Source organism: Aristolochia californica, unplaced genomic scaffold (assembly GCF_029961685.1).
Source record: "Aristolochia californica isolate CCGP_79_NKW_82.1479 unplaced genomic scaffold, dmAriCali1.0.hap1 SCAF_15, whole genome shotgun sequence".
Taxonomy (NCBI): Eukaryota; Viridiplantae; Streptophyta; class Magnoliopsida; order Piperales; family Aristolochiaceae; genus Aristolochia; species Aristolochia californica.
In genome coordinates this window covers 4,706,139-4,767,086 of record NW_027181826.1, presented here as the reverse complement: position 1 = coordinate 4,767,086, position 60,948 = coordinate 4,706,139, and the positions used below count along the sequence as shown (strand labels likewise).

General features: G+C 37.0%; 1 protein-coding gene and 1 pseudogene across 2 annotated transcripts; both read left to right on the top strand.

The window, feature by feature from the left end:
- The first annotated feature begins 1,289 nt into the window (after positions 1 to 1,289).
- Positions 1,290 to 24,231, top strand: LOC137951667 (aspartic proteinase 36-like). Of its 2 annotated transcripts, none has more exons than XM_068798492.1 (12): positions 1,290 to 1,735; positions 1,829 to 1,949; positions 7,858 to 8,285; positions 8,395 to 8,551; positions 11,754 to 11,836; positions 11,922 to 12,018; positions 12,114 to 12,186; positions 12,426 to 12,620; positions 13,274 to 13,398; positions 13,502 to 13,603; positions 13,717 to 13,814; positions 23,735 to 24,231. In XM_068798492.1, exons 1-12 carry the CDS (start codon positions 1,470 to 1,472, stop codon positions 23,901 to 23,903), a joined length of 1,914 nt encoding a protein of 637 aa, XP_068654593.1. In that variant the 5' UTR covers positions 1,290 to 1,469; the 3' UTR covers positions 23,904 to 24,231. The 2 variants fall into 2 exon arrangements, with proteins under 2 accessions (XP_068654593.1, XP_068654592.1); XM_068798491.1 differs by having other exon boundaries at positions 12,426 to 12,632.
- A 13,506-nt stretch (positions 24,232 to 37,737) lies between these two features.
- On the top strand, positions 37,738 to 43,281 carry LOC137951125 (pentatricopeptide repeat-containing protein At4g01570-like; annotated as a pseudogene).
- Positions 43,282 to 60,948: the final 17,667 nt, after the last annotated feature.

Genomic DNA, 60,948 nt, shown 5'->3' with positions numbered 1-60,948 from the left:
TCAGTGCCAGACCATGAAATAATTGCAACACTAGCCTGGAGACACAAAATGCTCGACTTGTAGATAATAAACTCCCTACGTATAAGCTTTTTTCTCTTACTCCATTCTAAAAGCAGCTTTAATATCGTTACTGCTCAGGAACTTGTACGTATCTCCTTATCAAAACAAATACATAGCACTATCTCCTTTGCTTCTGTTGTGCCTGAGGCTCTCAATGATGTGGTTTGCTCTTTCACCAGAGATTCCCCCTTGAAAAGGTAAAGGAAACACGAGGTGGTGAGTTAAAACATTAATACAAAACAATTAAAATGCAAAACACAATAAAACGGTAAGAACTAAAAACATAAAAATCAACAGTAGGGGATAGTGAGATTACCTTTGAAAAATAAGTAGGAAGGATCTCCTAAAATAGCATCAGCATGAGGTATTTGTCTGATCGAAGATAAATAATGGAATGCAAAAGATAAAAATGAAAAAAAAAATCAGTGTTAGGTCGACGATGAAAAAAAAACCCAAAAGATAATAAAACAACTTACTTACCTCTTTCCATCACTTCCGTTGGTGAGGAAGAAGTTCAGAGGAAGAAATCAAAGAGGAAAAAGATTAGAGAGGAAGAAATCGCAGAGGAAAAAATGAGAGACCAAGATTGAGAGTAAAGAATCGAAGAGGGGGAATGAGGAATAAGAAGAAGAAATCCTCCCATTTTCATTGAATCACCACCTGATGAGTGACAAAGGGTGATCTTTGTTCCAGATTCACGCCGAGAGAACGAGAGTAGAAGATCAATCGACCTCCCACTCGGCGCGCTCTCAGACAGAGCTCCCAAATCCTCGATTTATCGAAGTCTCTCCTCCAGACTCCCTCCCCAAATTCCAGGCCATTCGTTAAGTTAACAAGTTGACTTGTTAACTTTTAAACCGAACCATGGTTCGGTCGAACTTGACTCATTAACTTAAATGAGCCTTATCCGGATCTTGAACTTTCAAGATCCAAATAAATTGAATCAACGTGCCGGAACTGAGCCAAGTTCGAACCGCTCGCAAACCGGTTCGGTTCGATGCTACCCCTAAATACAACTCTATTTATGTACTTTTTTCATCACCATTTGCTTCTCCAAGCACATCAGTAGATCTGAACTCGATCAGATTATTAAACGGATGCCAAAACTGGATCCGGTTCTGGACTCGACCAACCGAAATCAGATAAAAATTTCCATGAACAGGCAGCCGAATGGTATAATTTCGCGGAAACCTGCAGTTGGCGTCGGATTCGTTGGGAGTTGACATATCGTATTCACGGGTGATGACTTAAGAAGCAATTTACAACCCCCGCGGCTGAACTTTGGCTTCTCTCTGCTCGTCGACTCTCTCGGTCTCTCTTCAATTCTACGTTCCTCCCGCTTCCGCGGGAAAATTTCTTGTCCCTATTGTAGCAGAAACTGAATTTATTCTGCTCCGCGAATACTTCCGATGCCCAATTCGCGGGCTTGTGTTCAAATCTTCTTCTTTCTCATCGCTCTGCTTGCAGACGACCCATTAGCGGCCGCGCGGTCTGATCCCAACAAATCTAATGCCTCGCTTCCAACTGGGTTAGCGATGATCCTGCCTCTCGTCCTCAGTGTCCCCAATTCATCTCGTCTCTCGACTCGTCAGGATTTCCACCGACAGCTTCGTAAAGACTCGTCTCAGAAGCCTAATGCACGCATGCGTCTCCATGACGACCTCCTTACCAACGGGTAAATTCAATTGTCTATTAAGGGTTTATGTTTTATCCAATTGTTTTCCGTTCCCAATTTGATCTAAAAGATAATGGGCTTTGTTTTTTGTAGTTATTACACGACGCGGCTTTGGATCGGTACGCCGCCGCAGGAGTTTGCTTTAATTGTTGATTCAGGTAGCACAGTCACTTACGTACCCTGCTCCGACTGTGAGCAGTGTGGTAATCATCAGGCAAGTACCAATTTGAGCACGTCTCTTCTTTGTATATTTAGTTTTCGAACTTCTGGAGAGTTCATTTTGAAGTCTGTACAAATTGGTTTTGGTCACGTTTTCCTGTGATCTTATTATTTATTTATTTATTAATTTTTCTTTGAGAGCAGTTTGTCTGTGGTTGCCTTTCAAAGGAAAAAAAAATTGTCCGTGGTTGTTAATGAAAAACTTTTATTTGGACTCCATGCAGAATAATTTAGTGATCCCTAGTTTCTGTTGTGTGCACTGATATTATAGCGAGCTTACCATTTTTTTTTAAAAAGCGACCTTTTATCTTTTTCCTTTTTGTACTAAACAAATTAAGTTAGCATTTTTCTGTATATCAGTGTTTGCCTAAGCTCAAATCCTACTTTGGTATTTTTTTTGTTGGTTGGAGTCCAGATAACATTCTTCAATCAAATTTTCATGAATCTTTTTTCATTTGGTGCTTCAATTTTTTTGGGCAACGAGAAAGAAAGTTAGATCAGAATATGTTCAATTTGAATTACTTTGAACATGGATCTAATATCTAATATTCTGTACTGAGTAAATGCGTTGTTTTTCTTTTGGTAGTTACTTTTAGTTATGCTCTACGTAAAAAAAAAGGTATAGGGAAATAATTTATAGATATTTAAGGATGACAATAGCAAAATATGAAGTCTGGCAATCCTTTTTATAGCTCTGATGATGCAATTTTCTCATGTAGGGCCATCATACTGCATTAGCTGTATGTGTTTTTAGGAAGTAATATTTATGAAAAACGAGTTATACAAAGACAACTTCATTTGCTGCTCGATGGTCAATGCTGCTCACAGTTGAGCATATATGGTGACTAGTGGAGACATGTATCACATTCTTTAGAGATGGGATGTTTTTTTGAAATAAGATGTGTAAGCTGTATTAAAAAGAAAAAAGAAAAAGATTACAATACCTTGCTAAATAGGGCCTCCTTCCACAACAAGGTGTTGGAGAGAGACGCCTAGTTTAGCCTGAGCATCAGCTAAATGATTTGCATATCTAGGAATATAATTCCATTTACAATTTAAAGTAGAAGTTAAATTACATATATCATAGAACTTGTCCCAATGCCTCCACGGAGGATGTTCATTATTTGTGCACCAATTAATAACAACTTTTTAGTCAGCTTCAATACAAAGGGACCCAGAAGCACGACTTTTGAAAATCCAAAGTCCATTAAATAATCTGATTAATTTAGCAGTTGTAGAGTCCAAATTTCCAATTGGCCCAGCATAGGACAAGAGAAGAACGCCATTTTCATCATGAACAATACCACCGAAACCTGCAGGGCCCAGACATCTATACACGCTACCATCAAAGTTCAATTTAAAATGGCCAATAGGGGGAGGGGACCAAATTGCCATACGAGGGGGCCTAGCAGGATGGGACATTCCAACAATTATTCGCCAGTTTTCTCGGAAGTTTGATCCTCTAAGATCATGGAATTCCTTACACAATAAAATCCACGACGTAACTTGGCCAATAATTTTTTCAACCAATATTTCTCTAGAAATAAACTTTAGGTTGAATTTTTTATTATTCTTTTCTTTCCATAATGGCCATATAAGATGCCCTATATAACAAGATATTAATAATTTTTCGAGTTTTGGAAGGCTGGTATTTGTAATTGAGAGGATGGTTGAAGGGAGATTTTGAGAGGAACAGAATTGGAGACCGATTTTGTTTAAAAGGCTGGTCCACACAAAAAAGAATACTCGCAATGTAGAAGGATGTGGGTGGTTGTCTCCGAAGAAGTTTGGCAAAAGGGGTAGAGAGGGTCTGGGGCATGGGCACCTTTTCGAATTAGGGTGTCTGAAGTAAGGACTTTGTTCCAACATTTAGTCCAAATAAAAAGTTTAGCACGTGGGGGAGCATGCAGAGTCCATGAAATGGCAGATGGATGGTTGATTTGTGGATGGTTGGTATAGCTTAGGAAGCAATAAGCAGTGGAAGTTGAAAAATTACCTTTCGAGCTGGGCATCCAAATAAGAGTATCTGGCGAATTTTTTAGACTTACCGAAGAGAGTATGGTAATGAGGTTAGAAGCTACCGAGGCCTCAAAGTCAGAAAGTGCTCTTCGAAGATTTAGGTTCCACCCTCCTGAATCAGTTCGAAGGTCCGAAATAGAAGCTTCAATATTTCTTGCCAGATTTGAAATCAAGTTGTGGCTGTTGTTGAAGCTATGTGCACCGGTCCACCAGTCGGTCCAGAATCTTGTCACAAAACCCGTGCCCGAGTAACATTTTACAACAGATTTGAATGCAAGTAATAACTTTACAATTTTTTTCCATACAGGAGACTCAGTCTACCAACCCAACAATTTATTTGCTTTTACCGCAACCAATTTTCTCCAAATTAATTCAGGAAATAAGTTAAACTTCTAGATCCATTTAAGTAACAGTGCCGAATTTGTAATGACAGTATCCCGGATCCCAAGCCCACCAAGAGATTTTGATTTACAAACCTCAACCCATTTCACCAGAGAGTATTTCCTTTCCCCATTCGGTCCTCCCCACAAGAATTTTCTTTTGAGCAGTTCAATTCTTTGGCAAACAGAGGCAGGACATCGATGGGAAAGGAAATAAGAAGGAATTCCATGCATACATGACTTAATGAGAACCAGTTTACCAGCCTCGGATAAAAATCTCCCTCTCCAAGTGGCCAGATGTCCTTCCAAACGCTCAATAACAGGATGCCAAGAGCTTTTGGAGGGTAACGTAGGTGATAAAGGCAATCCCAAATATGAACATGGAGGCATTGCAATTTTACATCCCAAGTAATGAGCCATAGAATTTAACACAGTAGGATCAATATTAAAGCCAGTAAATGTGGATTTTGATCACCTAACTTTCTGACCAGAGGAGAGTTCAAATAAATTTAACAGGGCTTTAATATGAGAAATTTCTGCTAACTTACCTTCCCCAAAGAGAATAGTATCGTCGGCATATTGAAGCAGGGAGATATCTTGAGTTGGATCATCCGAGATAGATTTCAGCCACCCATAATTTTTTGCAAGACGGACCATAGAGGCAAGATGTTCAACAATGAGAGTGAAGATGAATGGAGACAAAGGGTCCCCTTGCCGAATACCTCTTGTAGCATTAAAATACCCACAAGGTTTAAGATTTACCATTAACTAACACAGAGTATGATACATTCGAAATGCAGCTCCTCCTCCAAAATTTCCAACGTGTCCCAAATCCCATCTTATGAAACAACTGGTCAACAAGTTTCCAGTTCACATGATCAAATGCTTTTTTAAAATCGAGTTTCAGGTCAAATCTAGTTTTTTTTTGAATTTTTTAAGGAATCTAGTAGTTTATGTGCTGCCATGGCAGAATAAAGGATATTTCGGCCACGTATAAAGGCACTTTGATTAGGGTTGATGATCTTGGGAAGGAAAAATCTCAGACGATTGGCAAGAATTTGCCCAACGATTTTGTAAAAACTTGTGGTGAGACTAATGGGCCGAAAATCTTGAGGTAAGGCAAAGTTAGTTTTTTTGGAATAAGGGCTATGAAAGAAGCACCCACAGCCTTGTGAGTGATCCCCAATTGGTGAAAATTTCGAACAAAGGCAAAAACATCATTTTTTTATGACCTCCCAAAATTTTTGTTAGAACTCACCATTGAAGCCGTTTGGACCAGGGGCTTTATCTTTTGGGAGGCTAAGAGTAGCAGCCTCGATTTCCTGAGTACTTAATGGCCGCTCCAGGAAGTCCGCATCCGAAGAGGAAATGCTTTTATAATCAAGTTGGTAAAGGGTAGGACGGTTGAAGCGCTCCTCAGAGTAAAGATCTATGAAAAACTTCACAAGAATGTTAGCCATCTCAAGGCTATCCGTGATCACCTGGTCCCCTTGACGGAGAGAGGTGATACGGTTAACCCATCTTCTGGCTGAGGCTATAGCATGGAAAAATTTAGTGTTTCCATCCCCCTCGGTTAGCCAACGAAATCTAGCTCGTTGCTTCCAGTATATGGTATCATTTCGAAAAATATTTGACAGCTCAAGATTTAATTTATTTCTAATAGACACATCAAGGGAAGAAAGGGACCTTTGCTCTTCGAGGAGATCCAACTCAGATAAATGCCGACAGATCAATTTTTTCTGAGAAACAGTAGTAGTGCGTTGGTTGAGAGACCATTGGCGGATTTTTGTCTTCAGAGTTTCAAAGGGAGCGTCCATCCCGGGTTAGGGTGATGAGCGAGCTCTTGCCACCATCCAACAAGATTGGAGGTGAAGCAGTCGGAGAGGATCCAAGAATTCTCGAACCGAAACGGAGATCTACCCCAAGCAGGAGGATGGGTGTAGATTTGGATCGGCCAGTGATCAGACCCAATCTTATTGAGAACTTGACCAGTAGAGTTGGGAAAATTTTTTAGCCAATCATTATTGGCAAGAAAACGATCTAGTTTGGAGAAGATAGGGGGGTTCTGGCCATTTGACCATGTGAATTTTTTTCCAGAGAGAGGTATTTTGGAAAGTTCCAGACTGCTCACCAGATCAGAGAAGGCTTGCATATTGGAGGTGGTTCAGATGGCAGGAGGGCTTTTTTCGGAACATTGGAGGATGGCGTTGAAATTTCCAGCCAGGAGCTAGGGCAGGTCCCAGAGTTGGGCGAGAAGGAGGATTTTTTCCCAAAAAGATGTACGAAAGCAGTAATGAGTTGGCCCATAGATGCCAGCCAGAGCCCAAGAAATCCCCAGTGAACAGTCGCGAAATTGAATTCCAATGGAAAAAAGACCAGGAGGAGAAATAACAGCTTCAACATATTTCGGGTTCCATAGGACAAGAATACCTCCAGAATGCCCAACAACATCAACTTTTACCCATTCGGGGTAAGGATCATACCATAATTCCTGGGCAACAAAATTATCAAAAGACTGTAGTTTGGTTTCAACCAAAATTACAATACTAGGCTTAGATTCAAAAAGGGCTGCCTTGATGATTGCACATTTAGAATGCGATCCAATTCCTCTGACGTTCCAGGAAAGAACTATCGTTTCGGGGCTGATGGGGAGTTATCCTCCTCTGGGCTTAGGAGACTGTTGTGGAAATATTTGCAGAATGCCCACGCTAATTTGGTAATTTCCTCGAACTCCTGTGGAGGAAACTCTTGCTCTTGCTCTTGCTCTTGGATGAATCAGATGAAGTCCATTTGGGTGTCAGTTTAGAGATGGGATGTTATGATGGACAATATGGAGCATGTATTATTTAGAGAAAACTTAGGACCTTGAAGCTGAGAATTTTTGTGAAGTCAAGAATGGCCTGAAACTGAATTGCTATCAATACTTTATCATGCTTGTCTGAAGCAGTCTTCAACGATATAGATGACAATCATGTCTTGAATGCTTCTATTGGGTATACACTGTTAGTTATGGATATGTTTCCTATAATGAGAAATTTGAGATGTCTTTTACTGTGTATACTTTGGTTACGATATGCTTATTTGCTTCTGAAGTTGCAATTTTTGGTTGCTACATGATACGCTTGACCAAGCACTTTCCTCTTGGCAAGCTACACACACATATATACTTATTGAGATTGTGAAGAAAATTCATATTTGAAAGTGGAATAAATCTATTTCCAATGTCATGAATTGTCCAGTCTCCCAAACTTTTTTTCTATCAATGTTTTTGTTTATTTCTCTTTATGATTACCAAGGTTTTGAAACTATGCTTAGTTGATCAATAAGTCAGTAGCCACTGAAGTGGTAAATACGTCTTATCTTACCTTTTCTCTCTGCACGTTGCACCTATTCATTTCCTGTGAAGATACTGATCTCATTTTTCAGATGTATTCATCTTGCGTAGTAATGCTAGATAGGTTCCATGATGTCTTTCTTATTTTGTGGCATCTCAATCTTTAACAGGACCCAAGGTTTCAGCCAGAGTTGTCAAGCACATACCAGAAAGTAATGTGTAACATTGACTGTACTTGTGATGATTTAAGAAAGGTATGTATTTATGAAAGGCAATATGCAGAACAGAGCTCTAGTAGTGGAGTCCTTGGGAATGATATTATATCCTTTGGAAAAGAAAGTGCCCTTGGCCCACAACGAGCTGTTTTTGGTTGTGAAAATGCTGAAACTGGAGATCTTTTTAGTCAACATGCTGATGGAATTATTGGTTTGGGAAGTGGTCCACTCAGTATAATGGATCAACTTGTTCAAAAAGGTGTAATAAGTGATTCATTCTCTTTGTGTTATGGTGGGATGGATGTTGGTGGCGGTGCCATGGTTCTTGGTGGAATCTCTCCTCCTCCTGATATGGTCTTCTCTCGATCTGATCCTGTCCGCAGGTATGACTTAATAATATTTTGGAGGGACATTCTGATTTCAGTAATATTTTATGGAACATTTTTATTTGGTGCATCTGACACATTTGCTCTAGTCTTTGGATTGCAACAGTCCATACTATAATATCGAGTTGAAGGAATTACATGTTGGTGGGGCTCCATTGCCGTTACCTCCAAAGGTTTTTGATGGCAAGCATGGGACTGTCCTTGATAGTGGGACTACGTATGCATACCTTCCAGAGGCTGCATTTGTTGCATTTAGAGATGCTGTAAGGTTTCTTTACTCTCAGTTTTTTTATTTGCTGTACTTTTACAAATCCAGTGGGTAGTGCACTTAAATGTTCATAGGCCGTATATAGAAAGTTACGTTGTTGTATGAGAGAAGTCTTTTTTTTTTGTTTCTTTTTGGTTATTGGTCCATACATGGTAGTCCCACTAATCAAGATACTGGAAAAGGTTTTTGAAGGATCTTTCATTCTGGAAGATAATATGTACAACTCAACCATATAGGCTTGTTGAATGACTGAGAATGAACATTGATAGGGAACATGATCTTGTTCTTAAATGGAATAATGGGATTTTGGTGGAATGGAGGAAAATAATGGATGGATATGGATTGAGACAAAAAAACAATTTAAGAAAAACAAAATGCAAAATTTTTGTTAACTGTCTGTGTGCATCGTATAGGGCATTCCCATTTCTGTTTATTACTGTAGCCTATACGAAAATCACACACAAGTCTTCGTATCTCCTGACTAGAAATGCACCGTCATGTCAATTCATGTTCAACAAAAGTAGGCAACTCTACCATGATGGCAAGTCTGGCAACTTCATATGTGGCATTGTTAAACTATGAATTAATGTGGTGGAAACTCTCTACCATACAAATTTGGTCCAGTTAGGAATCTGTGTTTGATGATGCAAATAGGAATCAGAGAATGATGGAAATAGATTCATGAAAAGGTAAACTAGCAATAGGCACTGTGAAAAATTGTAAGGAATTTGATTGTGGGTCAATTTGGAAATGGAAATGATAAATCATGGTTTGGAGCTGGATGATTGGGCAGCAAACTGGGAGTTCTTTACCCATTTGCTGAAGATGTTTGTTTTTTGGAAATTAGTGATTAGGATACAAGCAAGGAACCATCTCAATAATGAAAGAAGAGAGAGAGAGAGAAACATCTAACCAAGTGATAGAGAGAATAACACCATAATCAGCTTGGTTGGAATGGCCCTTCATACTACCATTAAAATTAGCACACAGGAGGAGACCAGTTTATATTTTTGAAACAAATTAGCTCAAACAGAGTTAGGGACGGCTCTGAGGCAAGCTGCTGTTGAGTTTTGGCAGGATCGAGCTCGGCTCGAGTCATAACACCCAGGCTCAAGCTTGGGCTCAAGCTTGAACTCAAGCCTTATATAGTCATACTTGAGCTCGATTCAGAATCAAGCTAGAGTTAAAGGTGGGTGGGGATTTCTACACTTCCCTCTCTCTTTATTGAGCGGTGCAGCACTGCCCCTCTCTAGAGTGATTGAATAGAAGAAAACAGAGGAGAAAGTACAGAAGAAGATAAAGGTAAGGGGAAGAAGGGAGGAGGAAACCTGAAGAAATGAAAAAGGAAACTACCATTTGATGAATGCTGGATTGAGTGGAGGCATAGGATGCTGCGGGCAGCATAAATCAAGTTGCTGTTGCACAACTCTGAGCTTTATCTCCAACATCTTTATGTTATTTTAAAGATCATTGACGATGATGAGACAACCAAGTACAGGGTCACTCATCCTAGCGTTTGCTTCAAAAACAAGAGTTTGGATGGTGTCATCCCTGAGAGGCAACTGAATCGATTCAACCACCTATATGTAATTGACACAAAGAAAGTGCTGTATGTGCTTATAATTTTTCATTCATTCTGCAAGGTTGTAGGGATGCAGAGAACAATCACTATGGCAAGTCCATCTTTTGGTTCTTTGACATTGTATGTCACCGGCCCTTAAAATACCTAATAAGGAGACATTGAAGAAGAAAATAAAAGAGGTTGTATTGTCTAATAATCTCAAAATCTATCGAAGAGTGACATTTGAGCTGTGAGATTAAGGCTTGTATTTTAAACAATGGCATTGTGGTGAAAATGTATGGTTTAAGTCAGCTTGTGAGTCATCTAGTTGAGCTAAGTCGGGCTCGGCTCATTTAGGGAAACTAGCTCAACTTGGAGCTCAAGCAAAAACCAAGCCGAGACAAGATGAGCCTGAGCCGCTTGCGAGCCGACTTGGCTCAGTGCTATCCCTAAACAAAGCTCAGTAGAATAGACAGTCTACTCTAATACAAGGTTGAACTTGGGTCTAGGTCCATTTCAAAATGACTAGCCAAAATTAGGTATTTTTCTAACTAATAACCAAATGATTTTTCATGAATTGTGGGACTGTCTCACTAACGTTCAAATGTGGTTTCATTTACCAGTTAATTTTGATGGTATATCTGCTCAGTTGTTTCTCTTTTTACTAATCAGCATGGGCTTGAATTTGGGTAAAATGCCAGCAGTTTTTAGAAAATAAGTAAACCCAGAATAATCATAATTTTATGCGGTAACTACATTGTTATAGCTGCTACTATTTGGAAATTAAGGATACATGAGCCACTGTTAAAATGGACAAAGCAAGCAGTGAATACCCGTTGCTGTTACCAAAGGTTCATTTTTTAGAGTATAAGAAACATTTCGAGAAGTGTTCGGTAGTTGTAAATTCATGTTTACAGTCTTTGGACTTTTGGGTGAAGTTCTCACTTGAAAGGCTGATGTCTTTTCTGGTACATACATCTATACATCCCTGATAAGCCTGTAATTAGTCTACTCATGTTGAGAGTAGGTTTTTCAACATTAAAGGAAGTAAGAGAGTCAGCATAGATTAATATATCAATGTCAAATGGAGGAAGAAAGGAGTTTAATCAGTATTTCTATAAAGTTGATATGTTTTGTTGAATGAAAATGGCGGAATGAGAAGTGTGTTTTGACCAAGAATCAAGCATTTGGAGAAATTTGATCTGATATTATTTACTGGGGGATATTGTGTGTGATCAGGGTGTGCATTCATGAATGTGAAATACTGAAGTTCAGGAAAGTTCGTCACACACTATCTATTGGCTTGTTGTAAGGTGATTTGTCAGTTCTGAGGTTGTAAATGGTGATGAACTTATCTACTCAAAAAAACAAAATGGTGATCATATCTTTATGTACGGAGCATTTGTGAGGACAAGTTCTTCTCGGGGTGTTGCAGTTTGAGTTTGCCGTTGTGGTGATATGTTTCTTATATATTAATTAAAGAAACCCATTGCATAATCCCGAGCTGATTGCATAACTGATCATACAGAATTGATGAACGGGGGTGCATATTTATGTGCATAAACTATATTTGATCGTTATCTGTCTGGTCTATAGTCTATTGCCCTTAAAATGGTATTTTTTTATTCTTGGCCAGATAATTAAGAACCTTCATAACCTCAAACAAATCCGTGGTCCTGATCCAAATTACAATGATATCTGCTTTTCTGGAGCAGGAAGGTATATATTCGTCAATCTGAAGTAAATTTATTTGAGGAGACGAGTTACTGGTGTTGAAATACTAATACTTTTAGAGTGCACTCAGTGATCCTTCGCAACTTTCGAAAAGCTTCCCTAAAGTGGAAATGGTTTTCAGCAATGGACACAAAATGTTACTGACTCCTGAAAATTACTTGTTTCGTGTAAGCGATCAATTTTATCTTACGAAAGTATAATTCATCTTCTTTTCACTTCATACTCCTTGGCTTATAATTTTCTCTCTCTATTTATTCCATAGCATTCGAAGGTTCGTGGAGGTTATTGTCTTGGAGTTTTTCAGAATGGGAAAGATCCAACCACTCTTTTAGGTGGTAAGTTGATCACTTATTTTGAAGTTCTAGGAAAATATAGATTATTCAACCATAATGAAGTTATAGAGGCAGTGAATTGTGAGGATACTTTTAACTTGGTTGCAGAGTCACTGTTTACCAGGATTGCGAATCCCTTTCCATTCATCATTTTCCAACATACCCTCTAAAAAGAAAAAAAAGCTTCTACGTTTGTTTTTTTTTTTTTTTTTTGCATTTATTGATAACTCTATTTTTACTAGGAATTATTGTACGCAATACTCTAGTGACTTATGATCGTCAGAATCAGAGAATTGGTTTCTGGAATACCAACTGTTCTGAATTGTGGGAGAGGCTACATATGACCACAGCTCCTTCCCCTGCACCTACTTCATCCATTAGTAGGAATTCAGCTTTGGATGGATCCCCTGCATTGCCTCCTGCTGTGCTGCCTGACGGTATAATTCCTGGTAAACTAACCCTTTATGTGAAGGGCAGATGACCCACCTGATTAATTTGTATTAATTCCTTTATATGTTTATGTTTGGACGTCATTTCGTGTTTGAGTTCCTGGATATTGATGGATTAGCATCATAGTGATCATAGATTAGGTACTAATTCTGAAGACAGATTCCCATCACTCCTGTTTTCCATCTTCAGTAGTTCTTCTCCAGACTTTTTATTTTCTATAGATACATCCAAAGGGTGCCGGAAGTCTTAGCTTTGGCTTTCACTGCCTGATGCGATAAGGTGCAGTTGAAGGTTATGAATTCTCTTGCCTACACTGGCTTGAAAACCTGGTCTTTCGGACCAAATAGAACAAGGTTGTATTGTTCCATCTGTTCAGGGTTTAGGGGGAACAACACAGAAGGGTCTCCAAGGACAGGTGGTTTCTGTGTTAGGTGTTCCTGATACCTTTGGAGAAAAATATCTCTCTGTCGGCAAAGTGAGCTGGACTATTAGCCCTCTCTCTCTTTCTCTGTAATACCATTATTGGCTTCTCTTTGAAAATGGCTCATTTGTTTCTATGTTTTACTTTCGTGCACTATTACCTATGATATTAGTTTCGTTTTATCTCCATAAATAAAATTGGAATTATTATGATGGCCAGGTGAGTTCAGAGTGGGAGTCATTACATTTGAAATATCCTCGGATGTAAAGTATTCCGACCTGGTTCCTCAGGTTACAAAGCTTGCAGAATATATCGCACAGGAACTAGAAGTCAATACATATCAGGTGACTGAGAAGCGAGACATTATCAACTTTTTTGTAGCATGTCCACTCTGGTATTTATTCTAGATGTTATTGTACTTTGTTGTTAACTAATTGAAATCTACAGGTAAAGTTATTAAATTTTACAAGTGAAGGAAATGGAACTCTCTTACGATGTGGTGTATTTCCGGCTGGGTCATCTAACTATATTTCTAATACCACAGCAAAAGTAAGCTGTCTTCTTTCCCTACACGAGAGGCATGTGGCTAGAAAAACAGTTTGCAATCTTCTGTGTTACAATAAAAAAAACTGAAATACAATATGACCATTTTTTTCCTGCAGAAGATAATTTCACGCTTGACTCAGCACAATGTGCACCTTCCTGATTCGTTTGGCAGCTATCAGCTGGTCAAATGGAAAATTGAACCACCGCAGAGTAGGTATGTTACTGCATATCCTTCTGGATGAGAGTATTCTTCACTTGTTATTAGTTATTTTCATTTGGCACTACGATAATTTTTTGGATGCAGGGACATGTAGTGAATACTATATAAATATGTTGAAGGTAGGGTGGGAATACATTAAGACCTAATCATGAACTGGATGAAATCAGGGTTATGATAAAACTGACTTCTCTTGGAACCAATTCAGCTTGATTTTGTGGCTACCTTTGTGCAATTGTAGTGCTGTAGCTTTCTTATCTTATCAAATAATTTTTTGGATAGCTTGAGTCTGTAGTACCATATTTAGGTCTCTCCTTGATATTAGTTTGGCACCCTAATTCTAGTGTTTTAACTTTTTAAACTTAAAAATGAATAGATTGTGTTAAAGTTGGGCTTGTTCTTCTCAAGATGACTGGCTAGATGTTTATTTTTCTTTTTTGGCATGTATAACTAGCTGAAGTAAGAAGACCTCTTTCTAACTAATAAGCATAAAATTTATTCTAGCCCAAACTCTATGTGGAATTACTCTCGTACAAACAACTGCTCTCACTTTTTATTTTTTTATTTTTTTATGATGAATATCATTAAGCAAAAAAATTACATAAACATGGTCAAGAAGGTCATCAAGAATCAAGTAGAGAAAAAATAAAGAAAAAAAAATACAAAAAAATTATAAAACACTATAACCTATGATGCTGAATGCATGTTAACAACCCAGCACTGTTTGGAGATTCTCCCCTTAACTGATGAGTCTGATACTGTATTCGCTGAGCGATGAATATTATGATTCCAATAAACTTGAAGTGTTAAAAGTATGTCAGCTAGGTGCAAATACTGCCCACCAAATCTCCACACTGGGTTTAAGCATCACTTAGTAAAATGGGCTGATGTTTGTCAACTCAAAACATATGGGGTCTTGGAAATAGACAAATTTGAAGATCCAACATGGCTCTTTTTCTCAAATGGTGCTGCAGATTCAATGTTCATCCCTCTCTTCCTTGGGTCTTTTTCGTCACTAAGAAAATGGGTGAAGTAACCTCTGCTTGGTGGCTGGGTGGCTGACCTACAAGTCTCTCTTCAGTTTGGAGGGTATATATATCAGAATTTCTTTCATTTTACGCCACACACTTGCGTGGCTGTTGGTAATGGCAATAGTACCAGATTCTGGTTGCATATTTGGGTCAAGGATACTCTAAAATCCATATACTCTTGGCTCTTCAGTTTAGCAAAGGACCAGGATGCACCCTTTTCCACTATTGCTATAATGGCGGCTTTGAAGAAGTTAATTGGGAATCTCATTTTAGGCAAAAACTCAATGATTACCGAGGCTATTCACTGGCTATTGACATTTGTAATCTTGCCACTGAACTGGATCAGATGTACTTCAAACATAATCAGCTATACAAACTTGTTAGGTGCCCCTTTACTGATGGTGTCTTCTCTGTGGCCTCCTGTTATAAGGTGTTGACTACAAGGACTCAGCTGAGAACTCATGTTGCTGCCTTCATTTCGAGTGCTTTACATGAAAGTTTTTTAACTAGAGAACCTTATCAAGTGTGGATCCAACTTGTTCAGCACCTTGTGTTTGTTATGTGGTCAGGCTGAAGAGATCATTGGCCACTTGCTTCCCCATTGCAATTATTCATGGCACATTTAGAGTCACTTTTCCACTCTCTTCGGCCTTTCTTATTGCATGCCTCAAACCTTCAGTGATTTTATGCCATTTTGGGTTCAACAATGCTCAAGTCAACTCTAGCATATGTATCTTGGGGCATTTCAGGAGAGAAGAAGAATTGATGTTTCCAGCAGCTTTCCTCTACATGGTTGGTGATGACTGAGAAGTTCATACCCAATATTGTCTCATGGTTTTCATCTCTTGATATATTTGCTGATATTGTGCGAGAAAACATCAGATACAATTGGATTCAGATTGCAAGGCTTACCCAGCGCCCGCAACACCCAACAATGATTGAATGGCAGCCTCCAATGAATGATGATATCAAGCTTAACTTAATGGTTTTTCACTTGGAATCCCTGGTCTCTTGCGGTTTGGGGATGCTTTTAGGTCTGATGACAGTGTTCTTGCCTCCTATGCTGGGCTTCTTGGTACCATGGACTCCACAATGCTGAGATACAAACTCTTTGGCATGGCCTTTGCATCTTCAAAAATCAGTTCCTTAAAAGACTTCACGCGAAGGCAACTCCAAGTCTATTGTTTAGTTGGTGTACAGGAAATTTTTTTCATGAAATTCACGATTTATCTAGTGACATTGTCTGTAACTGGACTCATGTCCTTAGATTTAGCAAATAGTGTTGCTGATTTTCTTGCTAGAGAAGAGTTACCCCCCAATCCCTCATTGTAAGAGGACTCCCCAATTACTGTTCCTATTTTCCCTAGGATTTTAATTATACACGTTTTTTCTCCAAAAAAAAAAAGTCTCCATGGTGGATTTAATATGCCTTTACCCCAGGTAATAACAAACAATGCCTCACCCTCTATCACTGGTAAGGAAAAATATCCTCTATACAACTGAACTCTTTCAGAAGAGCACTAACTTCAGCATTAGGGGAATCTGCTTCACCTATTGGCCCTGAAAATGTGAGAAGTTCGAGAACCTCATGGTTTCTAATAACCCCCTCCATTGTCTGCCGGCCCTGGGTTGCCCTTACAACTACCATCAAAATTCCATTGAATGGAGCGAAAAGTAGGAGAAATCCACAGGTTCATCTGAACATACTTTGATGGCAATCAAACTACTTGAGCTTTCCAATTCTTTCACAGAGTTACCCCAGTGTAGCCCTTTAAAAAATCATTAGTTAACTGAGCTTAAGATAGAACAAGATGAACAGAATTCCCAATTGCATTGCCTAATGAATGAACCTGGCTTGGAAGACTATCATTTCTTTCCAGCAATAAACTCCATGACACTGCTGCCCCACAATTTTGATTAAAGTTTACCAAGCTTAGGCAAAGGAAAGGAAACAAATTCATACAGCCAATCATTTAATTTTATTGGTTGGCATAATGATAAGCCAAACGGTGAGCATTAGATCTCCAAATTTCATTTGCAAAAGAACAATGTAGGAAAGTATGATTAATAGATTTGTCCTCTCCATTACAGAATCAACATGATGTAACAGGGGGCTGGAATCTATGCCAGCTTTGCAGATCATATGCTAGAATCCTCCTTTTAAAAATCATTCAAAGGAATGCTTTTACCTTTGGCGGACTTACAATTTTCAAGCTAGAGGCAGATGGCCTCCTCCCTTGGATGTGTAATTGGCACTCTTCCAACCACACATTTGGGATTCCCTCTATTCTGCCACAGGTCCAGTAAGCACTTATGGTCCCCGGTTTTTGAATGACTGGAGATTCGATTAGCGATCTGGAGGGGTCGCCTACTCTCAAAGGCTGGAAGAGTTTTTATTTTTTTATTTTAAAATGGAAAGGCTGGAAGAGTTACCTTCTGAAATCTTGCATTGCGGACATTCCCAACTTCTTCATGTCATTTCTTCGTTGCCCAGTCTCAATCACCAATCGAATTGAAGTCATCAAGCGCCGCTTTCTCTGGCGAGGAAGTAGCAAAAATTTCAAATACCACCTGGTTTCTTGGAAGGACGCCTGCCAACCAAAGCACTCAGGTGGTCTTGGCATATGCTCCACCAGACTTATGAGTTCTGCTCTCCTTCAAAAATGGTTCTGGTTATTCAACTTTAAGCCAAACCTTATTTGGAGACCGATGGTGGCTGCTGAACTGAACTTTAGCAGCACTTGGTGGACTTTGGGTGGGGGAAGAGCTCTCCTCTTCCCCCTTTGGTGCTCCTACTATCCTCTCCTCCAGAACTGGGCGAACGGAGTCAGATTTTATACCTGTAATGGGGCCTCTATTCGTTTCTGGTATGACTGGTGGATTGGACCTGGTCTCCTTTGCGGTGAGTTCACCACATTACTTAACATTTGCATTTATGAAGGAGGCTACTATTGGAGATATGTGGACAGAAGGAGCTGGGATATGAATTTTAGAAGGGGCCTTTCGGTTGCCGAAGCCAACCTTATGGCTTCTTGTCTTTTCCATATTATTCACCAATGCCGACTTAGGGGCACGCGAGGGACATAATTATTTGAAGCTTTCAGCGAAGTGGCCTCTTCTCAGTGTCTCCTGCCTATCACTCCCTTGGAGGTTGGTCCACAACTTAACCCTGCATCCCTCCAACTCTGCTTGGTGCTCCGCATCCCCAAAAGTCAAATTCTTCTTTTGGTGTGCCATGAGGAACAACATCGTCATAGCCGATATCTTGAGAAGATGTGGCAACCAGCAGGCTACCTAATAGTGTCCCCTATGTGACTCTGAGGATGAAACCAGTTCTCATCTTCTCCTTCACTGCCCATTCACATGGTGCATCTGGTCCAGCCTCCTGAACGAGTTCAATTTCTGCATCTGTTTTCCAAATAACATCATTGCCATTTGCCACTCCATCTTGGGGGTTTGTCTTCCAAAGCTTGGACAAATTCTGCTCTCTGCATGTCTTGCCCATATTCCTTGGGCCATCTGGTAAGAGCGGAATCAGAGACTATTCGCCCAGAAATCTGATCTGCCAATGAACTCAGCATCTCTCTCATTGGTCAGCTTGCTACTTGGCTCTATACCAAGGAGTTTGGCAACTTTGAGGCTATTTCTTTGCGTCACAATTGGGGCACCTTTGCAAGTCTCTCAGCATCTTCATGTGCACCTCTCAACCGGGCCTGGACCCATCCCCCTCTCGGTTTCATAAAATTCAATTTCGATGGGTGCGCTGGGGGATGTCCTGGCAATGCTGGGGTGGGGGGAGCCTTCAGGGACTCTCAGGTTACCACCCTCTTATCCTTTGTTGGCCCATTCGGTCTCGCTGACACTACAGAGGCGGAGCTCTTGGCACTTCTCCATGGTCTCCAGCTCTACACCAGCCACCTTAATGGTTCTTTTATCATTGAAGGAGATTCCAAGAATGTGATTCGCTGGTCTCCGCTGAACCCCCTTGGCGCCATTGGACTGTTTACTACTCAATTATGGACATTGTATCTTCTGTTTGTTGCTCTTGGTCTCATGTATTTTGGTCAGCCAGCTCTTTGACTGACTCTCTTGCTAATAGAGGTGCCTTTCTTCAAGCTCTCCTTGTTGAGAGTGCGCCTCCCCCTGCTGTATTGAAGTTGTTTCCCCTCTCTTAATAAATTTCTCATTTTTATAAAAAAAAGATAATTTTCAATCTGGAGAGAAATTGTCAGCGCTAATGCTGCTATTTCTGCCCACCTTCAGTTGAGCATATTCTGATGAAGTGGTATATGCACCCAAAGCATCTACAAACCAGATTCACTCATCATCCACAACACCTTTATTTTTTAAATTGCTAAAGGAGTGAAGTTCTACACGCTCAGCTTCATATACAGCACTGCTCATATCCAAGCTAAGCTCCCATTCACCTGATTCTTCCAATCTTGAATGCTTATCAAAAGGATGTGGAGTGGATGTTGCACAATAAAAGGTGGGGAATGCTTGCACTAGATCCCTGTTTCCAATCCATAGGTCATTTAAAAAACTAAACAAAACTCTTGATCTTTTTTCATAGTGTATATTCCTCTTGAAATAACAGATACCTGTACAGACATTATACCACGAAGAGGAAGACTGCCTAGGAAGGCAATTCAAGGGCACTCACCTGTCAGTAGGAATGTTATATTTAGTCTTTTTGAGAAAAAAAGAATTATTATATTTATCGCAAATAATCAATCTCTACATAGCATGCTTTTCTCAACCAAATCTCCAAACCATTTTGTTAAATTGGGTCCAAGGCCCATCTCAAAATGACTAGCCAACTTAGGAGACCTCTTTTCCGGCTAATAAACTCAAGATCTTTGTACTCAGTAATCCATGTGGGACTATTCCTTAACACTCCCCCTCACGTGTAGACCCTCTTTTTGTGATCCATGTGGGACTATTCCTTAACACTCTCCCTCACGTGTAGACCCCCTTTTTGTGGCTCTACAAGTGGATAATTTAGGAGTAGGCAGTTAGGTGTAGGTCTTCTTTGGTGGCTCTACAAGTGGATAGTTTAGGTGTAGGCCCTCTTTTGTGGCTCTACAAGTAGATAGTTTTTAGGTGCAAACCCACATATGAGTACCTGCTCTGATACCATGTTAAATTGGGTCCAAGGCTCATCCCAAAATGACTAGCCAACTTAGGAGACCTCTTTTCCAGCTTATAAACTCAAGATCTTTGTGCTCAGTAATCCATGTGGGACTATTCCTTAACACATTTCATTAAAAGAGCTGGATTAAATAACCAAATATGCCAAATTCCTAGGCCTTCCTTTTCCTTTGGGGGGGCCCCAATTCACCAAATGATATCGATTCTTGTCTAAAGTACCACTATAGGAATTTCCACTCCAAAGCTTCTAGTTTAGAGGCCACTGATGCAGGACAATGTAATAAAGTTAGAAATAATTTGGAAAGCCCGCTAAAGTTAACTTGATTAATGTTAATTGTCCCCCAAAGGACAACAAGTTGCCCTTCCAACTAGCCTATTTTCTCTCAAACTTCTGTTTCACCGGATCTCTGCTCTCATAATTCTCCTTGAAAATAATGGAAGCCTAAGATAGGATGAAGGCAAAGTAGTAACACTGCAGCCAAGTATTGAGGCAACATGTGAAGTCTCTGTCATATCCATATTAATCCCAATAATGTCAGATTTACCCCAATTATCCTTCTGCCTTGAAATCAGATAAATAATGAGGGTTATAACACTACATGCTTTATCCTATGTCACATCACTGAAACATATATTGTCATCCGCAAATTGTAGAAGTGGCATTGTGGGAGGTGAGGATGTTTTTAAAGATGTTAAGCATCCTTTCTCATGAGCCAATAAAAAAATATATGAAGAATCTCCTACCAAATTAAATAATAAGGGAGAAAAGCCCAATGAACCTTTGGAATAAACCTTTGCAGTCCCATTGATTAGTATTGAACAAGAAGTCGAAGAGAGACAACTACAAATCCCATGCTGCCATTGTGTCCCAAAACCCATTTGCCCATAATATCATCAAGGAAGACCCAAGTTACTCTAGAAAGGTCTTTTCTAAATCCAATTTCAAAACAAATTTTATTTAACTTGACTTCACAAAAATGATGAATGAGTTTTAAGTGGCTATAGTGCAGAATCAAGAATCTTCCGACCTGTTATAAAAGTAATCTGATGCTGATTGACCACATTTCTAATGACAACTCTCAACTTACACATAGGGGCCATTGAGAATAAATATATAGGCCACAGAGACCACAAAGACAAGCTTAGGTTGTTTCTGATACCATATTGAAGTTGGGTTACTTCTTCCCAAAAATGACCAACCAAAGCAAGGATGTGTTTTCTCAACTTATAAGCATTGGATCTATTCAAGTCAAAACGAATGTGGAACTATTCTCAGACATGCATCAACTCTAGCTCTCAAATAACTAGCTTGAGATGTGGAGCACATATACAACTATTGACTGATGGACATTTTTACTCACCAACAGTTTGGTATACTTAAGGAAACTTCAAATAAACAAGTGGACCCATAATTGTTGAGGTCAAGTTCTGCCCATAATTTTTGAAAAAATCTACCCTACCCAGAATTGTGAGCCCAGTACTTAGTTATAAATATTTACAATATTTTCATTTTATTTAGGTGCATAAACTGTGAGAGTCTTTGTATGATCCATTGTTGTTGGCGTAGGGTCTCATGTTAATTAATTAAGTACATCACTGATGGTATATGATGATCTTTAGTTCAAAATTTTTCTGCCTTTCAGTTGTTATGATGCATCCACATAATCTTTATAGCAATTTAATTCAGTATACAACACAGACTCTGCACTAACGACTAATGATCCTCTCTATGTTCTTACAGTTCTTTTTCTAAAACTACTTCTACAGTCTCTTGCAATTAATCACCCACCAAGCCAGTTATCCCCCACAGTCTTTGAAACAAAGGCCCAATCCACAAACTTACACAGTTAGTATCATTAAGTTTTCATAACAGAGATAATTACAAGAATAAAAACGGAAAAGTTCTATGTCATGCTGACATATAAAAATTAAAAGTGGATATTGCAGTGTTAAAAAACTGACTTAGAAAGGTAACCGGATCCGGTTAAACCCAATTTAACTAGGTTCAATTGCTGGTTGACTGAATATTATGTTAGTTTTTTCGAAATAAAGAAAAAAACCCAAGGATTGGGGGAGACTCACCCAATCTGTAGGAAGTTGTGCTTGCAGGGGAAGGGTCCTCGTTCTCTTCTCTTTTGTGCAGTACTCCCCATGGTGGAGGGCACAGTGGAGGTGAGGACAGGGCGCCCTTCCCTGACAGCAAAATGAAGTAGTGGTCTGCTTCCTCTTCCGCTATATATCCATGATAGTTGAGGGATTCTCAGACATCACACGACCACAGAGAGGGCAGGGATCCCTCCTCCATCATTCTGAGGAAAAGGTGGGGTGGCATTCCCCTCTTAATACCACCACTTTCTTTACTGGTGCCAACAAGGGAGGAGCCCCTGCTCTCCCCACCATTGTTGGCTGACCTGCCTTTTACTGGCCCCTCCACCGGTGCCAATAAGGTGGGGGAGGACTTCTCTTCTCTTCTCCCCTCTTTTGAGTGTCGCATGTGGGAAATTGGCCTGCGTGACAAGGGTCTGGCTGACCAGGCCAAGTCAGCCAACTCAGCAGTTGAAGTGCAAACTCGGCCTAGTCAACTGAGTTTTGGCCCTCCTCAGGGTATTGCAAATGCATAATCCACACAAAGGATCAAGTCTGGTAGAACCTGGTTTAACTGGTCAATCCAGTTGAACCTGCTTCAGTGCCCTGCTGTGGATTTTGTAACACTAGAATAATGGATCCCTGCCTCAAAAAAAAAAATTCCTTTTTTTTTTTTATTGCATCCACCTGTTGCAGCCCTTTGTTTGTGTTCACAAAATATTTGGATGCTTTGAAATTTCACTCTTTTGCTTTAAAATTCCATTCTCTTTTTTTCTCTTCTTCTTATTCAATGGTGTCTCATTAAAATGTTTGGGTGCATTAATTCTACTTTCATTCAGTTCAAATTTTATTCATGTTATCTTTGTCTGCCTATCTCAAAGTTTATTTTTTCTCTCTAAATCTTATCCTAAATTCTAGAGGAAGGCATTGTTTTATATAATTGGAATTTTGGGGTTATTCATTTCAAAGGGAGAAAAGTTGGTGCCAAAGAATTTGTCTTGTCTTATTGTTGTCACTGCAAGGATAGAGATGCGTTTTTCAGTTGATAGAAGAGATTTGTTCCCATTTACACAAGACAAAAAAGACTAATTATAAAGTGTCGAGGCAGAAAGAAATTAAATGGAACATTTGGTTATAAAGATTGACATGGTCATGCTTGATCTGTTTTTCTATTAAGAAGGCAAAGCCAAGTCAAGAGTTAAAATCGACCTGACTGAGAGAGGCTTTAGGGAGTTGGGACATAAGACGGCTGGGATGAGAATTCTAGCTTGGTAAATGGTTGGACCGTTAAAACAGGCTGGATCAAGTTGTCCTAAGAAATGATTTTCATTGTCTTAAAACCTGGCGAGACTGCTGGTTGTGGTTCAACTGGCCATCCTGTCCAGTTTTTCATAGCAATATTTTGTACCCTTGGTTTTCTTTCAAGGTTAACCAACAAAACGATTCTGAGGTTGATGCTTTGGCAAAACTTACTCTCATGGCCATTACTATTGATATTTAATTTCTAGAATTGGAAAATGTTTGTGCTATTTTTTTATTGTCAAGTTTGTTATATTTACATTAGTTTTTAAAATACTCTGATCCCAGTTTCCTGCTATTTCCGTCTAACTTAACTTTTAATGTGATTTGCTTAATGGTGGTTGCCTGCAGGTCATGGTGGCAGAAACATTTCTTGAGTGTTGTTGTGGGTCTTTTAGTGGCTGTTTTACTCAGTTCCTCTACATTTCTAGTGAGGTACATTTGGAGACACAGGCAAGCAGTTGGGAGATATGAAGCGGTTAATGCTGCCTCCCCAGAGCAGGAGCTCCAGCAACTCTAACATCTGCGTAATCTCAATGGGCCAATTGCCAAAGCATGTTATTGTCGATTGCTTCTCCACAAGCATCTGCCACCCCCAGCAGAATATCTCCTTTTAGAGGGTTGCTGCCGTCAAGTGAATCTGAGCTCTCTCACTTTTGTACAAAATTAACATGAAATACAGCTTTCAGGTGTCGCTACAGTTTTTTGGGGAATGTCCAAGAAATTGTAATTCACTCTGGTTGTAATAGGTGGAATGGGGTTGGTTCCATCTGCAGCCAAATCGACCAAAAACGGTTTTTTGTATTTCCTCCCCTATCAATTTATAGAGATTCATCCAATGTTTATGATACTTTCTGTATGGGGTTAATCAATGTCTGGTCATTTTAAGTTTTGAAAAAGGTCAAAAATCTGTATTTCATATTCCATTTTTCCTATATCAGCATATTGGTCATGCAATGCTTTTGTGCTTGTGCACCCTAAAACCTGTTCCCTTGGTGTGATGTTATTAGACAAGGATGGGAAGGAAATGCGAGAATATGACAAGTAGGGACTATAGATGAAGTGAAAACATTTCTTTTGGGGCCAGAGATTTCATTCTAAACAGATTCAATCGAGTCTATCAGGAGAGCCACGACAGTGGAAAGGAGTTTTCATGTAAGACTGCATCAAGGGCGTCTGTTATTCTTTCTGAGAATACTAGAAGAAATGATTGCACTCAAGGCTGGACAAGATGCGAACCTTAATGTGGTGATTAGATGCTTAAATCTTGAAAGCTTTCTTTCAACCGCAGCTGGTATTTCCTCATAAAGAAACCTGTCTATAAACAAACTGCAATGAAACTCGATTATCTACAGACCAACTGAAAGGTGTCTACCCAAACAAATATCTGCCCCATTGTTCAATGCCTCTAGCACAGCATTCTCAATCCGCTTTCCAGCATTTTCTTCTCCTAGTCCGTGCCTCAAAAGCATTGCAGTACTAAAAACTGCTGCCAAAAGATTTGCTTTGTTATGCCACAACAACACAAACTACATATAAATATGCCAAAAAGATGCATGTCCGGATTGTTGAATTTATGAAAAAGAGAAATACTTCATTTATTTTTTGTAATCAGAGTATATAAATCCCTATTTATAATAAAGGAAAGTAATATAGTTCAATTACACCCAAACTCTCACACTTAAAGATAAGTAGAAGACTAACATAACTAAAACACTTTTAAACTGAGACTCTTTTGTGAGACCACCTTCTATGAGACTCTTATAAGACTCCACCATATTAATTATGGCTCTGTGAGATTGCTTACTGTAAGAGTCATATAAGAGGCTTCCATATATTCTCTTCAATACTCCCCCTTCAAGCTAGAATTTATAACTTCAGTTTGTAATGAAAAGAATTCTTAGTTTTCAATTTTTTTTGCTACAAAAAATTCTTCATAGATTCAAAAACTTCATCTTTTGTGTTCCCCCTTTCTTGAGTATTTTTGTCACATTAAAATTACCACAACATATAGAATAAAATACCTTTTAGGATTTACATACATACGTATCACTGTCTACAAATAGTTTTTTTTTTTTTGTTATGGAGAAAAGTATTTGCAGAGATTCTGTCTCAATTTCTGTATGAAAAATATATGTTTTTGCTTTTCGCTTATATTTCTTTTTATTTTTTTATTTTTTCCCCCTCTTCTTCTTATGCATCAATCTGGTTGCAAGGCAATTGTAAATGGGATGAGAAACTATGTTGGAAATTGCCAATCCTAATTCTTCAATAGAGTTCAATTGGTTATCTATTTGATACTTTACTGGGCATTTTGATTGTGTTAAACAGATGACACTGAGTTTGCTGAAATGAGATCAAACTCTAATTCCAATGGCGCATGATATGTTTCTGACAAAATTTTCTGCTTCTCAGAGGGCACTAAACATTAGCATGTTGTAAAATATGTGATGTTTTATTGCCACTGCACCATAAAAAGCTTTACAATAAACAAGGAAAACGAAATCCTGTCACTATAGACTTAAAGGGCACATAAACTATAAGGAATAGGGAAACAACCATCCTATAGATGGGATCCGTATTTGGAAATTAGGAGAAGGTTGTTCTGGAGAAAAACCATGCCATGAGCAATGGAGAGTGCTATTCATGATGTTGCTGTCAATGTATACATGAGAAGGTCACATGAAAAAGGTGGAAGGCCAAGTAATTATGTAATCAATAGTTTAAATTAGTATTCTTTCATCTGGAGCAGGTACAAAACCCTGTTTCTTGTACCATAAATGTGGTAAAATTTTCAGATATGTTCCAATGTGGAGATGTCCATTTGTAAAAGTAAAAAAGGCTTACTACTATATTTTTTGTATCAAACAGATATATGTTTAAAACAACAATCTAGCCTATTGAAAGGCCAGCCAACTTGGGGTTTCATTGGTCAAACCGTTGGAAGTGGGTGTATTGTCTGGTTTTGGCCTCTCATATGGTTTCAGATTTTTGGGAAGGGTGCAAATGCCTGTTTGAATTAACAAACCTATTGGATCCCACTTGATTTATTCAGTTTTGAAAACAATGGTTTAAGCTGCTTGAGCTATTGAGAGAGTTTTGACCGTAAACTATGGGACACCTAGGTCTTTTGGTAAACTTCATCTTATTTGAAGAATTTAGATGCACAAATGATTTGGTCAACGGTGATTAAGTAGAGTTAATATTGGTAGCTTTTGCCCATCCTTGTATTTTCTTGAATATATATTGATGAGTGTTAGAAAATGGATATATAGTCAAATTTTCCCAGTAAATAAGTCATTTTTATCTATTTTAGCCATTTGATTTTAGATTGAAACCTAAATTTCATGTTTTTCCTCTTTGACATTTTTTTTTACATTTTTGTTGTCTTCATGCTTTACATTCAGCTGTCTATGGAGTATACAGTCTCATTCATGGATGTGTGGTTTCTCTTTCTCTTTCTCTTTTGCTTTTTTGTTTTTTTTAAATAAGTTATTGTAGTTTTGCTTAAAGGACATAAGTGCTGAGCAAACTAATCACTCTTTACTTGTACATAAATGGAGGTTTGCGAGTGCTTGCAAACCTGTTGAATAATTTGGGATAATTTTGCTGAGAAAGTATAAAATGGGTAATTGCTTACATATCCTTGAAATATCACATAATTTTCTATATGTCCCTAGTGCTTACATATCCTTATGATAGCACCAATGTTGTCAACATACGCCTACAAATAAATTAGGTTACTTAACTTTAACTGGATGCTATATGCATACATGAAGAATCCTATACCTTATCAATTACGTGCTTTTATGAATTGTTCAATGTGGGCATACGCTAGTAAAATGGGATCGACATAATGTACGCTCTGAAAAAGTGGTGTGGCCCAACTATAGGTTCATTTATTTGGTCTCATGTTCCTTATGTGAGTTCATAAATTACTCATATACACATATGTAAAAGAGATAAATTTATTTTTATTAGGGATTTTTATGAAGAAAAAGTTAGAGTTAATTGAGCTTATTTTATGGTAGGGGTTCAGGGTATGTAGGCATTGATTTGAAACCTAGGGCTATGTAATCTTCATCCTTTATGTTTGGTCTCTAAATTTCTTGAACTTATCATTTCCCTTCATTTTTTTTTCACCCATTCGGTAATATGTTATTATTTAGTTGCTAATTAAAAATCTAGAAATAAAAGGTGTGGAATGTATGCATTGAAAAGAGTGAAAACCACTTTGGAGTTTGATTGTGAGAGTTGTTAGATCTAATAGGCATATGATAAATGCATCAACCATGAATTTAGAAGGGCCTTTTTCCTTTCTCTTAAATGTTTAGGAAGTACAAAACACTGACATAGAATAAAATTAGTTAATGCTAGACACATTTCAAAGCTATGGAATATACTTGAGGGGCAGAAATAGTATACGCAGTGAGCCAATTGATGGGGGCTGAACTTTAAGTTTGAGGATTTCAATTCCACTTGTAGACTTCAACTTTCAGAGGTTGTTATGTGGCTAATAGTAGCTAGAAATTGAAACAAAACTAAGAAACTAAAGCAGCTGCCTTTGGTATTGATTGTATTAATTCTCAAAACTGTTTAAAGTAACTACAAAATCCCTTATATATTACCTGTAGAATTGGCTTTCTGACTGGTTTGGAGGAGAGTAATAGGGGGAGGGGATGTCATGTGAGCTTATAGTGGATTTTCAAATTCATAGATCGTGTGGTTTTGGAGTTTATAGTCTATGGGTGGTGGGAGTAAGTGAATCCAAATCTCAAAGCCTACCTTACATGTATCAGGTTGAGGTAACTTGGTCTTTGATGATAATTTTTTTTTCTTATGGATTATTCATTTAATTTTTGTAAGCTTTTCTTTTTGCATTTGTTTCTTAAAAGTTTGTGTGAAAATATAGGTGATATTGGCTACCAACATTGTAGAGTCATCAGTCACTATACCTGAAGTTGCCTTTGTCATTGATTCTTGTTGTTTTTTCCAAGTCATCTAGGATCCTGAATGAAAAAAGGAGCTTGTGGAACTTGTTTGGGTGTCAAAGTCTCAGGTACTAAATAATGTAGCAAGGCTGCTTATATTTTTTATTTTATTTTATTTTATTTTTGGGGTCTTTCCATATATAGTATACCCATCAGATATCCTTTTTTAATAGATGTTTGCGGACCGAGTAGCGGAAAGGGCAAACAAGAAGAACTTGTGATGGTCAGATCTACCGATTGGTTACTAGATCATTTTATAGTAGTTTTACTAAGCATGAAAGACCTTCTATAATACGATTATCATTGAGGCAGTAGGTTCTAAGGACTTGTCACCTTTCAATATTATATCATTGGTGATACTGGTTCCCTTAATTCTATGAACAGATGAGAGTGCAAGACATATGAGATGCTGCTAAAGACTATTATAATAAGATCTCATATGCCTCTATTTCTGAAGTCATGGATGAACCCATTGTTTACACATTCTTTGTTAATGGATCATGCAAGTGGGGTAGCCAAAGTCTCTTTTCTCATTCTCATAAGGGCAAAGCTCTAGTTAATGGGTCATGCAAGTTTTTCTTCTCATTTCATGTTACTGGGACATCTTATTATCATTGTTGTTGTTATTATTATTATTATTGTTGTTGTTGTTATTGTTTTTGTGTTGTGTTTGTGGTCCGAAAATTTAGTTGCTGGTGTTGTGCGTGTGTATGAGAAGAGAGTGAGTGAGAGAGAGATAACATGAGAAACAAAAGGTTTATTTGTCTAGTTCTTCCTATATATAGCCCTGTATTAAGGGTAATTTTTAAGAATAGTTCTAATGTTTTCATTAGAAAATAGATTTAATATGAGCCTTGAGGATTCACTATCTTTTTCCTGCTGCATGGAGTTCTTTTTATGTAGTGCCCGAATCACTTGTAGTTCTATCAGAAAAAACGGATTGGATGGTCGCTTGTTGCTGTTTCTAAATCATTAAGAGAAGACAACTACTACCAGCAGCTACTTAGAACTGGTACTACTTATTCGGAGATGATGGGTTTCTAAAATCATTGTATGACTCAACAACCTACAGAAGAGGTTGCATATTCAGTTGTGTCTAAATTTGTAGGGAAAGTTTAAAGGAAATATCTTCATGCTGAAACCAAAAAGATCCATAATTCAGAGGTATAGAGCAGGAGCTAAGGAATATAAGTGATGACATGTACTTCTACTTCAAGGAGCCAAAGAGGCTGCTACTGCTGTAATTTTGATTCTATTTCATGACAGCAACATGAGGTGGGTTTATCATGAAGGTAGGTGAAGGATAAGGTTCTCCTTCTGGTCTTTGTAATTAAGCATCTCCTTGCTTTTCAGCTCCATAAATCTTGATATGATGGAGCCCATGCATGGCAACGATTTCTACTTGGGATGGTGTGGATCCATCACTCCCCTTATTTATTTACACAAATCTTCCAAATTTCAGTGGTTAGGCTTTCTCTCAACATAAGTATTTGTTAAAAGGTGAAAGAGATTCAATGCATGTGATACATTGAAAGCTTGTAAGATTTCTCATGTTGTTTTTTTGTGAAAAAAGAATATATAAGAGGGATAGGAGAAATTAGAGAAAAGTAAAAGAAGAGAGAAGAAATTAGGGTTGAGTACAACTTGCACGATGGTCCTCTTTTGTTACTCACTTAAGTTGGTTTTTCAAAACACTAGAATTCCCCCATAAAGAGGTCTTCTATGTAAATGAGTAAAATAAACTCCCAAAATTTACATAATAACCTCACCATATGTTTCTTTCAGTGACTTCAAATCCAGTATAATAGTTGAGAAGTTGGTGGCAATTACCAAGGAGGTGAAGTTTTGTTTCTTGATTAAGTTTTTTTTATTTTTCTCTATCATTTCTGATACTGGTTCCCTTAATTCTATGAATAGATGAGAGTGTAAGACAAAAGATTCTGATAAAGACAATTATAATAAGATCTCAGATGCCTGTGTTTCTGAAGTCATGGATGAACTCCTTCTTTGCAGATTCTTTGTTAATGGATCATGCAAGTGGGGGTAGCTAATGTTTCTTTTCTCATGGTTGTCTCTGTTCTTCTTCAACCGTGTTTGTGGTCCCGAAGTACATCACTCCCCTTGCTTATTTACACACATCTTTCAAATTTTGGTAGTTAAGCCTTATTCTCAACATATGTATTCGTTAAAATGTGAAAGGGATTCACTGCTTTTGATACATGAAAGCTTGTAAGATTTCTCATGCTACTTATTGCGAAGAAAGAATATAGGTAGAGAAAAGTAGAAGAAGAGAAGAAATTAGGGTTGAATACAACTTGCACCCCCTGCCCATCCTCTTTTATTGCTCACATAAGTTGGTTTTATATGTCCACATAAAGATGTCTTATATGTAAATAAGAGAAATAAACTCCAAAAATCTACATAATAACCTCACCACTTTAGAGAAACCAATCTAGACCCTTTTGTGTACCAGATTACAGGCTTACCCACATTAGAAAATTTTAAAATACTCTTGGTTTTTAACATTCCCCTTCAAGGTGGAACATATATGTTAAGTAATCCAGTTTGGCACAAAACTTATTGAAGTGTTGCTTCCAAGAGGTTTTGTAAACATGTTACCAATGTGCTTTGCACTCTTGATATATGGGGTAATCACTTTACCACTTATCACCACATCCCTCACAAAGTGAAGTTATATGCGTTGTTTTTTCATGGAATATTTGTAATAAAGATGGCTATTTGTTTATCACATCTAAGTACCATAGGGTCATCAGATGCAAGTTTTAACTCTTTTAATATTAATTGTATTAATAGAATAGTCTGACATGGATTAGTGAGTATAAAGATTTTGAGTTTATTAGTTGGCAAAAGGTTTCCTAAGTTGGCTAGTCATTTTGGGATTTTGATTTGTACCCAACTTCACATGGTATCCGAGTCTTGGACCCAATTTCACATGGTATCAGAGCAGGTACTCATATGTGGGCCTCAACCCAAATTATCTACATATAGAGCCTCAAAAGAGCGTTTCACTTGAGGAGTGTTAAGGAATAGTCTCACATTGCTTAGTGAGTACAAAGATCTTGAGTTTATTAGTTGGGAAAGTGGCTTCCAAAGTTAGCTAGTCATTTTGGAGGTTTAAAAGTAACATTGTTATTCATGAATAGCAACTCTTCTCCATATTTTTCCATTATGTTACTTGACCATCATAAAGATGAGAATCCAGTTGTCCACCATAGTAATTAGATGGAGCAGTAGAGAGTTCTTGCTTTCTTTTCCATTCCTCACCAGTTTTCAGGGTGATTGACTTCTCCACATCTATAGCTTCCACACACAACATGTGCTTGTACTCATCATAACCAAAATCAGCCATTGCCTTTTTTTTTTGTACCGTGGATTCCACAAAACGACATCTGGAAGTTTGTCCTGGTGGTGCCCAAGTGTCAACGTGGAAAAACTTTTAAGCCTCCAAAATAATTAGCAAATTTAGGAAGCCTCTTTCCCAACTAATAAAGTCAAGAACTTCGTATTCACTAATCCATGTAGGACTATTATTTAATACTCACCCTCACGTGTAGGTCCTCTTTTGTGACTCTGCATGTGAATAATTTGGGTAGAGGCCATCAAATCTTGAATTCACACTAGCTAAAAACCTATAGACAGTTTGATTCCTAAGTAATCCAAGCCATAACTTGAGTATTTTCTTGATCCCACTTATCGAACAGTGGACTCAATAAGTCAAGTTCATTTTCTATGCTAAAAAAACTATTTTTTTATTTTCCAAAAAATAATGATTCTAGTTGAAGTAATTCATTCAAGGTTATTTAGGTCATCTACTTTCACAAAGATAATTTAGGTGGCTAGATGATTTCTACCCCCATTTTTTAGAAGTCACTTCCACAACTAAACTAGCTACTTTTGCCATTTCAATGGTCTTAGTATCAAATGTGATAAAACCATAAAAAATAGTAACTTCAAATTTGAAAAAAACAAAGTCTAATAACCACGATTATAATCAAAACTAATTTTAAAAAGCTAATTCAGCACATACATACTAGTGCAAAAAATAACTTTCTCACAAGTTTCACTAGCTACTCCAATCAAACAACAAAAAACAAATTAATAAGCTTCAATTTCTTAATTCTGTCACACATATCTAAACTATCTCTAAGCATTCGTGACGGAGCAACACATCCTAGAAACATATAGCAAAAATAATATTGATATAATGTACTAAGATTAAGATCTGGTCTAAAAATAGGTTACTATTTATATATCAGGAGCAAAATAAACTTCAAAATCTAGTCCTTAAAAAACCACAAAAGCATGGCAAAATAAGAGAGTAAAACTTCCTCTTTGCCTTCATACAATCAATCTATGTAGTCAAATTTTCTATGAGTCTAGTTGTTGTCTTGAATTTCAATAACTAAGGAGATATGAGAGAAAAATAAATAAATTCTTTAAACGATACTCTTCTTATCTACTACAGTTTTGATACCATTTCATGATTTTGAGAATAGAGGAGAATATTATAATGAAGAAATTATAAAACAAGTAAGGAAAGAATAATAGATTTTCCTCTCAAATTTAGATTGAGGTCTATCTATAGGTGTATGAGAGGTTCTCTTTTATGCATTGTTTTATTCATATCCACCTACCTCGTTGCTACATCAGTCACAACTGCAACACATATATACTTTTTAGACACTTGTTCTCCTCTAATTACATGTATGCTTCACCTGTCACAACTGCTACACATGCATACTTTAATACTTTAGTTATCTTCTAATTACATGTATGCTACACTTGTCACAACTGCTACACATGCATACTTTAATACTCTAGTTCTCCTCTAATTACATGTATTATGCGACCCTTCTAACCTGATTAGTAGAGGTTTTTATCTTCGTCTAAAATTACGTAGATCTTCAACAGATATATTGTGATACATTTTAATGAAAATTTGAAGTATTAAAATAAACATATTTTTGAAGGGGTAGTGTCCCTTCTAGTTTATTTAAAAGCACTTTGGAGTAGAAAGGGTATAGGAGGGGGAAGTGCCCCTATAATTAATTTGCATGCAAAAGGGCCTACATTTGAGCCCAATTTTATTTATTTATGGATATTTTTTAAAATTAAAAAAAAACTTCTTCAATACTGAGCTATTTAATTTTGTATATATTTGAAAAACATTTCAAAAATTTATTGAAGAGTTTAGAAATAAAATTTATTACAACACTTTTTATGACATAATATTTATAAAAATAAAAAATAAATATAAAAATATTAATTAATTAAAAATCTTACCTATTTAAGACATTTTGATATTTAATTTTTTTAAAAATTATTTTAGTTTTTAACAATGTTATTTGTCGATTACCTTCTATTTATATCAACTAATAAAATATATATAATTAAATATTGAAAATATATTTTTTACAATTTTAAGAATATTTGATTCTTTAAAATTTTTTAAAATCTTATTTGTTGGTATGTATTTTATTTCCTTCTATTATTTTAATATATTAACATGTAAAAAATATATTCTAATCAATTTCATACCTTTAATTATCGATTTAATATATTTTCAAACATTTAAAATATATAAAAACTCAATTTCATTTTTAAAAATCTTATTTATCGATACACATTTTATTACCTTATAATTATTCTAATGAATTTTAATTTAATGTATTAATTATTAATAAAATTCAATTTAATTTAGTTAACACTTATAATTTGATTACTCCCGTCAACCAACCATAGAAAAGTTTTATTTAATTTAAAAATATGAAAAAAAATATAATAATACACTTGGAGAGATCATAAGATTCATTTCGTCCATTTCCTTACATCCACAATTTTGCAAATGATACTGCCAGTGAAACATATTGAATCACATAAAAAACACTGAAAAAGTAAATAAGCTTTGGTGCAATATTTTCTAAATTTCACCTTGACCACGAATACTTTTAGTGTTGTTTCAAATTTTAGTAATACAAAAGCCCAAAACACCTTATCCCAAAGATAATTCAGAAACCATAAATGAAAATTCTCTCTGTTATCTTTTTCTGTAGAGCCTAAAAAATGCACCTCCAGATTCTAATTCCCACTTGTCAGCCACATGAAACCTCGGAATTTCCCAAAAGTATCTAGGAAATCATAAACAAATGTCCCCTCAAATAATCAAATGAGGGATATTGAAGAAGATGCGAAAGACTGTAGATCTGGCTCTCAAGTTCCCGTTTACTTTGCATTTTTTTTAGTGTCCTTCATTTGATTATTTGAAGGGTCTTTTGTTTATAATTTTATAGGTATTTTTGTGAACTTTGGAGGTTTCGAGGTGTTTTTTAATAACTAATATTTAAATTTTATATTTTCTTTTAAAAAATTAAAGTTAATGAAATGTGTTCCGACAAAAAAGTTTTCTGGAAACTATAAAAAAAAATCTAATTATTTCGATGGTAGACAAGTGCGGTCAAAGTAGGGTTTTTTTATGTAAATAAGTTAAACAATTGGTTATTTGTCTATTTATGTTTAAGAAGTTTATCAGCTTCCGGCCTCTGTCTTTTTTGCTATATGACGCTCGTCGTAATGCGTAAGGCGGGATTTTGTCGTTTAGGGTTTGGCGAACCGTAAAGCATGATGGCGCTTTCCTCGCGCTAAAAGCTTTCTCTGCAAGCAACCTCACGCTCTTAGCTTTCTCTGCAACGAAGCCTCTACCTCTGGCATGATGGCGTTTTCCGCTTCTTCTAGTTCGTCTTCTTTCTCCTTCTCCTTTCAAGCCATCTCTTTCATCTCATTTGCCATAATATTTCTCAAAGATAAGATCGTCGAGAAGATTTTAGCGAATCGTGTCACTTTGGTGATACGGGTTGTGCTAAGTCGGCTTGATAAAGCAAATCGATTTCTTAGCGTTCTTTTCAGTTGGAGAAGTTTCAAGAAGACATCGTCTTCATCTTTCTTGAATAACGCAGTCACTGATTATCATCTTCCCAGTCACTCACTTTTTATTTTTTCACAATAAAAAACTTTCTTATTAAAGTGCTGGTTGGATCATTTCTATCTTGTTGGTTGTTATTCCTTATTTCAAATTCAGTACATTCATTGATTTTTGCCTGTTTTCCCTTATAGGAAGTACATACACATGTATCACTATCTAGAATTAATTCTTTATTCTTTATGGAGAAAAGTATTTGCAGAGATTCTGTTTCAATTTCTGTATGAAACAGATATGTTTTGGCTTTTCCCTTACATTTCTTTTTTTTTTTTAATTTTTTCCCGCTTCGTCTTATGAAAGTTAAGAATTTGTCATCGATCTGGTAACTGGGCTACTGTAAATGGGATAAGAAACTATGTTGTAAATTGCCATCCTAATTCTTCAATCGAGCTGAATTGGGGGGGGGGGGGGGGGGGGGGGGGGGGGGGGTTGTCCAAAATGAATCAGAGATAAATTACGTGTGCATTATTCCGTTCATTCATTTAGGCCGTTAGTGGTACATGATCTCCTCTTCGGTTGAATCACGTCAGGTAATCTTCTCAGCCAAAAATGGGGGAATTGTGTTTCATAGCTATTTTGTAAATCATCCACATGAATCGTGCGGGGACGCTTTTCTCCCTACCCTGATCGAAATTTTTTCCCTCATTTCCCTCTGTTCTCCTTCTCCCTTGGCCTTCCTATTCGGACGAATTTTTTTTCCCCCTCTCTTCTTCCTCTCGTCTTCACTCTGACAATCTCAACCTGCTCAACCTTTCCTCCTCGCCTCCGTCTCCAAATCCCTTGCCGTTTTTCGGGACTCATGCTCTCAATGCTGCTCCCATATCCCTCTCTGAGTCCCTCGTCTTGCAAATCCCTCAATGTATTCACACGTTTGGCTATTGGGGGGATTTGGGTTATTCACTAAAGCTCTATAAAGAGATGAGGGAGAAGGGCTGCTCCTCGTCAATTAGTCCGGATTTGTGTACTTATCATTCTCTTCTCCAAATGCTTTTTCTGAATGGAAATGTGAAAGATGTGTTGATTGTTTGGGAGGAACTGAGTAATTCTGGCCATGAAGTAGATAAGTTTACCTATAGAATTTTGATCCAAGGGTGTTGCAAATCATTCAGGATAGAGGATGCAAGAAGGGCTTTTAAGAAGATGCAACAGAATGGGTTTCGGCCACATACTGTGGTTTATAACTCTCTTCTTGATGGAACTTTTAAAGGAAGGAAGTTGGCTGAGGCTTGCCAACTATTTGAAAAAATGATTCAGGAGGGTGTTCGGGCCTCATGTTGGACATATAACATATTGATAGATGGCTTAATCAAGAATGGCAGGGGGGCTGATGTGAATAAAGGCTGGTTTTACAATGTTATATTGTGGGACCCACCATGGGGACGTAGTTTGGATTTACTTTATTACAATGTGGGACCCACCATGGTTGCACGAGCTATGGGACCCACCATGAGAAAGTGGGATACCAAGATGAGTCCTCATGAGTTAGAATTTTAGTTATATTAGATCTCTAGTAGGTTATGTTATCTTTTCAAGATATGCTTATCTTAGAGAGATAGAGTTTGAGTTATATTAGAATTCTAGTTTACATTGAGTTATCTTATTATGATAGGTTTCTCTTTAAGAGTAAGAATTTGATTGTAATTTGGACTCTACAACGTCCTCCATTATAAATAGAGGACTAGGTATACAGATTAAGAAAGTTTTTTTACGATTATTGATCTTGTGTGTGATTCACTTTTTCGAACTTATCATAGTTTCCTTGTGGCGTTCAATACCGACTTATCAAACAGATTTTCCATCCCCGTTTGTGGCGTCTTCACTATACCAAGGTTCTTGCTTTGCTAAGCAACGGGTCGCGGTTTTCATCAAACTTGAAAGATCTTGGGGACAATTTCCAGATTTGGTATCGGGTTTCGTCATGGGTTGATGTGGTTCGTATGTTGGTATCAGAGCTTTGGTTCATCAGGTTTGCCTATCTTTTTTATTTCTTCCTTGTCAAAATCGTTAGTTTTTTTTTTCGGCCAACCAAAAAAAAAACAAAAAAAAAAATGAATCAGAGATAAATTACGTGTGCATTATTCCGTTCATTCATTTAGGCCGTTAGTGGTACATGATCTCCTCTTCGATTGAATCACGTCAGGTAATCTTCTCAACCAAAAATGGGGGAATTGTGTTTCATAGCTATTTTGTAAATCATCCACATGAATCGTGCGGGGACGCTTTTCTCCCTCCCCTGATCGAAATTTTTTCCCTCATTTCCCTCTGTTCTCCTTCTCCCTTGGCCTTCCTATTCGGACGAATTTTTTTTCCCCCTCTCTTCTTCCTCTCGTCTTCACTCTGACAATCTCAACCTGCTCAACCTTTCCTCCTCGCCTCCGTCTCCAAATCCCTTGCCGTTTTTCGGGGATTTGGGTTATTCACTAAAGCTCTATAAAGAGATGAGGGAGAAGGGCTGCTCCTCGTCAATTAGTCCGGATTTGTGTACTTATCATTCTCTTCTCCAAATGCTTTTTCTGAATGGAAATGTGAAAGATGTGTTGATTGTTTGGGAGGAACTGAGTAATTCTGGCCATGAAGTAGATAAGTTTACCTATAGAATTTTGATCCAAGGGTGTTGCAAGTCATTCAGGATAGAGGATGCAAGAAGGGCTTTTAAGAAGATGCAACAGAATGGGTTTCGGCCACATACTGTGGTTTATAACTCTCTTCTTGATGGAACTTTTAAAGGAAGGAAGTTGGCTGAGGCTTGCCAACTATTTGAAAAAATGATTCAGGAGGGTGTTCGGGCCTCATGTTGGACATATAACATATTGATAGATGGCTTAATCAAGAATGGCAGGGGGGCTGATGTGAATAAAGGCTGGTTTTACAATGTTATATTGTGGGACCCACCATGGGGACATAGTTTGGATTTACTTTATTACAATGTGGGACCCACCATGGTTGCACGAGCTATGGGACCCACCATGAGAAAGTGGGATACCAAGATGAGTCCTCATGAGTTAGAATTTTAGTTATATTAGATCTCTAGTAGGTTATGTTATCTTTTCAAGATATGCTTATCTTAGAGAGATAGAGTTTGAGTTATATTAGAATTCTAGTTTACATTGAGTTATCTTATTATGATAGGTTTCTCTTTAAGAGTAAGAATTTGATTGTAATTAGGACTCTACAACGTCCTCCATTATAAATAGAGGACTAGGTATACAGATTAAGAAAGTTTTTTTACGATTATTGATCTTGTGTGTGATTCACTTTTTCGAACTTATCATAGTTTCCTTGTGGCGTTCAATACCGACTTATCAAACAGATTTTCCATCCCCGTTTGTGGCGTCTTCACTATACCAAGGTTCTTGCTTTGCTAAGCAACGGGTCGCGGTTTTCATCAAACTTGAAAGATCTTGGGGACAATTTCCAGATTTGGTATCGGGTTTCGTCATGGGTTGATGTGGTTCGTATGTTGGTATCAGAGCTTTGGTTCATCAGGTTTGCCTATCTTTTTTATTTCTTCCTTGTCAAAATCGTTAGTTTTTTTTTTCGGCCAACCAAAAAAAAAACAAAAAAAAAATGCGAACAATTGATTTAGCCGTTGTCGAGGAGGAGGAGGACAATGAAAAAAATTCCAAAAAAAAAGAAAAAGAAAAAGAAAAACGAACAACTGAAGCTAGTCATTGCCGAGAAGAAGAAGAAGAGAAAGAAAAAAAAAAGGACGAACGACTGATTTAGCCGTTGCCGAGAAGGAGGAGGAGAAAAAAAAACTCTTGTTCGGCTGCTTCTCTGTGCGTGCCGTCGCAGAAGAAGAAGGTTGTCCGGCATCATTGCCGAAGAGAAAAAAAATAGTCACTGAGTTTGCCGTTGCTGACAAGAAAAAAAATGAATGACTGACGCTCGATTGCGTCTCTGTTCGTGCCGTCGCTGAAGAAGAAGCTCTGCGCCATTGCCAAAGAAAGAAAAAAAAAGAGGGAGAAGACGCTATTGTTGAGGTTCGCGAAAGAGAAGGAGAAGGAGTTTAATTGCTTTCTGTTCGATGCTGTTGCAGAAGAAGGAGAAGCTATCGGCACCATTACCGAAGAAGAAAACAAAAATTTTTTGCCCCGACGAAGATGACGGCCACAGAACCCGTCGGATTACCACTGAGCTCTCGACTGTTTTTTCGAGCCTTTCTGACTCTCCTTTATCCTTGGAAAACCACTGGGTTGTCGTTGCTAGTCTCCCGCTCTCTTCGGTGCCGTGAGGAAGGTCTTCCCGCACTGTTCGGTGCTTGAGGAAAACGACATCGTCGCCTGCTCTGTTCGGTGCCATGAGGAAAACAACGTAGAAGGATCAGCTCTCGACAAATAAGTTCCCGAACTTATTGTCACCCGCCGTGTTCGGGATCGGCAGAAGGAAAAAGACGACCCCGATTAAATTTTTCCTAACTTAGGAAAAATTGAATCAGTGTTGGAACCGGGTCAACTCAGTGAGTCAACTTGGGACAAAGCAAAAAATAAAAAAAAGTATTGGACCCATTTTTTTTTTTTTTGCATATTATTCTAACGTTGTTTGTAGATTTTAATCATGTCGCAAGATCAAGAGATTCCATCATCCGGTGTTCCGAATATGCAAATGCAAGCATTAATGAGAGAGATGCGACGGATGATGAGGGCGGAGTTAGAAGATATACATGGGAGGTTAGATATGGCAAAAAAGGGAACACAACGAGGGCAACCATCAATTGTTCCGAACAACCCAAGGAGGAACAAGTTGCACCGAAGGGAAGTTTAGGATATGGGTGAATTTGATGATTTAGATAAGGAGTCTGATAGGATGTCAGTGGGCAGCAATAGGAGATATGGCCAGAATAGAGAAACTAGGAACTAGGTAGATAACAACTTGGAAAGTATCAATTGCGTTTCAAGGAAAAAGTGATCTTGAAGCATAACTCGAGTGGGAAAAGAAGATGCAGTTGGTTTTCGATTGTCACAATTACTCCGAATTTAAGAAGGTAAAAATCGCTACAATTGAATTTTCTAATTATGCTATTGTGGTGGGACCAGTTGTGCATCAATAGGAGGCAGAATGGAGAACTTCCTATTGAAAATTAGGATGAGATGAAGAGAATGATGAGACAACGATTTGTACCAAGTCATTACTACCAGAACTATACCTCAAGCTGCAAGGTCTCTATTAAGGTAACCGAAGCTTTAATTATTATTATAAAGAGATGGAGATGACTATGATTAGAACCAATGTGGAGGAGGATCAAGAGGCGACAATGGCCAGAGTTTTGAATGGTTTAAACCGAGAGATTGCTAACACAATGAGATACCCCATTATGTGGAATTAGACGATTTGGTGCATATGGCAATTAAAATTGATAGGCAACTCAAGAGGGGTGGTACACGGCCAAGACCAGAGAATTCGAGTACAACACCTTGGAGGTCAAACTACCCAACGACAGAAAAAAAATCCATCCACCTTCAAGGCCAAACACAAGCCAAAAACAATCACCACTACCATCCATTCTCAAGGTAAATCAGCCCCTATTTAGACTTATTCTAGTGAGATTAAATGTTTCAAATGTCAGGGGAGAGGACACATAACTAGCCAATGTCCAAACAAGCGAGTTATGGTAATCCGGGAAAATGGTGAAATTGATTCTGAAGACGAAGTTGATCTAGATGACATGCCACCATTGGAGGACACCCCCATCAGAGATGAGGAATTTGGGGCAGATGATGCTGAGATGCTAGGACTAGTCGCACGACATGCCTTAAGCTTGCTAGCTAAAGAAGATGAAGAAGAAGTACATCATGAGAATATCTTTCATACTCACTGCCATGTGAAAGACAAGGTATGTAGTGTTATTATTGATGGCAGTAGTTGCACTAATGTTGCTAGTACTTCCATGATTGAAAAGGTAGGGTTCACAACTCTTAAGCACCCTCATCCATACAAGCTGCAATGGTTGAATGATAGTGGTGAAGTAAGGCTTAAGAAGCAGGTTGTGGTACCGTTTTGAATTGGTAAATATGAAGATGAGGTGTTGTGCGATGTGGTACCAACGCAAGCTAGACATCTCCTCTTAGGAAGACCGTGACAATTTTACAGATGTGTGCAATATGACGGCTTCACCAACAAGTACTCATTCACGCACAATTAGTGGACAATCACTCTAGTTTCAATGACACCAAAAAAAATATATGAGGATCAAGTGAGGTTGCAACAATTGAGTAAGGTTGACCCTAGTGAGGATTTGAGGACAAATCCTTGTCAAGAGGGGGGGAATGATGTGAACAATGGCTGGTTTTACTATGTTATATTGTGGGACCCACCATGGTGGCACAAGTTGGTGGGACCCACCATGAAAATGTGGGATGCCAAGAAGAGTCCTCATGAGTTAGAATTTTAGTTATATTAGGTCTCTAGTAGATTATGTTATTTTTTAAGATATGCTTATCATAGAGAGATAGAGTTTGACTTATGTTAGAATTCTAGTTTCAAATGAGTTATCTTATTATGATAGGTTTATCTGTAAGAGTTAGAATTTGAATGTAATTAGGACTCTACCACGTCCTCCACTATAAATAGAGGACTAGGTACACAAATTAAGAAAGTTTGTGATGATTATTGATATTGTGAGTGATTAACTTTTTTGAACTTATCAAGGTTTCCTTGTGAAATTCAATATCGACTTATCAAACGGATTTTCCATCCGCGTTTGTGGCGTCTTCACTATAGTAAGGTTCTTGCTTTGCTAAGCAACGGGTCATAGTTTCCATCAAACTTGAAAGATGTTGGGGACGATTTTCAGATTTGGTATCGGGTTTCGTCACTGCTTGACATGGTTCATATCAGGGGCAGCTACTTATGCTTTTTTGTGATTTAAAGAAGAAGGGACAATTTGTAGATGATGTCACTTACAACATTGTTGTGTTACATTTGTGTAGGGAGGGTCAGCTGGATGTAGCTGTAGAATTAATCAATGAAATGGAGCAAAGAGGATTTACCGTTGATTTGGTCACCATAACATCTCTTCTAGTTGCACTCCATAGGCATGGGAGGTGGGATTGGGCAGAACAGGTTATGAAACATGTTAGAGATAGTAGTCTTGTACCAAATGTTCTTAGGTGGAGAGCAGAGATGGAAGGTTTGATGGGAGTTTCTCAAGATAAAGGCAAGGATTATAAGCCTCTTGTTGATTTTAAAGGTGACTTGATTGAGGTTTTGCACTTTGTTAGCTTGTCAGATGATTTGGCTGCTGGTGCATAATCCACTTCAGTAAGTGATTCCCCAGAAGAAAACATTTCTTTTGATGGTCTTCGTCTCCATATGTTGATCAATTAGCTGATAAATTTTAGTATGGGAGTTCTTCTCGATTTTTCTCATTGAGTAAAGGGCAAAGAGTGTAAGATATGGGAGTTAAGTCTTTTGACATTGATATGGTTAACACATATATGACTATCTTTCTATCCAAAGGGAAGTTGAGTGTAGCTTGCAAGTTATTTGATATCTTTACCAGCATGGGAAAAGAACCTGTAAGCTACACATATAATCCCTTGATGAGTTCATTCATCAAGAAGGGTTACTTCAATGAGGCTTGGGGAGCTCTCAGTGAAATGGGAGAGAAGCTCTGTCCAACTGTTATTGCAACTTATAACATGATAATTCAAGGTTTGGGGAAAATGGGCAGAGCAGATCTTGCTAGTGCTGTTCTTGACCAATTAATAAAGAGAGGTGGATATCTCGATACTATTATGTATAATACACTAATTCACGTTCTAGGGAAGGTTGGCAGATTTGGTGAAGCTAACAAGTTATTTAAACAAATGACATCAAATGGAGTTAATCCTGATGTTGTTTCTTTCAATAAACTTATTGAAGTTCATACTAAGGGTGGGAGAGTGAAAGAAGCATACATGTTTTTTTAAAAATATTTTATTAATTAATAGTACGTAAAAAATCTATCTTTTGTTATTAATAAAATAATTTTTTTTTTATTCAGTTCAATTAATTAATTAATTAATTAATTAATTATATTGGCTTCTATTTTTTTTACTTTTTTAATTTATTCTAGTCGCATGTAATTATTATATTAATTTATAATAAAATATAATCATTAAGCAATATATTATAGTCTTTCATTAATTAGTTTATTAATATATTTTAATACTACACATTAAATCACTTATAAGTGTAGTTACCATATTTATTTTGGTTAATTATCTGTTTAGGTATATGTTCCATCTAAGTATATTATAAAAAATTATTCATTATCTTGTTTATATCATATTTTTCATTTTGGGATACTAACACTGGAATTTGTTTTCCAGTGCACTTGAACTCGTCTACACTAACACCCATGGATGAGTTGAAGTCTATCTTCATTTCAACGGACTAACCCTCCCCTCCCCCCTCCTTTATCTATCTGATACTTTATTGGGCATTTTGATTGGGTTAAATAAATGAAACAGAGTTTGCTAAAATGAGAACAAACACACATTCCAATGGTGCATGATATGTTTAGACAAATTTTTCTGCCTCTGAGAGGGCACTAAAATTAGGATGTTGTAAAATATGTGATGTTCTGTGGGCACTGCACCTTAAAAAACTTCACAATAAACAAGGAAAATGAAATCCTGTCACTATAGACTTAAAGGGCACATGAAGTATTAGGAATAGGGAAACCGCCATCCTATAGATGGTATCCGTATATGGAAATTAGGAGAAGGCTGTTCTGCAGAAAAACCTTGCCATGAGCAATGGACAATGCTATTCATGATGTTGCTTTCAATGTATACATGAGAAGGTCACATGAAAATGCTGGAAGGCCATGTAATTATGTAATCAATAGTTTAACTTGGTACTCTTTCATCGCAGCAAGTACAAAGCCCTGTTTCTTGTACGATAAATGTGTTAAAATTTACAGATATGATCCAACGTGGAGATGTCCATTTGTAAAAGTAAAAAAGACTTACTACTACATTTTCTGTATCAAACAAATTTATGTTTAAAACAACAATCTAGGCAATTGAAGGGCTAGCCAACTTGGGGTTTCTTTGGTCAAACTATTGGAAGTGGGTGTATTGTCTGGTTTTGGTACTGCATTTTCATACTTTTGAGAAGGGTGCAAATGCTTGTTTGAATGAACCAACCTATTAGAACAAACTAGATTTATTTAGTTTTGAAAACAATGGTTTAAGCTGCTTGAGCTATTAAGAGAGTTTTGACTATTAACTATGGGACAACTAGGTCTTTTGGTAAACTTCATCTTATTTGAAGACTTTAGATGCTAAAACAAACAGGTCAATGGTGATTAATAGAGTCAGTGTAGCTAGGCCATCCTTGTATTATCTTAAATATATATTGATAGAGTGTTAGAAAAAGGATGTATGGTCATTTTTTTCTTCTATTTTAGCCATTTGATTTATGATTGAAAGCTAAATTTCATTTTTTCCTCGGACTTTTTTTTTACATTTATGATGTCTTCATGCTTGACATTCAGTTATCTATGGATTACACAGTCTCATTTGTCAAGGTTCTCAGATTATCATAATATGTAGTGATCATGTGATAAGAACAACGTCAACACGTGACGAAACTCGGTACCTAATCTGGAAATCGACCCCTAAAACCTTTAAAGTTTGATGGAAACTATGACCCATTACTTAGCAAAATATGAACCTTGGTATGGTGAAGATGCCACAAACGGGTTTGGAAAATCTGTTTGATAAGTCGGTTTTGAACGCCTAAAGGAACCCTTGATAAGTTCGAAAAAGTGAATAACTTTCAATATGAATAATCATAAAAAAAACTATCTTTATCTATGTACAATGTCCTCTATTTATGGTGGAGGACATGGTAGAGTCTTAATTACATTCAAACTCTAACTCTTAAAGATAAACCTATCATGATAAAATAATGCACGTAAACTAGAAGTCTAATATAACTAAAATTCCAACTCCTTGTGAGGACTTTTCTTGGCATCCTACGTGCTCATGGTGGGTCCCACCAGTTTGTGTAACCATAGTGGATCCCACATTGTAATAGAGTAAAACCTACCCACGTCCTCATGCCCTCTTGAGAAGGATTTGTCCTAAAATCCTCACTAGGTTTAACATTACTCGATTGTTGCAACCTCACTTGATCTGTATATACTTGTTTTGGTGTCATCGGAACAAGAGTGATTGTCTGCTGAATGTGCACGAATGAGTATTTGTTGGTAAAGTCGTCATGCTATACACGTCTGTAAAATTGCCATGGTCTTCCTAAGAGGAGATGTCCAGCTTGCATTGGTACCACATTGCACAATACCTCATCCTCATATTTATAGATTCTAAATAGTACAACAACCTGCTTTGTAACCCTTACTTCACCACTATCATTCAACCATTGCAGCTTGTATGGACAAGGATGCTTAAGAGTTGTGAACCCTAGCTTTTTAATCATGGAAGTACTAGCAACATTAGTGCTACTACCGCCATCGATAATAACACTACATACCTTGTCTTTCACGTGGCAGCGAGTGTGAAAGATATTCTCCCGCTGTACTTCTTCTTCCTCTTCTTTAGCTTGCAAGCTTAAGGCTCATCGTGCGGCTAGTCCAAGCATCTCACCATGATCTACCTCGAACTCCTCTTCTCCTATGGGGGCGTCCTCCAATTGTGGCATGTCATCTAGATCATCTTCGGCTTCAGAATCAATTTCACCGTTGCCCCGAATCACCATAACTCCCTTGTTTGGGCATTGGCTAGCTATGTGTCCTCTCCCCTGACATTTGAAACATTTAATCTCACTAGAATGAGTCGGAATAGGGGTTGATTTACCTTAAACAGCCGTGGTAGTGGTGTTTGTTTTGGGCTCGGACAGGTTTTCTTCTTTCTTTGGGTAGTTTGACTTCCAAGGTGTTGTACTCGAATTTTGTGGGGCTGGTCTTGGCCATGGACCACCCCTCTTGAGTTGCCTCTCAACTTTGATTGTCATATGCACCAAATCCTCCAATTCCACATAATGGTGTATCACGATTGTGTTAACAATCTCTCGGTTCAAACCATTCAAAAATCTAGCCATTGTCGCCTCCTGATCTTCCTTCACATTGGCTCTAATCATAGCCATCTCCATCTCTTTATAATACTCATCAATGCTTCGGTTACCTTGATAGAGACTTTGCTGCTTGAGGTATAGATCGTAGTAGTAGTGACTTGGTACAAATCGTCGTGTCATCACTCTCTTCATCTCATCCTAATTTCAATAGGACATTCTCCATTCCGCCTCCTATTGATGCATAACTGGTCCCACCACAAATATCATAATCAATAAATTCAATTGTAGCGAGTTTTACCTTCTTTAATTCGAAGTAGTTGTGACAATCGAAGACCAACTCCATCTTCTTTTCCCATTCGAGGTGTGCTTTGGGATCACTTTTTCCTTGAAATGCAGGAGTTCTCATCTTGATACTTCCCAAGTTGTTATCTATCCGGTTCCTAGCTTCTCTATCCGGGCCATATCTCCTATGGCTGCCAACTGACATCCTACCAAACTCCTCTAAATTGTCACCTTCAAATTCTCCCATATTCTCAACTTCCCTTCGGTGCAACCTGTTCCTCTTTGGGATGTTCGGAACAAATGATGGTTGTCCCCCGTTGTGTTCCCTCTTCTACCCTATCCAACCTCTCCATGTATATCTTCTAACTCCGCCCTCATCATCCGTCTCTTATCCCCCATTAATGCTTACATTTTCAGATTCAAAACACTGGATGATGGAATCTCTTGATCTTACGACATGATTGAAGGTTAGAATAATATGCAAAAAAAAAACGGTTCTGGTACTCTCTTTTTTTTACCTGAGTTGACTCACTGAGTTGACTCGGTTCGAGTTGGCCTAGGTTGACTCGGTACGGAACAGAAGCAAACTCTGTTCAGTCGGCCTGGTCCGACGCAGCACTCAGCTCGCTAGGTTGAAGCAGGCACTACCCAACGTTGATTAAATTTTTCCTAACTTAGGAAAAAATTTAATTTGGCTACAGTGTCGTCTTCTCCCTTGCATCCAATTCCGAATAGTGAGGGATAAAATCTGATGTAGTTTCATAATTCAGAAACTTATCTGGCAAAATGTGTAGTAACAACATGATCCTTCAACAATCGTCGTCTTCCTTACAACACTGAACATGGCGGGCGACGGTCATCATCTTCCTCACAGCATTGAATAGAGTGGTAAACTGTCTTTGTCTTCCTCACGGCACTGAGAATAGGGATGACAACCTAGTGGCTTTTCGAGGATAAAGGAATCGTTAGAATGTCTCGGAAGAACCAGCGGATAGCTGAGTGATAATCCGAGCGGGCTAAGTGGCCATCGTCTTCGTTAGTGCCAATTTTATTTCTTCTTCTTCCGCAACGACCAGCTCTCTGTCTTCCTTGACGACAACACCGAACTCTTCCGTCCTTCTCTTCTTCTCTTCCGTGAATCTCTTCTTCTTTTCCGTGAGCCTCAACAGCAACGGCTTTTTTTTTCCTCTGTCGCCTTCTCACCATAATGATCTCTTTTTGATAGATTTGGTCACCTTCTTTGGAGTCAAAGACTTCTTCTTCTTCTTCTTCAATTCTTTTAGAGTATAAACTTGACTCACTCTTTTGTTTTGATTTTGTCTTTTACTCTACCACTAGTCACTGTCTTCTGCTGCTTCTCTCCAGTAACCTTTCTCGCTGCCTTCGCTTTCTCCTCTTTTTTCGCTGGCTTCTTCTCCTTTTTATTTGAAGCAACTTTCTTCGTCCTCTCAGACACGCATTGCAGGAAAGGCACGACCTGAACCTCCAAAATATTCACTTTCTTCTCCTGATTTTTTGTTGGCCGAATTGAAGCCTAAACCTCCAAATGCACGACTTTGACAAGGAAGAAAATAAACAAGAAAAGGATAGGCAAACCTGATGAACCAAAGCTTTGATACCAATTGATACAAACCACGTCAACATGTGATGAAATCAGATACCAAATTTGGAAATCGACCCCAAGACCTTTCAAGTTTGATGGAAACCGCGACCTGTTGCTTGTAAAACAAGGACCTTGGTATGGAGAAGATGCCACAAACAGGTATGGAAAATCCGTTTGATAACCCTTGATACGTTCGGAAAAGTGAATAACTTAAAATATGAATAATCATAAAAATCTAAGGTCCTCTATTTATAGTGGAGAACTGTGGTAGAGTCCTAATCACATTCAAACTCTAACTCTTAAAGATAAACCTATCATGATAAAACTAGAAGTCTACTATAACTAAAATTCTAACTCCTTCTTATGAGGACTCTTCTTGGCATCCCACATCCTCATGGTGGGTCCCACCAGCTCATGCAACCATGGTGGGTCCCACATTGTAATAGAGTAAAACCAGCCTTTGTTAACATCATCATGGATGTGTGGTTCCTCTTTCTCTTTTTATTTTTATTTTTTTCTAAATAAGTTACTGCAGTTTTGCTTAAAGGATGTAAGTACTGAGCCAAATGATCACTCTTTCCTTGTACATATGTTACGGTCCCCGGTCATAGATCGAGTAACACGGTGTGGGATTTGTGAATCCAGCACTGGTACTGAATTGCTGGACTCGGTAAGGAGGGTTAAAGATCCCTTCTTTGGCTAATCTTCCACCAGTGGTCAGTCTCCCTTTTTATAAATTCACTCTAGTGCTAAAGTTATAGCTAGAATGGAATTAATTCAGTTGGAGAGATGATGGAAGAAATACCTGTTCTTACTCACATTAATCAGGGTTTCAACCCTGATTTGGTGCAGATCGTGCTAGGATTGAAGGCCTAGCTTAGGGGGCAGCCTTGGCTCACGTTGAGGGCTGTTCTTGCTCTGTTTCGGTAAAGATTCCCCTACAAGAGGAGTTGCTCTAGTCCTTCTCGTGGAAGAACCAGAAACTCTTCCTTTTTGCTGCTCGTCAAGAGGGATTGAACCCCTACTTGTTGTTGACGCTGAGGAGGAGGGAAGATCTTTTCTTTGGGCTCGAAAAAGGGGTAGGAAGCTCCTCTTCCAACTAGGGATTGTGGTGGATGAAGGTGGATGAAGATGGATGGCAATGGAGGGTGAAGGATAGGTTGGATTTTTGGAGTAAACCCTAAACTTGGGATCAAGAGGTGATCTCATCGTGTTTACACTAGGTTATTCTAAAATCTCAAAGCTTACCTATTTCACTCATTCCTTTACCTTAAATAGACCACGTCATGGAGTTTTAGGGTTAGAGTTACAATAATTCCCCATAATGCCCCTATATATAAAAGTAATTAGAAATAAATTCTACTTAAAACAATATAAGAAATAAATCCTACTCTAAGTAATATAAGAAATAAATCCTATTGAGTGAGTTGTTTTTGCTTCCATTGTTGTGTGACTCGGTGTGCTATTGAGTCTACAACAACATAACTGGAGGTTTGCGAGTGCTTGCAAACTTGTTGAATAATTTGGGATAATTTTGCTTAGAAAGTATTAAATGGTTAATTGCTTACATATCCTTGAAATATCACATAATTATCTGTATATCCTTGGTGCTTACATATCTTTATGATAGCACCAAAGTTGTCAACATACGCCTACAATTAAATTAGGTTACTTATCGTTAACTTGACGTTGTATGCATACATGAAGCATCCTATACCTTATCTATTATGTAATTTTATGAATTGTTCAATGTGGGCATATGCTAGTAAAATGGAATCGACGTAATGTGTGCTCTGAAAAAGTGGTGTGACCCAGTTGTAGGTTCATTTATTTGGTCTCATGTTGCTTACGTGAGTTCATGAATTACTCGTATGCACACATGTAAAAGAGATAAATTTATTTTTATTATGGATTTTTATAAAGATAAAGTTAGAGTTAACTTAGCTTATTTTACGGCAAGGGATCGTGGTATATAGGCATATATTTGAAACCTAGGGCTATAAGTTTAATATATTTCACGGATATGGATGCAATTAATCCTATAATATAATCTTCATCCTTTATGTTTGAAAATTTGGTCTTGGAATTTCTTGAACTTGTCATTTCTCTTCATTTGTTTTTCACGCATCAGGTAATATGTTATTATTTAGTTGCTAATTGAAAATTTAGAAATAAAAGGTGTGCTATGTATGTATTGAATAGAGTAAAAACCACTTTGGAGTTTGATTCAGAGAGTTGTTATATCTAATAGGCATATGATAAATGCATCAACAATGAATTTAGAAGGGCCTTTTTCCTTTCTCCTAAATGTTTAGGAAGTACAACACACTGAAATGGAATAAAATTAGTTAAGGCTAGACACATTGCAAAGCTATGGAATATACTCTAGGAGCAGAAATAGTTTTTGAGTGACCCAGTTGATGTGGGCTCAACTTTAAGTTTGAGGATTTCAATTCCACTTGTAGACTTCAACTTTCAGAGGCTGTTCTGTGGCTAATATTAGCTAGCTATTGAAACAAAACTAAGAAACTAAAGTAGTTGCCTATGGAATTGATTGTGTTAATTCTCAAAACTGTTTAAAGCTACTATAGAGAATCCCTTATTTATTACCTGTAGAATTGGCTTTCTTACTGGTTTGGAGGAGAGTGATAGGGGGAGTTGGGTGTCACGTGAAGTTATAGTAGATTTTCAAGTTCATAGATCGTGAGGTTATGGACTTTATAGTCTATGGGTGGTGGGAGTAAGTAAATCCAAATCTCAAAGTCTGGTCGTAAGGTATATGTATCAGGTTGCGGGGAACTTGGTCTTTGATGTAAATTTTTTCTTCTTGTGGATTATTAGTTTAATTTTTTTAAGTTTTTCTTTTTTAATTTATTTTATAAAAGTTTGTGTGGAAATATAGATGATATTGGCAACCAACATAGCAGAGTCGTTAGTCACTATACCTAAAGTTGCCTTTGTCATTGATTCTTGTTGCTCTTTACGAGTCATCTAGGATCCTGACAGAAAAAAGGAGATTACGGAACTTGTTTGGGTGTCAAAGTCTCAGGTATTGAATGATGTAGCAAGGCTGCTTATATTTTGTATTCTGTATTTTATTTTTGGGGTCTTTCAATTTACAGTATACTCATCAAATATCCTTTTCTAATGGATGTTTGTAGACCGAGCAGCGGAAAGGGCGAACAGGAAGAACTTGTGATGGTCAGATCTACCGATTGGTTACTAGATCATTTTACAATAGTTTTACTAAGCATGAAAGACCTTTCATATTATGAATATCATTGGGGCAGAATGTTCTAAGGATTTGCGACCATTCATTATCTCTTTCAATATTATATCATTGCAGATACTGGTACCCTTAATTCTATGAGTAGATGAGAGTGCAAGACATACGAGATGCTGCTAAAGAATATTATAATAAGATCTCAGATGCCTTTGTTTCTAAAGTCATGGATGAACTAATTCTTTGCAAATTCTTTGTTAATGAATCATGCAAGCGGGGTAGCCAATGTCTCTTGTTTTCAGTGTCTTCAAGTCAAAGCTCTTGTTAATGGGTCATGCAAGTTCTTCTTCTAATTTCAAGTTACTGGGACATCTTATTATCATTTTTGTTGCTATTATTATTATTATTGTTGTTGTTTTTGTTGTGTTTGGGGTCCCAAAATTTTAGTTGTTGGTGTTGTGTGTGCGTGTGTAAAGAGTGAGTGAGAGAGATAGGACAAGAGAAACATAAGGGTTTATTTTTCTAGTTCTTCCTATATATAACCTTGTATTTGAGGGTAATTTTTAAGAATAGTTCTAATGTTTTCTTTAGAAACAAGAATAGATTTAATATGAGCCTTGTGGATTCATTATCTTTTTCCTGCTGCATGGAGTTCTGTTTATGTAGTGCCTGAATCACTTATTGTTCTATCGAAAAAACGAAGTGGATGGTCGCTTGTTGCTGTTTCTAAATCGTTAAGCGAAGACAACTACTACCAGCAGCTACATGGATCTGTTACTGCTGTATCCCGAGATGATGGGTTGCTAAAATCATTGTATGACTCAACAACCTGCAGAAGAAGTTGCATGTTCAATTGTGACTAATTTTTTTGGGAAGGTTTAAGGGAAATATCTTCATGTTGAGACCAAAGAGATCCGTAATTCAGAGGTATAGAGCCGGAGCTAAGGAATATAAGTGATGACATGTACTTCTACTTCAAGGAGCCAAAGAGGCTGCTACTGCTGCAATTTCGATTCTATTTCATGACAGCAGCATGAGGTGGGTTTATCATGAAGGTAGATGAAGGATATGGTTCGCCTTCTGGTCTTTGTAATTGAGCATCTCGTTGCTTTTCAGCAGCATAAACCTGGATCTAATTGAGCCTATGCATGGCAACAATTTCTAGTTGGGATGGTGTGGATACATTTCTTCCCTCATTTATTTACACAAATCTTCCAAATTTCGGTGGTTGGGCTTTACTCTCAACATAAGTATTTTTTAAAAAGGAGAAAGAGATTCAATGCATGTGATACATGAAAGCTTGTAAGATTTCTCATGTTGGTTTTTGTGAAGAAAGAATGTAAAAGAGGGGTAGGAAAAATTAGAGAAAAGTAGAAGAAGAGAGAAGCAATGAGGGTTAAGTACAACTTACACGATGGTCCTCTTTTGTTACTCACTTAAGTTGGTTCTACAAACAGACTAGAATTCCCCCACAAAGAGGTCTTCTATTTAAATAAGTAAAATAAACTCCAAAAATTAACATAATAACCTCGCTATATGCTTCTTTTAGTGACTTTAAATCCAATATAATAGTTGAGAAGTTGGTGGCAATTACCAAGGAGGTGAAGTTTTGTTTCTTGATTAAGTTTTTGTTATTTTTATATATCATTGTTGATATTGGTTCCCTTAATTCTATGAATAGATGAGTGTAACACATAGGAGATGCTACTAAAGACTATTATAATAAGATCTCAGATGCCTGTGTTTCTGAAGTCATGGATGAACCCATTCTTTGCAGATTCTTTGTTAATGGATCATGCAAGTGGGGTTAGCCAATGCTTCTTTCTCATTGATGCCTCTGTTCTTCTTCAGTTGCATTTGTGGTTGAAAAATTTTAGTTGTCGGTGTTGTGGTCCCAAAGTATATTGCTCCCTTTGCCTATTTACACAATTCTTCCAAATTTCGATGGTTAGGCCTTATTCTCAACATATGTACTTGTTAAAATGTGAAAGAGATTCAATGCATTTGATACATGAAAGCTTGTAAGATTTCTCATGTTGCTTATTATGAAGAAAGAATATAGGTAGATAAAAGTAGAAGAAGAAAAGAAATTAGGGTCGAGTACAACTTGCAAGATGGGGTGGAAGATTGACCGCGCCCACCCCCCGCCCCGTCCTCTTTTATTGCTTACATAAGTTGCTTTTACATGTCGCCATAAAGATGTATTACATGTAAATAAGAAAAATAAACTCCCAAAATCTACATAATAGCCTCACCACTTTAAAGATATTAATCTAAACCCTGTTGTGTACCAAATTACTGGCTTACCCTTCAAGGTGGAACTTATATGTTAAGTAATCGAATTTGGCACAAAACTTATTGAAGTGTTGCTTTCCAAGAGGTTTTGTAAACATGTTACCAATCTACTTTGTAGTATTGATGTATGGAGTAATCACTTTGCCACTTATCATTGTAACCCTCACAAAGTGAAGTTATATGCGTTATTTTTTCATGAAAAGCAAGAATACTTATAATAAAGATGACTCTTTCATTATTAATTGTGTTAAGAGAATAGTCTGATATGGATTAGTGAGTATAAAGATTTTGAGTTTATTAATTGGGCAAGAGGTTTCCTAAGTTGGCTAGTCATTTTGGGATTTTGATTTGTACCCAACTTCACGTGGTATTCGAGTATTGGACCCAATTTCACATGATAATAGAGCAGGTTTTCATATGTGGGCCTCTATCTAAATTATCTACATGTAGAGCCTCAAAATAAGGTTCCACATCAGTGGGAGTGTTAATGAATAGTCCCACATGGGTTAATGAGTACAAAGATCTTGAGTTTATTAGTTTGTGAAGTGGATTCCTAAGTTGGCTAGTCATTTTGGAGGTTTAAAAGTAACATTGTTACTCACGAATAGCAACTCTTCTCCATATTTTTAATTTATGTCACTTGACCACCATAAAGAGGAAGATCTAGTTGTCCACTACAGTAATTAGATGGAGCAGCAGAGAGTTCCAACCTTCCTTTCCATTCCTCGCAAGGTTTTATTGTGATCGACTTCTCCACATTTGCAGATTCCACACACAACATGTGCTTGTACTCATGATAACCAAAATCAGTCATTGCCTTTTTCTTTCTGTACCATGGATTCCACACAACGTCATTTAGAATTTTTTCTTTGTGGTGCTCAAGTGACTTCGTGGAAAAATTTATTATGGAAGAGTTACTATTTGTGAGTAACAAGCTTACTTTTAAACCTCCAAAATGACTAGCAAACTTAGGAAACCTCTTTTTCGACTAATAAGGTCAAAATCTTTGTATTCAGTAATCCACATAGGACTATTCTTTAACACTCAGCCTCACGTGTAGGCCCTTTTTGTGGCTCTACATGTGGATAATTTGGGTAGAGGTCCTCAAATCTTTAATTCATACTAGTTAAAAACTTATACATAGTTTGATTCCTAAGTAATCCAAGGCATAACTTGAGTATTTTCTTGATCCCTCATATCAAACAATGGACTCAATAAGTCAAGTTCATTTTCTACACTAAAAAAACTTTTTTTCCTTTTCTAAAAATAATGATTCGAGTTGAAGTAATCCATTCAAGGTTATTCAGGCCATCTAGTTTCACAAAGATAATTTAGGTGTGGCTAGATGATTTTGACCCCCAGTTTTTAAAAGTCACTTCCACAACAAAACTAGCTACTTTTTTCATTTCAATGGTCTTAGTATCAAAAGTGTTAAAAACAAAGTCCAAACCACAATTATAATCAAAACCAATTTTAAAAAGCTAATTCAGCACATACTTACTAGTGCAAAAAATAACTTTATCACAAGTTTCACTAGCTACTCCAGTCAAACAACCACAAACAAATTAATAAGCTTCAATTTCTTAATTCTCTAACATATATCTAAACTATCTCTAAGACTTCATGACGGAGCAACACATCCTAGAAACATATAGCAAAAATAATATTGATATAATGTACTAAGAGAAAGATCCGGTCTAAATTTGTGCCTAACACCCAAACATAAGTTCCACATAAAGATAAGTTACTATCTATATATCAGGGGCCAAATAAACTTCAAAATCTAGCCCTTAAAAAATCAAAAAGGCATGACAAAATAAGAGAGAAAAACAACCTCTTTGTCTTCGTACAATCAACCTATGTAGTCAGATTTTCTATCAGTCTAGTTGTTGTCTTGATTTCTCAGAAACTAAGGGCATATGAAAGAAAAATAAATAAATTCTTTAATTGATACTCTTCTTATCTACTACAGTTTTGATACCATATCATGATTCAGAGAATAGAGGAGAATATTATAATGAAGAAATTATAAAACAATTAAGGAATGAATAATAAATTTTCCACTCAAATTTAGATGGTGGTGTATCTATAGGTGTATGAGAGGTTCACTTTCATCCATTGTTTTATTCATATCCACCGACCTTGTTGCTACACTTGTCACAACTTCTACACATGCATACTTTAAGACTCTAGTTCTCCTCTAATTACATGTATCCTACACCTGTCACAACTGCTACACGTGCATACTTTAATACTCTAGTTCTCTTCTAATTACATGTATGCTACACCTATCACAACTGCTACACATGCATACATTAATACTCTAGTTCTCTTTTAATTACATGTAAGCGACACTTGTCACAACTGCTACACATGCATACTTTAATACTCTAGTTCTCCTCTAATTACATGTATGCTACTCTTCTAACCTGGTTAGTAAAGGTTTTTATCTTCGCCTAAAATTACGTAGATCTTCAACAGATGTATTGTGATACATTTTTAATGAAAATTTGGAGTTTTAAAATAAACATATTTTTGAAGGGGTAGTGTCCTTTTTATTTTATTTAAAGGCACTTTGGAGTAGATAGGGTATAGGAGGGGGAAGTGCCCCCATAATTAACTTGCTTGCAAAAGGGGCCCGCATTTGAGACCGATTTTAATTAATTTTGGATATTTTTGAAATTTTAAAAAAACTTCTTCAATACTGAGCTATTTATTTTTGTATACATATGGAAGATATTTCAAAAAAATTATTGTATAATTAAGAAATAAAATTTATCACTACACTTTTTATTACATAATATTTATAATAATAAATATAAAAAAAATATTAATTAATGAAAAATCATACCTATTTGACACCCTTTATTATCGATTTAAGATAATTTGAAATTTAATTTTTTTTAAAAATGTTTTTTTAAATCTATTTGTCGATTACCTTCTATTTATTTTATTAAATTTAAATTTTATATATTAACTAATAAAACATATATAATTAAATATTGAAAAGTTATTTTTAAAAAATTATAATAAAATTAAAAATTATTTTAGTTTTTAAAAATCTTATTTGTTAATATGTATTTTATTTCCTTCTATTATTTTAATAAATTATAAAATATATATTAACCTGTAAAAAATTATATTCTAATCAATTTCATACCTTTCATTATCGATGTAATATATTTTCAAACCTTTAAAATATTTAAAAAATCAATTTATTTTTTAAAAATCTTATTTGTCGATACAAATTTTATTACCTCATAATTTTCCTAATAAAATAGAATTTTATAATTTAATTAGCAAAATAATTCAATTTAATTAAAGTAACACTTTTATTTTGATTACTCCTGTCTTCAAGCCATAGAAAAGTTTTTCTTTAATTTAAAACTATGTAATATAATATAATAATACACTTGGAGAGATCATAACATTCATTTTATCCATTTCCTTAAATCCATGATTTTGCAAATGCGTATACTGCCAAATGTGAAACATATTGAATCAAATCAAAAACACTAAAAAAATAAATAAGCTTTCATGTACCATTTTCTAAATTTCACCTTGACTACGAATACTTTCACTGTTGTTTCAAATTTAAGTTATACAAAAGCACAAAGTGGCTTATCCCAAAGATAATTCAGAAATCATAAATGAAAATCCCCAATCGTTTGCCACACAAAACCTCATAATTTCCCAAAAGTATCTAACAAATCATAAACAAGTCCCCTCAAATAATCAAATGAAGAATACTAAAGAAGATGCAAAGGAATGTGTAGATCTAGCTCTCGAGTTCCCATTTCCTTTGCATTTTCTTCAGTATCCTTCATTTGATTATTTGAAGGGTGTTTTGTTTATGATTTTATAGGTATTTATGGGAACTTTCGAGGTTTCGAGGTATTTTTTAATAACTAATATTTAAATTTTATATTTTCTATTAAAAAATTAGAGTTAATGAAATGTGTTCTGACAAAAAAGTTTTCTGAAAACTATCAAAAAAATTCTAATTATTTCAACGGTTTACAAGTGCCGTCAAAGTAGGGTATTTTTGTAAATAATTTAAATAGTTGGTTATTTGTCTAATTATGTTTAAGAAGTTTATCAGCTTCTGGACGCTGTTTTTTTGTTTTTTTGCTCCTCGATGCTCTTCGTACTGTGGAAAGCAAGATATAGGGTTTATCGTTTAGGGTTTGACGAATCGTCAAGCATGAGGCACTTTCCTCACTCTAAAAGCTTTCTCTGCAAGCAACCTCACGCTCCCAACTTACGCTCCCAACTTTCTCTACAACGATGCCTCTACCTCATGCATGATGGCGCTTTCCGCTTCTTCTAGTTCGTCTTCTTCTCCTCCTTTCCAGCCATCTCTTTCGTCTGATTTGCCCATAATGTTGCTCAAAGATAAGATCGTTGGGAATATTTTAGCCAATCGTGTCACTTTGGTGATACGGGTTGTGGTAAGTCGGCTTTGTAAGACGGTCCAAACTTGTTCTAAGTGATCTAGTAGAGGCAAGCCTAAACGTTACCATCGACGAGCCTTTGAGATAGATGAGACAACGCCATTCATTATGTTCGCTGGAGATGATAGACGCCGCACACCAAAAATTGATGCCATGAGTTCTCTCTTCTCTCTCTCTCTCATGTATAGTTCCCTTCCTTCTTCTTCTTTTTCTTTTTCTCTCTTCTCTACCCGAGAACTCTCTCTCTCCTTTTTTTCTTCCCTCTCTCATATTGCTCGAGATATTAGTAATGGGGTCCTAAATTCAACATGGTATCAGAGCATCAAATTTAGGATCCCCATGTCAAAGGAATGCTCTGAGGAGGTATGATCAAAGTTGCTCATAGAAGGCTCTTCTTAATGTAGCAAGCTTGAAGCTCATGAGAAAAGTTTTTTGTTTATGATATTAGTGATTTATGCTACTAGTTTTTGGATATTAGAAGAAGGTTTAGAAATGTTTTTATGAGTGTCTTCATCTTATGAGATTATGGAAATATATACATCTTGGATTGAAAGAAGTTACCAAGGCAATTTTGTCAATTTGGAAATTTTTTTGACCGAGACCAGTTTATGTTGAGATTTTTACATAAAGAGTTATAATTTTGTGGGAACAAAATTCCATAATTAAGATGAAAGATATTGAGCATATTATGAGTGATTGTTTAAAAAAATATGATCACTTAGCTTTTATGCTAAGTTTCTCTATTAACCGAGTTGGTTAAAAACCTCTACTTGGTTTCTTTGATTAGTAGTTGATTGGAGAATTTGTTTTAAATTGAATCGCCTATTATGGCGAAGAAAATATGAGTAATAAGAGTGATATACTCAGAATTACTATGATACCTTTATGAGGGGTATCAAATTTCATGAGCTGGTCCACATCGGTTAGAAGGTTTCTTATAACAAACACCTACTTGGTCACCTCACCAACTGTGGACCACCAATTGATGAAGAGGATATTTTTATAATATGTAGCTCAAAAATGATACTTTGGTGATTAGTTGACTAATCAATAGCATGGTAGAACATGTCTCCAACAATGTTATTCATCTTGATACTGTGAAACAAATTTGGGAGACATGTTCTAAGCTATATTCTAGTCTCAATAATCTACATAGGTCATATGATCTTCTCCAAAAGATGTTGAACAATAAACAAGGAGAGAATATCCATGAATACTTGCTCCACTTTAGAGGCCTTCTTCAAGAGTGGAAATTAGTTATACCTACCACCATAGATGTCTTGGTACAAGAAAAGAAGAAAGAAGCATTAGTCACAGCTATTTTCCTTGCAAATATTAAACCATATCTTGAAGTAACTAAGAGTCAACTTTTTAGCTCTTCTACGGTTCCCACATTTGATGATGTATGTGCCACACTTCTCCGTATTCCAGACCTCTCTTCCTCTTATACTAAAGTATCATTTGCTATGTACTCTTGTCATAGGGGAACATCATCTAACCAAGGCCGAGGTCGGGGCAAAAATTATAGAGGAGGATGAAGGGAAGAGGTGGAAGGAATGGGTTAGACAGAACAAATGGGAAGGAATGCACTTATTGTGGGAGATATGGCCACACTATAGACACATGCTTTTATTTAAAGGAATGCTCCTACTATGGAAGAACTAACCACTCTAGAGAAAGATGTTATCAAGCCAATGGCAAACTAGACTAGAATTAGGCTAACAAAGCCTTAGTGAGTGATACAAAAGACGATCTGTCTACCACATCAATCAAATCTGATGCAGAGTATGAGTTGTTCCAGAAAATAAAAACAATGATGGGTTCCTCTCCAAATACTTCCTCAACAACCGTTGCCATCACCGCTTTAGGTATGCTATCTACCGCCCCTTCATCCTAGATAATTGACTCAGGAGCCTCCAACCATCTTATAGGTAACAAAAATTTATTACAATCAGTTTCTCCATGTCTTTCACATAAATTTGTTATCATAGCTGACGGTTCACAAACTAAAGTTCAAGGGAAATGATCCACTTCTATTACACCATCACTTCCACTCATTGATATCCTATTTGTTCCTACTTTCCCTTTGAATATTTTATCGGTTAGTTAGCTCACCAAATATTTTAATTGCTCTATCACCTTCTCACCCACTTCATGTGTGTTTCAGGATCTTATAACGAAGCAGGTGATTGGTGGAGGCCGTGAACAAGTGGGGCACTACTACCTAGATGTGCCAAAAATAAATATTGTTTCCACCAGTGAAATTGAGACAAGATTATGGCACAATCGGTTGGAACATCCATCCGCACAATTTCATCATATTTTTCCTATTCTTAAAGCGAGGTCAGAGTTTCATTGTGAAGTCTATCAAATGGGTAAACATCAGAGGTCTACATACTCACCTCGCCCATAAGCGAAAGTGTTACTCCTTTTTCATTAATTCATACCGATGTATGGGGACCCTTAAGCGTCTCAAATGTTTCTCAAGTCAAATATTTTATCACATTTATTGATGACTTCACTCGTACCACTTGGTTATTTTTGTTTAAAGAGCATTATGAAATACCATTGATTTTTATATCTTTTTATGCCATGTTACTCACTTAGTTTGGTCAAAAAATAAAAATACTCCAATCTGATAATGCTAAAGAATACACCTCCAAAGACCTTGACTCCTACCGACAAGAAAATTTCATTA

Coding starts and splice junctions, on each gene's coding strand:
- LOC137951667 (XM_068798491.1), top strand. CDS start 1,470: ATGCCCAATTCGCGGGCTTGTGTTCAAATCTTCTTCTTTCTCATCGCT. Junction 11,837..11,921: donor TGCTTTTCTGGAGCAGGAAG/GTATATATTCGT, acceptor GAGTGCACTCAG/TGATCCTTCGCAACTTTCGA. Junction 13,815..23,734: donor ATTGAACCACCGCAGAGTAG/GTATGTTACTGC, acceptor GGTTGCCTGCAG/GTCATGGTGGCAGAAACATT.